At 38.4% G+C, this 55,731-nt stretch overlaps 3 protein-coding genes and 1 long non-coding RNA gene across 4 annotated transcripts; all 4 read left to right on the plus strand.

Annotated features, from left to right (window-relative positions):
• The first annotated feature begins 2,780 nt into the window (after positions 1-2,780).
• LOC148131729 (vomeronasal type-2 receptor 26-like) lies at positions 2,781-9,005 on the plus strand. The gene is made up of 6 exons (XM_087953374.1): positions 2,781-2,898; positions 4,036-4,327; positions 4,480-5,292; positions 6,189-6,416; positions 6,821-6,947; positions 8,110-9,005. Exons 1-6 carry the CDS (start codon positions 2,840-2,842, stop codon positions 9,003-9,005), a joined length of 2,415 nt encoding a protein of 804 aa, XP_087809500.1. The 5' UTR covers positions 2,781-2,839.
• A 16,752-nt stretch (positions 9,006-25,757) lies between these two features.
• LOC148131730 (uncharacterized) lies at positions 25,758-27,925 on the plus strand. The gene is made up of 3 exons (XR_015747116.1): positions 25,758-26,161; positions 27,273-27,564; positions 27,717-27,925. It is a non-coding gene; the product is annotated as an uncharacterized LOC148131730 (long non-coding RNA).
• Positions 27,926-34,866: 6,941 nt separating this feature from the next.
• Positions 34,867-37,668, plus strand: LOC148131731 (vomeronasal type-2 receptor 26-like). Its single transcript, XM_087953287.1, has 3 exons — positions 34,867-35,091; positions 35,494-35,620; positions 36,773-37,668. The coding sequence occupies exons 1-3, from the start codon at positions 35,074-35,076 to the stop codon at positions 37,666-37,668; spliced, it is 1,041 nt and encodes a 346-aa protein (XP_087809413.1). The 5' UTR covers positions 34,867-35,073.
• Positions 37,669-43,607: 5,939 nt separating this feature from the next.
• On the plus strand, positions 43,608-52,713 carry LOC148131732 (vomeronasal type-2 receptor 26-like). The gene is made up of 4 exons (XM_087954117.1): positions 43,608-43,816; positions 45,710-46,001; positions 51,227-51,353; positions 51,818-52,713. Exons 1-4 carry the CDS (start codon positions 43,608-43,610, stop codon positions 52,711-52,713), a joined length of 1,524 nt encoding a protein of 507 aa, XP_087810243.1.
• Positions 52,714-55,731: the final 3,018 nt, after the last annotated feature.

The following is a 55,731-nucleotide window of genomic DNA, read 5'->3' on the forward strand; positions in this document are numbered from 1 at the left end:
ATGAGATCGGGGTCCCCTTGTACTTGCCTAGTCCGTTCGCGGCGTCTTGGAATTCTTGCACGAGGCTTCCTCCCAATCGTTGCTCTCGGCACGGTGGACTCGGCTACAGTGATTCCGGCGGTCTGAACCATTGCAGGCCTAAAAGACTAGGCGGTCACGGTCAACAACAGTCAGTGGCAGTGCGACGGTGCGGTCCTTGAAAGAGACCTGGAATCGGCGGGACCCGACAACGGGAATTCGGTTACCCTGGTAATCTTTGAGTATAACCCTTTGAGGGTTGAGGTCTTGGCGGCGAATCGTCGGAGCGAGCTGTTGGAGCGTCTTCCATGACACCATTGAGAGGATGATCCTGAGTCCACCTCCATCACACAAGGTTTGTTTTTGATAGCGACCTTCACTCTGATTTTCCGGCATCTAGGGATGTAGCATGGCCTATGGTAATTGTCTGGTGGGTCTCTTCCTGCGTGGTTTCTTCCCGCCTGGTGGAAGTGGTGGATGGTTTGTTTCTGTAGGAGTGGCTTCCCCATTGGTGATTCAGTTTGTCTCGGGGTGTGCCGATGAATCCTGAAGACTGGCATTCGGCCTGTCGGGGTTTGAAGTTGGAGTTTTGTTTGCTTCTGCAAACCTTTGCGATATGACCTCTTTTCCATAAGCGCGGCAGAGTGCGTCGAGGAACTTACAGCTGGATCGTGGGTGATTCGCTCCACATCCTGCACAAGGTCGAAGTGAGCGTTGTGTGAACTGGTCTCGTTCCGTTCGGAGTCGGTTGACCTCTTCCTCATTACTCTCTGATGGGGATTCTAGGTCTTCCTGGTGAGTCGATACGGGTGTCTCTCTGAGCGGCGAGTATCATTGCGAGTTGACGTGGCGGTGCGCTGGTGCGGCGTATTCGGGCTGCCGACTTCTTGGTTGCCTCTGCTGCAGTGGCTTCTTTAAGGGCATCGGTGAGGCTGATGTCCCCCTTAGCCATGATTTTGCTCTGGATCGTGCAGTCTTCTAGGCCCAGAACTAGGCGGTCTCGGAGGGCTTCTTCTAAGTTAGAGAATCCGCAGAGGCCTCCAAGGTTGCAGAGGTCTGCAACGTAGTTGGCAATGCTTTCGCCTTTCCGCTGGACCCTCTGGTAATATTCGTGCCTTCTGACTAAGGTTGGCACGGTGGGCGCGTAGTGGGCCCGTAGCAAAGGCTCGAGGGCGTCCCAGTCCATCGCTTTTACTTCGGCTGGCTTGGCAAGTGATTTTGCCATTTTAAACACGGTAGGCCCGAAGTGGGTTAGAAATACAGCTCTTTTTGCTGGCTGTTGCATCTTTCAAGTTGTTGGTCTCCAGAAACATCTGGAACCTATCCATGTAAGACTCCCAGTCTTCGGTTTCTGGGTCGAATGGAGCGGGTGGTACGGCACCGCTGGCCATGTTGCCGTTGATAGTGCGTGTTCGACCACGTGCTCTGTTGGTGTGCTCTGTAGATCTTGGTCTCCGTTCCCACCCTCGTCGCCAGTGTTATGTTTGGAGAATAATGGAGACCAGACATCTTCTTTAATAACAGTAGATAGAACAGAACAGAGCAAGGCTATGGGCAGCAGTAACCCTTTTATAGAATTCTCTGAAAGTGTATTACTGGAAAGATTTGGGGACCAAATCCTACAATCTCTCTACCAGGGGTAGGATGGAAATATTTTTACTACTGATTCTGTGGATGTGGCTGGGGGGAGTGGCTAAGTGGGCATGGCCATGTGACTGGGTAGGTGTGGCTTCATTTTTGAAGCAGCAGCACCCCACGCTCCAATTTTTGGCCTCCTGGGCCTCAGGAAGCCTCCTGAGGGGGTTTTTCTCCATGAAGGCTTCCCTGAGGCCTAGGAGGCCAAAAACAGTGCATGGGGGGGGCATGCAGCAGCACCCCCACCCTCACACTCCATATTTTTGCCTCCTGGTCCTCAGGGAAGCCTCCTGGGCAAAGCAGTAAGACAGCGAGGGGGATCCCAGCACAGCTGATCATCAAAAGGGGAAGGAAAGCAATACTGTACAGAGTGACTGGATGGGGCAGGCGGGGGAGAATGCAGTCAGCGATGCGCATGATGTCACGCATGTGTGATAAGAACTGACTGAGCAGGGACGGGTGGCCAGAGAGGGGCAGAGCCAGCCAGGGTCACAATTTGCTGATTCCGTGAACCGGGCAGAATCGTTACAACTGGTTCTATAGAACCAGTTTGAACCGTTAGAATTCCACCCCTACTCACTGCCCTATTGTTAAAGTTTGAAGCCACATCTGTAAATTTTCCCTTTGAGCACCTGTTCAACATTCAGAGAGGTGATGCTTCTCGGCCTTGTAATTATTTAAATCACAATGATTTATTTCTTGTCTTTATCTTAAATCCTTAGAGATGTTTCTGTACACTTTCAGAACATTTACCACAAACATGTCAGTCAATGTTTTGGTGCCAGTCTTAAAGGCAATGTTAAGTGGAGTCTATCTCACAAGTGCTGAGTCCATTAGCAGCTCTGGACGTAGAGAGAATCTGGGGTTAGTTTCAAGGAAAGCAGAGGCTATGTGCATTTCCCTTGGCTGGACTTGATCTGGATCTTAAGCTTCTGGCTTAGAAGAGGTCTTGGTGTCTTCCAACTCTTCTTCTCATCCCTTTTATTACAAAAACAAGAGCAGAAAGAAGTCTACGTCAGGAACACAAGTCATGTTGCTGCTTCTTCTCTTTGCACTGCTTCTGTGCCCAAGGGGGGCTTGAGGGATGCACAAAGCCAAATGCCTCCTGATTTTGGAACAGGGTGAAGTGGACTCACAAAATTATTACAAGCCAGGAGATTATTTCATTAGCGTCATCGTCTCTGCAATGAAGGTTGCCCTTCAATCTTTAAGCTTCAATAGAAGCCCTTCAACAACTTTCTCCAAGTAAGTCAATCTTCCTACACTGTGTCGCTTTCATTTATTTCCAATGAAAGTCTAGCATACCAAACCACCCAAGACACAAGGTGTTTTCTTTCTCCCCTTCGATCTGTACCATTTACTAACTTGCTTTCTGATTCTACCTTGAGATCTCTATTGCTCTCAGCTGTATCAGAAACCAATCAAGATATCTTCCTCCATCCACTTCCGTTTCCATTCTCCAGAGCTGGAGTGTGGACAGAGAGGGACAGTCTAACCTCTCCCTCCATCTCACTCCTGAGCTGAGCTGGACTCTTGGGGACACTGGTCCAAATGCAGAGGGATGCTGTCTTTTCTTTCTGCATTGGAACTGAGTTAATTTCATCATTGTTTTTCCACATCAAAATTTACCATTGGATAAAGGAGTCCCAGTTAAGAACATAAGCATTCATGGATTTTGTCAGTGTCTCTGATTCTCATTCATGAGTTCATGCCAGAGACCTAACAATATTTTTAAAGGAAAAATTATATTGGTTTGTTAGTTGATTTGTTTATTTACTAATGCAATTCACAGACTAGGTGATGCTGGGTGGCTTATAATTAAAAAATAATAATATCCAGAAAATTAAAAAAAAAAACTGCCCCAGCTACAACAAAAATATAAAACCAAACAAAAACTTCATCCATTAAGGGTTCAAATTTCACTCTGCCTCAGAAGTGAGTAGAATAACCTGGACTTTACCAACATCTGAATGTCATCCATGCAGGAGCTGTTCTCAGTCAGTCTATATTATTGGTCCAAATCCAAAAATATTTAGATATTAGATAGATAGATAGATAGATAGATAGATAGATAGATAGATATTAAAATATTAAATAGTTCCTTTGCTACTTTTATTAAGAGAAAAATAACAGTTCAACAAATATCGAATGAATACCAAATGGAATGAAAACCAAAACATAAAATTGAAGTGGTGTTAGTTTAAGCAAGTGGGAAAAATACTGTATGATCCATAATTTTCCATTGTTTTTATTCTTTTTCTATGGTAACATTTTGGAATATTGCAAATGTTTTGGAATTAATACTTGTGATCGGTTGGATGGAAAGTATAATCATGACAGAAAAGTTAAATGGTATTTTCCTCCACATGTTTGTACCTGCAGAAAAACAACCAAATTTTATTGGAAATTTGTACCTTTCCTTTTTGCCATTGAGGATGTTAATCAGAATAGCCATCTCTTACCTAACATTACCCTGGGTTACAGTATCTATGAAAACTTCTTCAAGGCAGAAATGACTTCAGAGGCTTTGCTGGACCTGCTTTCAGATGGAGAAGCCAATGTCCCCAACTACCAGTGTGGAAGGCAGAGAAACTCAGTGGCTGTTCTGGAAGAGGCTGAGATGGGCATCTCCATCCAGATTTCAACCATGCTGGGCACCTACAAAATCCCTCAGGTGTGTCTATCTTTGGGAGACTGTTTCCAGTCATCCAACTTTCCATCAGAGTTCCTTTGCTGTAAGTGAACAGGAAAGATTTATTATGGAAATGAGAGGAATTATATTTTGCTTGTTATGTTTAAAGTACTACCATCTTCTATTCCTTTCAGATCAGGTACAGTTTTGCTCCCCAGATTCTGAAGGAAAAGACTCAGTTTCCTTTCTTGTACCCGATGCTCCCTGCTGAAGGAGCCCAGTATCCGGGGATTGTCCAACTGCTACTTCATTTCAGGTGGACCTTGGTTGGTCTGGTTGCTCCAAAAACTGACCAGGGGGACAGGTTCATGAAGACAATGCCTTCCTTGATGTTAAGCAATGGCATTTGTGCAGTTATATATCAAAGTTTTACACTAAACGTTGCTGAAGTGAAGATAAAGTTAGAAGAATATTATAAGTGGAGAAAAGTCAATGTGTTTGTTTATGGTTCAGAAATGAATTCTTTCACATTCGGAATGATAATTTTACAAGGGACACTTCAACAAATTCAGAAACATATTGTAGATAAAGTCTGGATCACAACAGCTCAGTGGGATCTCAGCCCTGATCTTATGTTTAGTATCCATTCCTTGAAACACCTTGCTGGCATTTTTTCCTTCCTGATAAAGAAAAGGAAATGGGCAAATTATAATGATTTTGAGATCATTGTCATCTCCATATTGAACTTTTTGGAGAAAAGTTTTACATGTTCATGCACTAAGGATGCCTTTTCAGTGAAAGTTTGGAGACGGTGCAGGGAGAGAGAAGAACTGGAGCCTCTGAGGAAAGAGGTGATCGATCAGCTCCTGACTCTAGACAGCTACCTCATTTCCAACACCATCTGGGCTTTGGGAAGGTCCTTAAATTCAGCTCATATATCCACATTCAAGAGATCAGTGAGGAAGAGGGAGGTGAAGGTGGAAGCTCCAAAAGTGAAGGCATGGCAGGTAATTCTTTTCCATTAGATGTGTTTCCCCTGCATGTGGGAATCAGTTGTTGAAATGAATGCCTTGGTTACTTAGTCTGAAAAATTAAATTATTCTATAAGTCAACTCCAACATAATTCGAACACATTTCCACTAAGAGCATTTGCACTAAGACAAATTCCTTGTGTGTACAATCACACTTGGCCAATAAAGAATTCTATTCTATTCTATTTTCCTTTTCTTTCCATTCCCTTTGATATTGGCAATTCTTTCCTGTTTTGTTTTTGCATTTTTCATAATGACTACATTGATATCTTGGTTGTTCAGCCATCATTTTATCTCACACTGACAAGAGTATGGGATGATAAATTAAACTATTGGAGACCATCAGGAAATTCTCTCCAAACACAGAATGACATGTCAGGAAAAAGAAAGAAGTTGTGGATCAATATTTTTGGATTATCTGTGATACATCCCATGATAAGTCACTGGTCTTCATCAGAGAACGACGCAGGAAAGTAGGAAATGTGGAACTCCCTAATTCAATTGGAGAAGTAATGATATGACATATCCAAAGCATAAATATTACAAACCACGTCTTAAGTTAAAGGAAAAGATGCATGGCTGAAATTTGCTCTTTTTATTTTCATGTTTGTATTTATTTTAAGCTAATAAAACAACAATGAAAAAAATTGCCTTCAGAGGAATTGTATATTAGCATCAGATGCCGATCAGATGCCAAGACACTTGTCAGTTGCAACCATTGCTCTAATGGTTATTATTAAGCACTATTATTACTCTAATAATGCTTATTGATAAGACACAGAGAAAAATGTTCAGATTCTTCCAAGCATAAACCGAGTAGCCTTTTCAAAAAATGTCTAATGTCCTTTTTAAAGTCTTCTTTTCCTTTCCAGCTGCATTCCTTCCTTCAAAGCTCCCAGTTTCACAATCATTCCATAGAAGGAGTATATCTGGATGAAAAGGGAGATCTGACAGCTGACCTTGACATTGTGAACTGGGTTGTTTTCCCAAACAAATCTGTCAAGAGAATTAAATCTGGGAGTCTAGAAAAACTGACATCCCAGCATTTGAAATTCTCCATTGACCAGAAGAGTATCTCACAGATGGAAATGCTGACCAAGGTGGGGCTAATATTTATTTTGGTTCCACTGAAAGGGAAATAACAGGATTAAGCTTTTGTGATGCTTTGAGTTTTCATGTAAGCTGATCAGGCTGTCAAGAGTGCAAACTTCTTATTTGCTTACTATTCAGATGGCCATGGAAAATAGTCCATCCAACATTGCCCTGATAAATTTATCATTTAAATTTAATGTGAAAGTCTAAATCTGTGTGGTGTGTATGAAACATTAGAAGGGAAGAGAAACAATGATGGAATATGGGATCATGTGTTTGATGACCTTCACATTTCCTATTGGCTTCTAATTAGTCAAAGCTAATTCTTGAACCAAATCACCAAATCCTTCTTTCTTTCACATTGTTTTGAAATGAAGTTCTTTTTCTGAGCATTCTCTCTCTCTCTCTTTAGACCTTTCCTCCTTCCAGGTGTGTCGAAAGCTGCCCTCCAGGATTCATGAAGGTGCCTCAGGAAGGGATGCCCATCTGCTGCTATGACTGTCATCCTTGTGCGGAAGGAACCATCTCCACCATGGAAGGTGGGTGGCACCAGACAAAAGAGAGGGAGATCCTGAGATTGTCCATAAATGTTGTGGTTTTTTTAAAGAAAAAATATTTTAATATGAATATTCTTTGACATAATAAATGATGAATAGTCTTGGAATTTACACTCAGAGCAAATTATTTTTTAAAAAAATGGAGCATCAGTGATGGCTTTGCTTTAAGAGTGAGACAGCATTTCTTGCTCTTCCTTTTCTTTATTGGTCAATCTCTATCAATTTCTTTTGGCATTTCTGGAAAAATTTCAGATCCTTCCCTTCCTTTCGCTTCACTATACTTTGCTTCACTTTGCTTTGCTTCTCTTCCTTTTCATTCCCTTCCCATCTAATAATACATGACTTAAAAGCTGGACTTATTTATTGAACACTTATTATATTCCACCTTTAGGTCAGTGGTGGGATTCAAAAAAAGTTACTACCGGTTCTGTGGGCATGGTGTGGCCTGGTGGGTGTGGCAGGGGAAGAATACTGCAAAATCTCCATTCCCTCCCCACTCCTGATGGAAGATTACCACCGGTTCTCCGAACAACTCAAAATTTCCACTACCGGTTCTCCAGAACTGGTCAGAACCTGCTGAATACCATCTCTGCTTTAGGTCCAACATTAGATCCTCTTTCCTTCCTCCCTCCTTCCCTCTTTCCCTCCCTTCTGGCATGGATGGGAAGATAAAGAAACAGGAGATTCCACCAGTCAGGAAAACTGCTATCCAGAGAAAAAAATCTGACAATCTAACACCAGAAGCTAAATTGATTGTGAAATATCTTTTTGGTCAAAATAGTCGAAGGTGGGAAAGGCCACTGAGACCTTGAGTCCAACTCTCTACTCCTTCCCCTGCTTGAGATAAGGATTTGGTGGGAGGGCTGCAGAGCGCTTTGAATTTCAGCTCTAAAAGGTGGCTCATGAAATACGGGATGCAAACAATGCAACCTCTGAAAGCAGTCACAGTTTGTCCTGGGAATGTGTGGGACACAGTCTCATTTGCCTTTGGCAATTTTTCTTCCTCATTATACTAAAGTTTTTCAACCACTGTTGCATGCTGCTTTTCTCTACATGTTTACTCACACTATCACCAGTTTCACTCTATCAGTGGATATCATTGAAAAATATGCTCTACAACAGATGTTAATCTTGTTCTTTTCAGATGCTGAAAAATGCACAAAATGTCCAGAGGATCAGCATCCAAACATCAAAAGAGATGCTTGTTTTCCTAAAATCAAAACATTCCTATCCTATCAAGAAAATTTGGGGATCATCTTAGCTTCCCTTGCCTTGTTCCTGTCTTTGGTAACAGGATTAGTCTTGGGAATCTTCATGAAATTCCAAGAAACTCCCATAGTCAAAGCCAACAACCGGGATCTCTCCTACATCCTCCTCATCACCCTCCTGCTTTCCTTCTTCACCTGCTTCTTGTTCATTGGCCGGCCAAGGAAAGCCACCTGCCTTCTCCAACAAACGGCCTTCAGCAACATTTTCTCCATTGCCATTTCTACTGTCTTGGCCAAAACCATCACTGTGGTGTTAGCTTTCTTGGCCACAAAACCAGGGAATAAAGTGCAGAGGTTTCTGGGGAAGAGCCTGGCCAACTCCATCATCCTTTCTTGTTCAGGTGTCCAAGTTGTTGTCTGCAGTATCTGGATGGGCACTTCTCCCCCATTTCCTGATTTGGACACATATACGCAGACAGGTTACATCATTCTTCAATGTAATGAAGGTTCTGTTGCCATGTTCTACCTTGCCCTAGGCTACATGGGCTTCCTGGCTGTCATCTGCTTCATGGTAGCTTTCTTTGCCAGGAATCTACCTGGGGCCTTCAATGAAACCAAGCTCATCACCTTCAGCATGCTGGTTTTCTGTAGTGTCTGGGTCTCCTTTGTACCCACTTACCTTAGCACCAGGGGGAAGTACATGGTGGCTGTGCAGATCTTTTCCATATTGGCCTCCAGTGCCAGCCTACTAGGCTTCATTTTTATTCCCAAAGCTTACATTATTTTCTTAAGACCAGATCTGAATACAAAGGAACATTTGATGTCAAAATAAAATAGAAAGTAAATGTTTACATCTGAGGCACTGGCTTATTAATTTATAAGCAAACTATCAACAGATTTTTGCAACACACCCATGAATTAGCTTCAATTATATGAAGTGTTAGTATAGCTAACCAATTGTGGAATTGTAATTATGCTGAATAATTTTGTAAGTGGGCCAATTACTGGAACAAGGAAATGTAACATAGCAATTTATGGTCAACACTGTTAGGAATAACAAGGTTACCTAACGTAGTTTGGGTAAAATAATATATATAAACTATGATAGTAAGTTTAAGTGTGTGTCACTTTAAACTGCAAAGCATGTAATTTTGGGTGCGGTTGTAAAACTGCCATAAGAGGGAGCAAGAGAACCTGCTGTATTGCTGACTATGCTGGATTGATGGTTTGCTAACTGCGTGTTCCCTGCTGCTGAGTTTTTGAACGTCAAAGGAAGAAAGGAGGTTTGACTTCTTTATATCTCTACTGCGAGGAGATATATTACTGGACTGATATTTGTAAGTTTACTAACCTCTTTTTCGACACTGGACTTTGCAACTGAATAATCCCCGAACGGACTGAACTAATGAATGATATATGGACTGTTTGACTATGCTAAAACTCTTACTGGAATAAACTATTTAACTAGCACAGTGTATCTGTTTTACTGAGTGTAAGCTACAAAAAAAACATTAATCTCACATATTTGCCTGCCTTCCTGACTGCCGTGCACATTCTGCTAGGGTGTATCCCTAACACTGGTTATGGGCCCAGGCTGCACAGTCAGACTAACCAGGATATAACAGGCTTATATAAAGTGAGAGTTAGTGTAGTTACACAATACTGTAAACAGACAGCTGTGTTTTATTAATTATAGTTTAATATCCAGGAAAAGATTGCACAAGTCAATTTACAAAGTTTGTCTCTAATATCCAAACTGGATGGAACAAACTATGTTTCATGGTCTATGAAATGCAGCCTACTTCTACGCAGGAAGATTTGTGGAGTATAATTCAAAACCCACCAGAGGTAGATGCTTGGGATCCGGAAGATGAGAATGATGCCCAGAAAATACAAGAATATAAACTGAAGAATGAGCAAGCTCTCTGTATAATAGGACTGACACTCTGTGACCAGCAGCTTGTCCATATTCGTGGAGAAGAAACAGCTGTGAAATGTTGGGAGAATTTAAAGAAGATTTATGTTTGAGACAGTGTAGGAGCACATATAAATCTTACACGGAGGCTGTTCAGAACACATCTTCAAAAGAATGGAGACATGTTGACTCAAATAAACACTATGAAGAAGATTTTTCAGGAACTGCATGAAAAAGAACTTATCTTCACAGAACTGTGTTAAGCCTGGATTCCCCAACGGGTGTTAAGGAAAACAAACTAAACAGAACGTGCAGCGAAGTCAGATAGGAAGACAGGTAAATGTGTGAGATAAGTTTTCTAGTTAACACGCAGTAAAAATACAGATACGCTTCTGCTATCAAAATTATAGTTTATTCCATTTAAGAATTATAGCATAGTCAAATAAATGGTCCATTAGTCATATATCAATTTCAGTCAAGTCTTGTCGGGGATATTCTATTTGCAAAGTCCGTGTTGAATAGCCAATGTCAGTACACTTACAATAAATCAGTCCAATCTTATCTTCTCTCCGTTGAGAAAAATCAACACTCCTACAAGAGCATGATCATCAATCCATCCAGTAATTAGGGATCAGTAAGCCAGAGAGAGAGAGCTGCATTTGCCTCACTTCTTATATAGTGCTTTTACAACCACACCCTTAATTACATTCTTGCAGTTAAAGTTACACACACTTTAACTAACAAACCATGATACCATATTTATTATTTTTTACCCGAACCAGTTAGGGTTAACAATGTTATCCCTAACAAACTGCATCAGGTTTATATAATTTTGTATTCGTTAGATGAGAGCTATGACGACTATGTAACTTCACTGGAAGTATTGCCAAAAGATAACCTCACATTAACTGACATTACTGGCAGATTAATTGAAGAAGCCAGGAGAAGGCTTGAAAGGGATCAACTGAGAAGGGAACAACCACAAGAAGAGAAAGAATCTTCGACAGCCTATACAATTAGAAAATGTTTTAATTGTGGAGGAAAAGGACATTTGGCTAGATTCTGCAAAAAAGGAAAACGCAACAATGCCAGCCAGAATGCTAAAAGGCATCAAAAGAATGAAAAATGCTTAGAGTTAGCCATGTATAGCAATGAAACTGTGAATAATAATTTGTGGGTTGTAGATAGTGGAGCATCGCACTGCATAACGAAAGATAAGAAAAGATTTGTTAAGATGTCCACGAGTTCACAGCAGATATCGTTAGCTAATGGCTGGAAAATGAAAGCAAAAGGTAAAGGTATTGCATATTGTTCTTGCATAAAAGAAAATGTAAAAATGTTATATGTACCACAACTTAAGTTTAATTTGCTTTCGGTTAGAGTTTTGGTTAAACTAGGTTATGTAGTTACCTTTAGGGGAGAAAACTGCATAATAGAAAAGGAAGGTAAAAAAGTGACTGCAACTTTAAAAGGTGAATTGTATGTGTTAAATGATAATCAATTAGAGGTTTCTAACACAGTATATAATAACGTTAAACCTCATGATGAATGCATACATTTGTTACACAGACGTTTAGGGCATATAAATTTTAAAATGCTCAAGCAAACGGTTGAACTGTCTGAACGTATAAAACTGAAGCCTTGCAGTAAGTATTTGCACTGCAATGCTTGCAGTCAAGAAAAAAGCAAGGTAATACCAGCAAATAGAATAAATGGATTTAAGACTAAGGAACCTCTAGAGGTCGTATTTGCTGATATTATAGGTCCTAAAAAACCAAGTGTGGGAGGTGCTCGTTATATATTAAGCATAATGGATCATTATTCTAGATATGGTTTCTGTTATTTAATGAAGAGTAAAATGGAAACATATCAGAATTTCTTTAATTGGTTGAAGTTTGCAGAAAGAAAAACTAAAAGGAAACTAGTAACTCTTGTAACTGATAATGGTACGGAATTTATAAATTATAAATTCCAAAATAGACTGAAGATGGCAGGTGTTGAACATAAAAAGTCTGCACCATATAGGCCACAACATAATTCCTTTATAGATAGACGAGGCCAAATAATACAGGCAATGGCTCGTACTATGTTGTCAGATTCAGGATTACCTGAAACTTTGTGGGGAGAAGCAATAATGTGTGGTAATCATATATTGAATAATGTTGTTAACTCAACAACAGGTGAATTACCATTCACACGGTGGCATGGTAGAAAACCTGACCTAAGCTACATGCACACATTTGGAGCACCAGCATGGGTGCATATTCCTACACAACTAAGACATAAGGGGCAGCATAGGGCTAAAAAGTTATTCTTTGTAGGTTATGAATCTAATCACAAATCATACAGATTCTGGGGAAAAGGTACATCTAGCGTTTACTGTAGTGCTAGTGCACAATTCCTTGAACATGTAGGATGGGAAAAACTGGAGTAAGATTCAAGTAAGGATGTAATCATTGAAACCTACAAAAGACCAAAACAACACATCAGTAATAAGAAGAGTACAATTAAAGAGGAAGTACAGGAAGAGCACATAGGACCAGAACAGGAAGAAATAGGTGAACAGGAAGAAATAGATAACCAGGAACAGGTAGTACATGAAAGTCCACCTGTAAGCCCTGTAATACCTAGACGTTCAACACGTGAAACCAGACCACCTGACAGGTACCAAGCAAGTGTAGTTTGCCAAGTTAGTAAAGTTCCAACTACTGTTGAAGAACTTAGAATGTATCCAGCAAAGGAACAAGAAAATTGGCATATAGCAATGGAGAAAGAATTAAATTCATTGAAACAAATGGAAGTTTATGAAAATGTTAAATTACCTCCAGGTGAAAAATTCATTGGCTGTAAATGGATATTTAAATTAAAAACAGGTAAAAATTGGACTGTTACCCATAAGGCTAGGTTGGTAGCTCAAGGATTTAATCAAACTGTATGTGATTATGATGAAGTATTTGCACCGAGTCTAAAAGCAACAACCTTGAGAGCAGCTTTAGTGTGGGCAGCTAAGAAGAACTATATTATAAATCACTTAGATGTAGAAACTGCCTATCTACATGCACCATTGCAGCACACTATATACCTAAAGAAACCTGTAGGAATTAAGGATGATAAAACAAATAATGACTGTTGGAAGCTTAAAAAGAGTCTCTATGGATTAAAACAATCTGGTTACGAATGGAACCAATATATTGTTAAGGAGTTAAACAATATAGGGTTTAAAGCAGGTTTAGCTGATCCATGTGTATTTAAGAAAGAGACAAATGGAACAGTATCATTGTTATTGTTGTTCACTGATGATATTGCCTTAATTACAAAAACTAATAATGAAGCTACTGAAATAATATCATTATTAGATAAGAAAATAAAATTAAAGCAATTAGGAGAGATAAAACAGTATCTAGGATTAACAATAAATAAAACCAAAGGTGGCTATAAGATATCTCAAGAGGATAAGATTTATCAATTACTAAAAACATACAAGATGGAACTTTGTAAACTCCAATGAGTCAGGAATTTGGCCACACTGATGCTCAAAGTCCAAAATTCGATAAAACTATCTACCAATCGCTAATTGGTAGTTTATTGTACATTAGTAATTGGTCAAGGCCAGATATTGCTTATGGCATTAATCAATTGGCAAGATTCAACGCTGAACCCACTGAACGACACTGGCAAGCGACAAAACGTATCTTAAGATATCTTAAAAGGACAATGCACTATGCATTGTATTTGGAGCCAAAAGATGATTTGATTTTAATTGCATATGCTGATGCAAGTTTTGCAACAGACATAAACACTAGGAAATCAACTTCAGGTACGGCTATACTGTTAGGAAAAGCACTGATTGGTTGGAGGTCAATTAGACAGCAACACATAAGTATGTCCACAATGGAAGCAGAATTTTCATGTCTATCTTTATTATGTACTGATTTAATTATATATAAACAGTTGTTATTGGATATGGGAATAGCTGTTAATAATTCCATTGTAGTATATGAGGACAATCAAGCAGCCATACGGATGGCTACAAATATTGCTGTAAAAACGAGATCTAAGCATACAGATCTTAGATATCGGAATGTAAGGCAATCTGTAAAAAATGGTTTGATAAGACTGGAATATTGTATGACTGAAGAAAATATTGCTGATCAATTTACGAAAGCCCAAGGTTCAGTCAAACACAAAGAAATTTGTGATGACTATGGGTTAAAGTTGTAAATAGATATATATATTATTATATTACCCAAAAGGGGAGTATGTTAGGAATAACAAGGTTACCTAACGTAGTTTGGGTAAAATAATATATATAAACTATGATAGTAAGTTTAAGTGTGTGTCACTTTAAACTGCAAAGCATGTAATTTTGGGTGCGGTTGTAAAACCGCCATAACAGGAGCAAGAGAACCTGCTGTATTGCTGACTATGCTGGATTGATGGTTTGCTAACTGCGTGTTCCCTGCTGCTGAGTTTTTGAACGTCGAAGGAAGAAAGGAGGTTTGACTTCTTTATATCTCTACTGCGAGGAGATATATTACTGGACTGATATTTGTAAGTTTACTAACCTCTTTTTCAACACTGGACTTTGCAACTGAATAATCCCCGAACGGAATGAACTAGTGAATGATATATGGACTGTTTGACTATGCTAAAACTCTTACTGGAATAAACTATTTAACTAGCACAGTGTATCTGTTTTACTGAGTGTAAGCTACAAAAAAAACGTTAATCTCACATATTTGCCTGCCTGCCTGACTGCCGTGCAGATTCTTCTAGGGTGTATCCCTAACACACACTGTCCAGAAAAAGATCTGGGAGTAAAAACAGTCATTAGCAGGGATGGGATTCAAATGTTATAACAACCGATTCTGTGGGCGTGGCTTAGTTGGTGGGTGTGGCTTGGTGGTCATCTGATTGGGTGGACATGGCTTGGTGGTCATGTTATTGGCTGGGCCTGGCCAACTCAATATCACTCACAGGCATCTCCTCACCTGGCCTCTCATGACTGTGGGGATCCTGCAACAGTCATAAGTGTGAAAAACGGTCATACGTCACCTTTTTCAGTGCTATTGTAACTTTGAATGGTCACTCCACACAAGCAAAGTATCAGCAAAGGAGGGGGGAAAACTCCAGAGAAGTTCCTAAGACAGGAAGTCTAGTCCTGCCAAGAATGTAATGAGGGTTAACAGAGAAGCAATTTCTGTAAGCAACACCAGAATGTTTCCTTCCTGCCTTCCTTACAGGATTAAGCCAGTAATTTCTTCTAAAAACCGGTTCTCTGAACTGCTTAGAATGTTAACAACCGGTTCTAGAGAATAGGTGCGAACTGGTAGAATCCCACCCCTGGTCATTAGCATATTAATAAATCCACATCCAGACGGGGTGTTTAATACTAATTAAGGACTACAGCAATACATTCAGAAGTGGTATTCAGCAGGTTCTGACCAGTTCTGGAGAACCGGTAGTGGAAATTGTGAGTAGTTCAGGGAACCAGCAAATACCACCTCTGACTGGAGATTTTACAGTATCCTTCCCCTGCCATGCCCACCAAGCCACGCCCACAGAACTGGTAGTAAAAAAATTTGAATCCCACCACTGAATACATTCTACATGGGACTATCCTTCAGGAGTATTTGGAAGCTGCATCTGGTGCAGAATGCAATGGCACACACCATCCTGGCAACTCCCAGGGTTGCAAGTGGAATACTCTTTTTTTTTTTTTTTTGAAAACAGTTTTATTGATTTTAACAACAGACAGAAACACATAAAACATAAAAACATCATTCTTTCCTTCATAAGTTTACAAACAGTGTATCAGTTGGTTTACCACTTTTTTTGTGCATCCATTTCATAGTCTCCATTGTAATTATATTACATAATAGCTCATATTATCAATCAACAATTATATAGCCTGATATCCTTATTAAACAATCATTTGACTATAATTTTATTAATTCATACTTTAACGAGATAACTATAGTTTACTTAATTTATTTTATAGCAAATCATAAAATCATACCAAGTCTATCTTAATAAAATTTTATAAAGATAGTATCAAAGAAAAAAAAGAAATATGTATTCATTATTTCCTAAAGTTTTAAATATTCTATTATTATATTTTATTATCTAGCCATTGATAGAAAAGGTCCCAAATTTCATAGAATTGTTTATCTTCTTGTTCTCTAATTTCAAATGTCAATCTACTCATTTCAGCACATTCCAATATTTTCTTAATAATTTCTTCCTGTGATGGTATTTTCTCACTCTTCCAATTTTTAGCAAATACAATCCTAGCCGCTGTTTAACACATTTACAATCAAATATTTCAAATTTTTATTGTATGTATCAGGTAAGATTCCCAATAAAAAAATCTCTGGTTTTAAATCTATATGTTTCTTTGTCATTTCTTCCAACCATATGCAATTTTTAGTCCAATATTTTCTAGCGTCCTCACAAGTCCACCACATATGGTAATATGAGCCAGGTATCTGATGACATTTCCAGCATTTTTCAGATTTATTCTTGAACATTCTTGCTATTCTTGTCGGGGGGAAATGCCACCTGTAAAACATCTTATACAAATTCTCTTTATATGCTGTTGACATTGTCATTTTATAATTTTGAGACCACAATTTTTGCCATTTCTCTAAATCAATCCCATATCCAAAATTCTTCCCCCAAACAATCATAGTTTCTTTAACTTGTTCTTCCTCTAGTTTAATTTCTAATAAATAACCATATAATTTTTTAATCACTTTTTCATTAGTACCTGTCAAAATCTTAGATAAGAGATAAGTCAGTCAATTTATCATAGAATCCCTCTGTTTTAGAATCTTTAACATACCTTGAGTGTATTTGCGCATATGAAAACCAATTCATCTTTATACCTTGTTCTTCTAGATTTTGCATCGTTTTAAGTTCACCCTTTTCATCCAATATTTCCCCATATCTAACTGTTTGTTCCTTCTTGTATGTTATAGGATAAGAAAAAGCTTCAATAGTTGATAACCGAACTGGGATTTTCAAATAACATTGTCTCTTAATTTTCTCCCAGTTTAACCATAAAGACTCCCGTATATAATGCCTTCTAAAATAGCCCTGCGATTTAGTTCCCTTATACCACAGAAAAGCATGCCAGCCCAGTAATAAATCATGTCCTTCTAGTGTCAACAGTCTAGTCTTTCTTAATGTTATCCATTCTTTGGCCCACATCAAATTTGCAGCTTGATAATACAACTCCCAATTAGGAAGGCCAAATCCTCCTCTAGTTCTAGCATCTTGTAAAAGTTTTAATTTTATTCTCGCTTTCTTGCCTTGCCATATATATTTCAACACAATTTTATTTAAGTCTTCAAAATAATCTTTGCCAAGCCTAATTGGTATTATTTGAAACAAACATAAAATTCTGGGTAAAATATTCATCTTGATTGTTGAAATTCTGCCTATTAATGACAGTTGTAGGTTTTCCCATTTCTTCAAATCAAGTGCTATCTGCTGTTTGAGTTTAATATAGTTATTCTCTTTCAATGTAGTACATCTTGACGTCAAATATATCCCCAAATACTTAACCTTATTCGTAACTTGAATTTTCAATAGGTCTGCCAGTTCCTCTCTTTGTCTTAGTAACATGCTCTTTGTCAGAATCTTTGTTTTATCTTTATTTATTTTCAAACCAGCCATCTCACCGTACGTCTCTATCTTTTCCAATAGTTTTAAAGCTGTCTCTAGAGGGTCTTCCAGAATGAAAACCAAATCATCCGCAAAAGCTTGTAGTTTAAATTCCTCCTTTTTGATTTTCATTCCTTTTATATTTTGGCCCTCTCTAATATTTCTATTCAACACTTCCAAAGTCAATACAAATAGCAAAGGTGATAATGGGCATCCTTGTCTTGTGCCTTTTCTTATGTTAATAGAGTCTGTAAGTTCTCCCTCTATCATTACGTTTCCCGTTTGTTTATAGTATATGGCTTCTATTGCTTGAATAAATTTTCTGGCAAAACCCATCTGTTCCAGTAGTAGTAACATAAATCTCCAGTTCACATTATCAAATGCCTTTTGGGCATCTAGGAATATCAAAGCCATTTGTTTTTCAGGATGCGCCTCATAATATTCCAAAGTGTCCAGAATTACTCTCATATTGTCTTTGATTTGTCTCTTTGGCAGAAATCCATTCTGATCAGGATGAATAAAATTATTTAAGTATTTTTTAAGCCTTTCTGCCAAAATTGAAGCAAAGATTTTATAATCTGCATTCAATAAGGAAATAGGTCTATAGTTCTTAATTTGTAATGGATTTGGCCCCTTCTTTTGGAATAAGTGTAATGTAAGCTTCAGACCATGTTTTAGGTATCTTCTTATTTGACATAACTTCATTCATGACTTCTAACAATGGAATGCTCAATGATTCTTGTAGTGTTTTATAAAATTCTGCCGGAACCCCATCTGGACCTGGTGCTTTTCCATTATTCTGTCTGTTGAGTGCCTCCATGAGTTCCATCATTGTTATAGTACTTTCTAACATTTTTTCAGTCTCTTTAGGTATCTTAGGTAGGTTAGCATTTTGTAAATACTGTTTAATTTTTTCCTCATCAATATCCTCTTGCTTATATAGTTGTCCATAAAAGTCTCGGGTAATTGCCTTTTTCTCCTTATTACCATAACACATTTGGCCTTGATCGTCTATTAACTGTAATATTTTCCTTGATTCTTTCTCCTTTCTCAATTTGTATGCTAACCATCTACCTGGCCTATTTGCATCTTCAAAATAGTTCTGTTTAGCACTTCTAATTTTTTGTGCCAATTCTTCTTTCTCTATCTGACCCATTTTATGTTTAAGTATGTCCATTTTAAGTTTGATATCTTTTTTCTGTGGTGTTTTCTGTAGTTCTTTTTCCAGTTTTTTGTGATCATCTTCTAAAGCTTTAATAGTTTGCCTCTTCCTAATGTTCTTTTTCTTTGTATAGTCTATTATTAATCCTCTCGCATATGCCTTCATTGTATCCCAGACATTCTGTATTGAAGTATCTTCTTTTTTATTTTCACTAAAGAAGAAGACCAATCCATCTATTGTGTAAAGTCTTTTTCCTTTAAAATAGTATTATTTAATGTCCATCTAGATCTTCTTTTTTGTCCTTTCCATTTAATTGTCATTGGATTATGGTCTGCCCATGTACTTGTTTCAATATTTATTTCTTGAATATTAGATATTAGTTCTGTTGAGATCCAAATCATATCTATTCTGGACCATGATAAATGTCTATTTGAGTAAAAAGTATATTGTTGAATTTTAGCATTTCTTTCTCTCCATATATCTTTTAGGTTTAATTCATCCATCATTTTAAAGAAGGATTTAGGGAGAGTCTCCCTATTTTGTCGTGTTGCTGTTGCTGTATAGTCCAGTTTATTGTCTACAATTCCATTGAAATCTCCCATCATAACTATATTAGCATAATCTAGTTCAATTATTTTCATATGTAATTTTTTGTAGAATTCTTCTTGTTTATCATTCGGGGCATAAATTGCAACCAGGAGTGTTTTATATTATTATCCATTATTTCAACCATTAATACTCTTCCATCTTCATCAATATAGATCAGTTTTGCTGGGATAGTTTCTTTAATGTATAAAACCACTCCTCTTTTCTTACAGTGAGTCAGAGAAGTAAATATTTTCCCTAATTTTGGTCGTGCCAGTAATTGTTCATGTTGTTTTTTAATGTGTACTTCTTGTAAACAAACTATATCAAATTTTAACTTCTCTAATTTGTGAAACATTTTCCTTCTTTTGGTAGCTGAGTTCAGTCCATTTATATTCATAGAAATCAGTTTTTTTTCCTCCATGGTTATATTTTATATTTAGGTCTAACAGCTCTCGTAGATCTTACTTCACGTTGTTCTTTGGTCTCCGCTTGTCCACCTACTGCGCCTTCTTCTTTTCCCATCCCCATTTGGTCCTCTTGAAGTTCAGTTGAGATGATCCCTTTTTCTGTCTCTATTTCTTTTCTTTCGAAAAATTCATTGTAGAACATTTCTGCTTTCTCAATTGAGTCAATTCTGTGTGTCTGTTCTTGCCATGTAAACATTAATCCTTCTGGAATCAGCCATCTGTAATTCACCTCTTTTTTCAATAATATTTTAGTCAAGAATCGATATTCTCCTCTCATCTCTCTCACTTTTCTGGGTACTTGTTTTAAGACCACAATATCATTGTTTTTATATTTCAACATCTTCTCTCTTGCCACTTGTAATATTTGTGTTTTAATAGTTTGTGTTTTTTTTTGTAAATCTGACGTGGACCTCTCTTGGTAGATTGTTCCTCATCGCATATCTTGTAAAGACTCGGTATATCTCATCTACTCCATCCATCATCTTTTCCTCTGTTATTCCCAGAGCTCCAGCCAGGATTTCTATCATTATTGCAGTCAAGTTTTGTCCTTTTTCTTCCTCTATATTTTGAAATCTAAGATAGAATTCTGACCTGTCCATCTCCCACTTCAACATCCCACTTTTATCTTGTTCAACCATTGTTAATCTGCTATTAATATTTCCAATTGTCTCACCTCTTTGTTTGTCTTTCTCTTCAATTTTTTGGAGTCTCTCATCATATTTCACCATCATTTGTTAAATATTTTCAACTTTTTCATCGGTCTTCCCAATTCTTTGTTCAATACTCTCCATTCTTTGTTCAATACTCTCTGTTCTTTGCTCAATATTCTCAGCTCTTTGTTCAATATTTTCTATTTTCTTTTCAATGATATCCGATTTCATTTTAAGTTCTTGAATTCCTTGCATAATCATCTTTAAATCCACTTGTTCTTTATCTTGCTTCGACATTATCTGGGTTAAACGTCGTCCTCCAACTGTTGGGGAGGCAGGACCAGAAGTTGAAATGCCAGAAGATATGGATTTCTTACTCATTTAGGTAACTCAGGGTCTTCGAACTCTTTTAATCCAGTTAGTAGAGTGGCCAATTATAATCCAATTAGAGAAAATGAAAGAAAAAAGAAAGAATAAAAAAAGACAATAAAAATTAAAAAGCCCAAAATTAAAAAGAAAAAAGAAAAGGTTCTTCAGGTTCTTCTGGACCTTAATCCTACTGTGGAATAGTCAATTATTATTCAAAGTAAAAATTAAAAAGAACAAAACCCAATAGTATTAAAAAGTAGTAAGAAAAAAAAAGAATTCTTCAGGTTCTTCACACCTTAAACCAGTTCTAGAGAATAGGTGTGAACTGGTAGAATCCCACCCCTGGTCATTAGCATATTAATAAATCCACATCCAGATGGGGAGAACTAATTAAGTGTCTAATACTAATTAAGGACTACAGCAATACATTCAGAAGTGGTATTCAGCAGGTTCTGACCAGTTCTGGAGAACCGGTAGTGGAAATTGTGAGTAGTTTGGGGAACCGGCAAATACCACCTCTGACTGGAGATTTTACAGTATCCTTCCCCTGCCACGCCCACCAAGCCATGCCACAGAACTGGTAGTAAAAAAATTTGAATCCCACCACTGAATACATTCTACATGGGACTATCCTTCAAGAGTATTTGGAAGCTGCATCTGGTGCAGAATGCAATGGCACGCACCACCCTGGCAGCTCCCAGGGTTGCAAGTGGAATACTCTTATTATTTGAGCTGCATTTATTATCGGTCTGCTTCCAATTCAAAGCGTTGGTTGTCACCTTTAAGGCCTACATGACATGGCTCCAGAGTAATCTGAGGAGCTATTGCTCCCTGATGGGATAAACTTACCCCACTTGCACTAGTGGAAATAGCCAACAATGTACAGTGTCTGCTAAAGACTTGCAGCAGGGGCTACCCTGTGGAACATTGTACTGTGGACATGAAAACTTTTGACCTTCCAGAAGAGTATCAAACCTGACTTTGGGGGCGCTTACACTCTGTAGTTCAGCTGATGGGGTAAGAAGACTCCATCCCAGGGGTGAGATTCTACCAGTTCGCACCTATTCGCTAGAACCGGTTGTTAACATTCTAAGCAGTTCGGAGAATCGGTTGTTAGAAGAAATTACTGGCCTAATCCTGTAAGGAAGGCAGGAAGGAAACATTCTGGTGGTGCTTACAGAAACTGCCTCTCCGTTAACCTTTATTACATTCTTGGCAGGACTAGACTTGCTGTCTCAGGAACTTCTCTGGAGTTATTTTTCCCCTCCTTTGCTGCCCCTCCCCCTGCTTGTGTGGAGTGACCATTCAAAGTTACAATGGCACTGAAAAAAGTGACTTATGACCAATTTTCACACTTATGACTGTTGCAGCATCCCCACAGTCACGAGAGGCCAGGCGAGGAGATGCTTGCCTCGATGTGAGTGATGTTGAGTTGGCCACGCCCAGCCAGTCACATGACCACCAAGCCACACCCAACAACTAAGCCATGCCCACAGAACTGGTTGTTAAAAATTTTGAATCCCACCCCTGCCAGAGAGCCTCCAGAGCAGGGACGAAATTCAAAAAAATTTCCCTACCGACTCTGTGGGCGTGGCTCTGGGCATGGCTTGGTATAAAAGTAATAGCAACCAGGAGCAACCAGAGGTGATTTCTTTTACCAATTCAAATCATCCCTACCACCTCTCCCAAGGTGGACCGAGGTGGTTGAATTTCATCCCTGCTCCAGAGACTGGGGAGGCCATTTTCACCCTCTTGGAGGCTCAAGGAAAGCCTCTGAAGCCCAGGGAGGGCAAAAATGCCACCTCCATGCCATGGTGCACCCGACAAGGCTATGCCCAACATGGCCGTGCCCACCCAGAAAACCCTTTGCAAAAAAATTTGAAGCCCACCCCTGCCTAGACTATCATCCTGAAGAGATGGTTATTGGCTAGATGACAGCCCCCTATTTTGCAGTGGCTTTTCCCTCCAAAGATCTATTTGGGCCTTTAATAAATTGAATTGAATTGAATTCTTAATTGTCATTGTATGTATATACACAGTATACATACACGAAAGTCACGTAACAGCCAGAGACCAGACTCAACATGCACACACACATGACAATCCCCAAACACCTCCCCACCCACCAAAATTCCCCACCTCCTAAAAACACACAAGCATCCACACAACAGACCAAGGAATACTGTCCAACAGCTCACTGATGGTGGTCCTGTTAAGTGCAATTATACCTCTGGGATAAAAACTATTCAGAAAACGTGTGGTCTGAGTTTTAATTGTTCTGTATCTTCTGCCAGAAGGCAACAGTTCACAAAGATTGTGAGCAGGATGAGAAGAGTCTCTGAGAACGTTGTGCAACTTCCTCAAACAGCGAGATGCGAAGATGTCATCTGGGGCTGGTAGCTGGAGCACAATGATATTCTGGGCAGTTATAATAATTCTCTGAAGAGCTTTTTTGTCCACTGCAGAGCTGCTCCTGTATCATACAAGAATGGACACTCTCAATGGTGCTGCGGTAGTAGGACAGAAGTAGATGCTGAGATAGATTTATCTTCCTGAGCATTCTCAGGAAGTACAGCCTCTTCTGTGCCTTCTTTACAAGCATGTTAGCATTTATAGTCCATGAGAGGTCCTCCGAGATATAAGTGCCCAGAAATTTAAAACTATCAACCCTCTCCACCTCCTCACCATTTATGTACAATGGTAAATGTACATCTCCCTTCCTCCTGAAGTCACGATCAGAGCCAAACTAATCACCTTCAGCATGCTGGTCTTTTGCCATGCTGGCCATGGTGGTTGTGCAGGTCTTCTCCTTCTCTTCATTGCTGCATTACTTTCTGAGACCTGATATCAGGGGTGGGATCCAACAGGGTTAACTACTGGTTCAGTGATTTACGAGGTTCGGTGATTTACAATGTGCTTCCCTGCACGCTGCGCGCACGCGCCTGTAAATCGTCATCAGCACTCTGCGTGCAGAGAAGCAGCCTTTGAAAAAGCACTTTTTTCCTGCTTTTTTAACTGCAGCTGTGCCTCGCACAGCAGCTGCAGTTGAAAAAGCAGGAAATAAAGGTCAGGTAACAGCCCAGGCGGGCGGGTGCGCACAAACATTAGCAGACATAGAACCGGTTCTATGTCTGCTGCTCTTCAGAGCTTTAAAGTTTTCTACAGAGCCGGACAGAACCAGTAGAAACCCACCCCTGCCTGATATGAATATAAAAGAACATCATGTCAAAATAATAAGTTAAGTGGATTTTAGGTAGAAAGTTCCTCAAAACATCAGTTACTATTCCAAAAACAGAATTTAATACTTCACTGTTGTTTTTTAAAAAAAAACTAAGTAAAAAAGCACCAAAACCTTTTTTGTTTGACTATCATGTGTTCTTGAATGTACAAATAAGGTTCTTTTATGCATGTGTTCTTGAATGTCCCTGAATTTTAAATCTTTGTGTCAGGGGTTTCCATATGGTCATATCATCTTTGAATAAAAACGCCCTATTTACAAAATAAATGCAAATATAAAGATGGCTAGTTCAGCTTTATAAGAAAAGAAAAGCAAAAAAGAGTTGAATTAGATTTGCAGAATCTAAAGCCAAAGTGATGATGCAGCTCATACTGAGCAAAAGGTCTCCTTCTCAGGATTTTGCTGGATTTGAAGGGAAGCACAATGAAAATTAGTAAGATGAATAGGAAATAAATTTTCTGCTTCCCACTTTTGATTATCTCCAAACAGGGAGTAATTTCTCACCTCTAAATGGGATTCACAGCTACCTAAATACCTATAAGTAAATTTTCCTTTAAAAAAAAAAGCCAAATTAAATCCATATTAATATGCCCATTCATCATGGCCAAGCTAAAACACTGTCTTGATCCTGAATTCTCTGAAAGTGTATTACTGGAAAGATTTGGGACCAAATCCTACAACCTCTGTGCCAGGGGTAGGATGGAAATATTTTTACTACTGATTCTGTGGGCATGGCTGGGGGGAGTGGCTAAGTGGGCATGGCCATGTGACTGGGTAGGTGTGGCTTCATTTTTGAAGCAGCAGCACCCCCACCCTCCAATTTTTGGCCTCCTGGGCCTCAGGGAAGCCTCCTGGAGGGGGTTTTTTCTCCATGAAGGCTTCCCTGAGGCCTAGGAGGCCAAAAACAGTGCATGGGGGGGGCATGCAGCAGCACCCCCACCCTCACACTCCATATTTTTGCCTCAGGGAAGCCTCCTGGGCAAAGCAGTAAGACAGCGAGGGGGATCCCAGCACAGCTGATCATCAAAAGGGGAAGGAAAGAAATACTGTACAGAGTGACTGGATGGGGCGGGCAGGGTTAAATGCAGTCAGCGATGCACATGATGTCGTGCATGTTTGATAATAACTGACTGAGCAGGGCAGGTGGGCAGAGAGGGGCAGAGCCAGCCAGGGGCACAATTTGCTGATTCTGTGAACTGGGCAGAATCGTTACAACTGGTTCTATAGAACCAGTTTGAACCGTTAGAATTCCACCCCTACTCACTGCCCTATTGTTAAAGTTTGAAGCCACATCTGTGAATTTTCCCTTTGAGCACCTGTTCAACATTCAGAGAGGTGACACTTCTCGGCCTTGTAATTATTTAAATCACAATGATTTATTTCTTGTCTTTATCTTAAATCCTTAGAGATGTTTCTGTACACTTTCAGAACATTTACCACAAACATGTCAGTCAATGTTTTGGTGCCAGTCTTAAAGGCAATGTTAAGTGGAGTCAATCTCACAAATACTGAGTCCATTAGCAGCTCTGGACGTAGAGAGAATCTGGGGTTGGTTTCAAGGAAAGCAGAGGCTATGTGCATTTCCCTTGGCTGGACTTGATCTGGATCTTAAGCTTCTGGCTTAGAAGAGGTCTTGGTGTCTTCCAACTCTTCTTCTCATCCCTTTTATTACAAAAAGGTAAGAGCAGAAAGAAGTCTCTGTCAGGAACACAAGTCATGTTGCTGCTTCTTCTCTTGGCACTGCTTCTGTGCCCAAGGGAAGCTTGGGGGATGCACAAAGCCAAATGCCTCCTGGTTTTGGAACAGGGTGAAGTGGACCCACAAAATTATTACAAGCCAGGAGATTATTTCATTAACGTCATAGTCTCTGCAATGAAGATTTTCCTTCAATCTTTAAGCTTCAATAGAAGCCCTTCAACAACTTTCTTCAAGTAAGTCAATTTTCCTACACTGTGTCGCAGATACTTTATTTCCAATGAAAGTCTAGCATTCCAAACCACCCAAGACGCAAGGTGTTTTCTTTCACCCCTTCAATCTGTCCCATTTACTAACTTGCTTTCTGATTCTACCTTGAGATCTCTATTGCTCTCAGCTGTATCAGAAACCAATCAAGATATCTTCCTCGATCCACTTCCATTTCCATTCTCCAGAGCTGGAGTGTGGACAGAGAGGGACAGTCTAACCTCTCCCTCCATCTCACTCCTGAGCTGAGCTGGACTCTTGGGGACACTGGTCCAAACACAGAGAGATGCTGTCTTTTCTCTCTGCATTGGAAATGAGATAATTTCATCATTGTTTTTCCACATCAAAATTTACCATTGGATAAAGGAGTCCCAGTTAAGAACATAAGCATTCATGGATTTTGTCAGTGTCTCTGATTCTCATTCATGAGTTCATGCCAGAGACCTAACAATATTTTTAAAGGAAAAAATTATATTGGTTTGTTAGTTGATTTGTTTATTTACTAATCCAATTCACAGACTATGTGATGCTGGGTGGCTTATAATTAAAAGAAAAAAATATCAAGAATTTTTTTTAAAAAAACTGCCCCAGCTACAACAAAAATATAAAACCCAACAAAAACTTCATCCATTAAGGGTTCAAATTTCACTCTGCCTCAGAAGTGAGGAAAATAACCTGGACTTTACTAACATCTGAATGTCATCCATGCAGGAGCTGTTCTCAGTTAGTCTATATTGTTGGTCCAAATCCAAAAATATTTATAATACCTAGATATACCACAGCTAATATTAAATAGTTCCTTTGCCACTTTTATTAAGAGAAAAATAACAGTTCATCAAATATCGAATGAATACCAAATGGAATGAAAACTAAAACATAAAATTGAAGTGGTGTTAGTTTAAGCAAGTGGGAAAAATACTGTATGATTCATAATTTTCTATTGTTTTTATTCTTTTTCTATGGTAACATTTTGGAATATTGCAAATGTTTTAGAATTAATACTTGTGATCGGTTGGATGGAAAGTATAATCATGACAGAAAAGTTAAATGGTATTTTCCTCCACATGTTTGTACCTGCAGAAAAACAACCAAATTTTATTGGAAATTTGTACCTTTCCTTTTTGCCATTGAGGATGTCAATCAGAATAGCCATCTCTTACCCAACATTACCCTGGGTTACAATATCTATGAAAACTTCTTCAAGGCAGAAATGACTTCAGAGGCTTTGCTGGATCTGCTTTCAGATGGAGAAGCCAATGTCCCCAACTACCAGTGTGGAAGGCAGAGAAACTCAGTGGCTGTTCTGGAAGAGGCTGAGATGGGCATCTCCATCCAGATTTCAACCATGCTAGGCACCTACAAAATCCCTCAGGTGTGTCTATCTTTGGGAGACTGTTTCCAGTCATCCAACTTTCCATCAGAGTTCCTCTGCTGTAAATGAACAGGAAAGATTTATTATGGAAATGAGAGGAATTATATTTTGCTTGTTATGTTTAAAGTACCACCATCTTCTATTCCTTTCAGATCAGGTACAGTTTTGCTTCCCAGATTCTGAAGGATAAGACTCAGTTTCCTTTCTTGTACCCGATGCTCCCTGCTGAAGGAGCCCAGTATCCGGGGATTGTCCAACTGCTACTTCATTTCAGGTGGACCTTGGTTGGTCTGGTTGCTCCAAAAACTGACCAGGGGGACAGGTTCATGAAGACAATGCCTTCCTTGATGTTAAGCAATGGCATTTGTGCAGTTATATATGAAAGTTTTACACTAAACGTTGCTCAAGTGAATCCAAATGTAGAAGAATATTATAAGTGGAGAAAAGTCAATGTGTTTGTTTATGGTTCAGAAATGAATTCTTTCTCATCAGGAATGATAATTTTACAAATGATACTTCAACAAATTCAGGAACATATTGTAGATAAAGTCTGGATCACAACAGCTCAGTGGGATCTCAGCTTTGATTTTATGTTTAGTGTCTATTCCTTGAAATACCTTGCTGGCATTTTTTCCTTCCTGATAAAGAAAAGGGAATGGGCAAATTATAATGATTTTAAGACCATTGTCATCTCCATATTGAACTTCTTGGAGAAAAGTTTTACATGTTCATGCACTAAGGATGCCTTTTCAGTGAAAGTTTGGAGACGGTGCAGGGAGAGAGAACTGGAGCCTCTGAGGAAAGAGGTGATCGATCAGCTCCTGACTCTAGACATCTACCCCATTTCCAACACCATCTGGGCTTTGGGAAGGTCCTTAAATTCAGCTCATGTATCCACATTCAAGAGATCAGTGAGGAAGAAGGAGGTGAAGGTGGAAGCTCCAAAAGTGAAGGCATGGCAGGTATTTCTTTTCCATTAGACGTGTTTCCCCTGCATGTGGGAATCAGTTGTTGAAATGAATGCCTTGGTTACTTAGTCTGAAAAATTAAATTATTCTATAACATAATTTGAACCCATTTCCACTAAGAGCATTTGCACCAAGAGAAATTCCTTGTGTGTACAATCACACTTGGCCAATAAAGAATTCTATTCTATTCAACTTCCGGTTTGAAGGGCTTTGGCGACAGACAGGAATCCGCGATCGTGCATGGTTTCTGTCTGGGCTCGCCACTGGAGCGCCCCGAGCTGGCTGGTTTTAGGGCTAAGCCACCCCGTAGAGGTGTTGAAGACGGGGGAGACCACCAGCAGGGTCAAGGAGAGCTGCATCTCTCCTCCTCAGCTGGCCATTACTCGCTTTCTCGAAGGTGGTAGGAGCGGTGGTCAGAAATGGCCACCTCAAAGAAGAACTCAACCGGAAAAGAATGTGCAGGAGGAAGATAAGAAGTGAAAGTTTTGGCTGACTGGGTTAAGTTGAAAAAGCAACAACTAAGGTACCCTGGAATATAAATTTTACAAAAAATAACATCGCTCCCAAAGAAGAGTCGGAAGCAGCAAAAGAAAGTGAAAAGCGAAAGGTTTGGCTTTTTTTTTCTTCTCTCTCCTTCCCTATATTGACAACTAAGAGACTTAAATAAGAAATCAGAAAAATCCACTTTGGCATCAATAGGCAATTAAGCTGAAAATAAAACAAAATGCCAAAGGGACAATAAAGATTTCTGGACATTAAAAACTTTTTCTTCTATAAGCAGGAAGGGAGAGAAAAAGAATAAGGACAGGATCTGGAAGAGGGAGGAGACTGCCTGGACTTTAAAAGAATCTAAAGTAAAACTTTAATAAGACTTCTAAAAAATACATTTTAACTGAAACTTTGCAACTAAATAGCAACCCCAGGAAGAGAAAGTGAAAAAAAAAGAGAAGAAGCAAAAAAAAAAAAAACAGCTTGCGTGTATTTGGATTATTTGGTGACTTTTGGATTTTTGGTTATTATATTTGAATGACTAAAATCAATCGGGTGGTTCTTTAAAAATTTATACAGTGGCATCACTTCTGGATGAATTGAAAATGGAACTTAAAAAGTACAAAGAGGATGCACAAGAAGGGAAGGGTTCTTTTGGCTTCATTTTTCAATTCTTAGAAATGGAGATTTGGAACTATGAGAAACAAGAAAAGACTGCAAAACAAGAAGATTGGGACAAAGAAGAAGCCATCTTTAATGAACAAGTAACTCTATGTGGGGAAGAAAAGGAAAGGGGGAAGAGAATGGAGAATTTAAGACTTAAAAAAACAACCAAAGAAAAGAAAAATAATTTGAAAAATAAGTATAATACTGGAAAGCAACAGAAATGGGGAATACAGAAGAGGGAAATAGAGGTAGAGAGACAAAGGGGTAAAAGGGGAGAGAGAAAGAAGATAGGGAAGAAGGAAAGGAAAAGAAGTTACAAAGGTCCGGAGCAAGATATAAAGAAACAAGACCTATTTAGAGATAATGGGTGAAAATCTAACTGAAAAGGGGATTCTGTAAAGATACATAAGATTGTATTGTTATATTAGTAATAGAAATAACTTTAGAAAATTGGAAACGTATGATTAAAATGAGGGATAAAATGGTTAGTGTAATTTAGTGAAATGTTTGTGAATAAAATAAGTGAAATAAAATAAATGAGAAAATTGAATTAGGAAGGAACAGGAACATTTTAATTAGTTAATGTTTTATAAAATATAAGTGAAGGGGAGGGAATTAACTATGGAAAGCTTATAATTGTCCCCATAGAGGTATGATATTTAATTGAAAAGTAATGTTAAAGATGTTAAGACTTTAATGAATATTAATATTAATGATAAAATTGACTTGGAATGGAATGTTGTTTTAATTATATACATTTATAATTTTTTTCTTTTTTTAAGAATACAGTGTGTATTTTAAGAATGTACCAAGCAGAATCTGAATGGAAGTTATGTATTATATTGAGTGTTATAACTTTAGGGAATAGATATAAAGGTGTCATACTCCAATCAGAAACTACAGGAGAAATTTTGTTTAATGAGAAAAGATAATAGATAATTGAAACAGGACAGACAAAAAATATAAATACAATGATTTGAATTGAGATGAGATAATTAAAATAAAATTGAGAAAATTAAAAGAGGGGAGAAGCTATGCAGAAAATGTAAAATAGTAACAAGATTACTATTTTATTAGTATTTATTAAATAGTATTATTAATACTATTAATTATTTAATTATTTAATAATATTGTAATTAATTGATTAGTGATTAGAGTAATTAATTGATTAGGCTGATTGTTGCTCAGGAATATTATCTGACTAGAGAGATTACTGCAATTGATTGATTGGTGTGATATTGGCTATATAGATTACCCAAAATTGTTCCTTTAATTAATTCAATCAACGTACTATCTTAACAAACCTACCATGCCAAAAAGAAAATCCAATGCCAAACCACAACCTAAAGAGAAGATAATCCCCACCAATGAACCACAAGACTCCTGCACATGCCTTAAATGCTAAAAAAATCTAAAGGATAATGAAAACTCCATCAAATGTTCTCTGTGTAAAAAATACGCTCATCATGACTGCTTGGGATTAACCAAGCAATTTATTCAATACCTGGAATCATCCAATGAGTTCTCATATCTCTGCAAATCATGCAAACCCAAACTGGATCTGTTGGAAAGAGTTGATACCATTGAAACCATTGAAACATCCCTTAACACCATAGTAGCATCCCTGGACGCTGTAAAGAAAGAATATCCAACCTTGAAAAAAAAGACACAACGCAAAAATCCTGAACATCCAATAGCTACAAACCACATCTCTACCCAACAACCACAACCCAATCCAAAACCCAATCCACAAAAAACACAACCCAGACAAATATTGATATCCCAATCCTCATCAGAGAAGCTGTTGAGCGTGAACGGAAACGTCCAAACGCCATCTTATTTGGTCTAGAGGACATCAATGACAATGATGACATCACAACTGTCGAAACATCATCAGTGATTATCAAGCATCAACCATCTCCGCTGATGAAATACTTGACATTTCCCACATTGGCCGAGAGCCCAAAAACAGAGATGGCTCTGTGGCCCCACGCTTGTGCAGGGTCATTTGCAAAAATGAATCAAGCAAACATAAATTCATTTACACTATAAATTCACTCGCCAAAACCAACACCAATCATAAGAACCTCCGTTGTCGCCCTGACCTAACCATACAGCAACGTGCCCGCTCCCGTGTACTCCGCACTGAACTCAAAAACGTCTAGACAATGGAGAGAAGGACCTGTACATTGACTACCATGCTGACTGTATCAAAAGTAAGCCACACAACCCGCAACTCAGCTTTAACCCTCAACCACAACCCTACCTCAACCGATCCACCATCACCCAAGACTAGGCATGCACGCCCTAACTACCTCAATTCCAACTACTGCTGGCCTTAAATGCAAACTACTCAATGCAAGAAGCCTCGTGAATAAAATACCTGAATTTTTCCTCCTACTAAATATGGCTAAATTCGACATTATATTTGTCTGTGAAACATGGCTCAATGCATCTCTCCCTGGCTCCATTACCACAGTAAGAGACTATCATGTTTACCGATCAGATCGTGAAATTCGTAGAGGAGGTGGTGTTGCTATCTTCTATAAAAGTCCTTACATCTAAAAAATATCCAAGTTACCCAGGAGCTTGCTCTTCCTGAGACCATCATCTGTGAACTATCCTTTACAGAAGACAATGTTGAAAAAGCACTACGCAATCTAAAACCATCTCTATCTATTGGACCGGATGGAATATGTGCCTACTTCTTAAAAAAGCTATCCACTGCCATAGCCAAACCTCTAAGCATAATCTTTGAAAAATCTTTCAGGACCAGCTCCTTGCCTAACCTATGGTCACAAGGCACAGTCATCCCATCTTCAAAAAGGGAGACCCAAGCCTAGTTGAAAATTACAGACCAATCTCCTTATGCTGCGTCACCTGTAAAGTCATGGAATCAATTATTAACCAATCCATCATCCTCCACTTAGAGACAAACAACCTACTCTCCAATAAACAATTTGGTTTCAGAAAAAAACTATCCTGTAATCTGCAACTCTTACACTGCAAAAACATATGGACGACACAACTCGACCAGGGCAAAGCAATAGACGCAATCTACATAGACTTCTGTAAAGCCTTTGATTCAGTGGTACACGACAAACTACTCCTAAAAATAAAATCCTATGGTATCTCTGGACAACTGAATAACTGGATAGAAGCATTCCTGGCAAACAGACAACAAATGGTCAAAATTGGGAGCGTCCTATCAAATTCTGTACCTGTCAATAGTGGTGTCCCCAAGGCAGTGTTCTAGGACCAACTCTCTTCATACTCTACATAAATGACCTCTGTGATCATATTAAGAGCAATTGCGTTCTTTTCGCTGATGATGTAAAGCTGTTCAATACCACAGACAATACTGCTACCCTACAAAAAGATCTTGACTATGTATCAGAATGGTCAAACAAATGGCAACTTCAAATCTCAACAAATAAATGCTCTGTCTTACATATTGGCAAAAAAAATCAGAAAATAAAATACAAGCTGAATAGTCAAGATCTTGTTGATGACCCAAGCTCTGTAAAGGACCTTGGAATACTCACCTCTAATGATCTAAGTGCTAGAGCCCACTGCAACTACATAGCCAAAAAGGCATTAAGAGTTGTTAACCTAATCCTACGTAGCTTTTTCTCTGGTAATATCACACTACTAAACAGAGCATACAAAACATTTGCTAGACCAATACTCGAATACAGTTCATCAGTCTGGAACCCACATTACGTATCTGATATTAGCACAATTGAGAAAGTCCAGAAATATTTCACAAGAAGAGTTCTCCACTCCTCTACTCATTGTAGAATACCTTATGCCACCAGACTTGAAATTCTAGAACTAGAAAACCTTGAATTACGCCGTCTTCGGTCTGATTTAAGCATGGTATATAAAATCATACATTGCAATGTCCTACCTGTCAATGAATACTTCAGCTTCAACCATAACAACACAAGAGCAAACAATAGATACAAACTCAAAGTTAACCGCACCAAACTTGATTGCAGGAAATACGACTTCAGTAATAGAGTGGTCAATGTCTGGAATACTCTACCCGACTCTGTAGTTTCTTCCCCAAACCCCAAAAACTTTAACCTTAGACTGTCTACTATTGACCTCACCCCTTTCCTAAGAGGTCTGTAGGGGGTGTGCATTAGCGCACCATCGTGCCTACCGTCCCTGTCCTATTGTTTCTCTTATTCTTCTTTTATTTTTCTTATATGTACCCATTTCATGTATTCACAACTATGTATACACTTGTACTTATTATCTTGTAAACAATTGGCAAATCAAATAAATAAAAATAAAAATAAATAAAAATAAATATGGAATAGAATATAAAAATGAGCATAAACCTGAATTTGTGTCTGTATGAAGAACTGTAACCCGGGATTATGCTGCTTTCAAAAAAGATGTTTTATTTGTATTTCTTTTCTTTTTGTGAAAACTCAAATAAAATTTACAAAAAAAAAAAAGAATTCTATTCTATTCTATTTTCCTTTTCTTTCCATTCCCTTTGATATTGGCAATTCTTTCCTATTTTGTTTTTGCATTTTTCATAATCACTACATTGATATCTTGGTTGTTCAGCCATCACTTTATCTCACACTGACAAGAGTATGGGATGATAAATTAAACTATTGGAGACCATCAGGAAATTCTCTCCAACCACAGAATGACATGTCTTAGGAAAAAGAAAGAAGTTGTGGATCAATATTTTTGGATTATCTGTGATACATCCCATGATAAGTCACTGGTCTTCATCAGAGAACAATGCAGGAAAGTAGGAAATGTGGAACTCCCTAATTCAATTGGAGAAGTAATGATATGACATATCCAAAACATAAATATTACAAAACATGTCTTAAGTTAAAGGAAAAGATGCATGGCTGAAATTTGCTCTTTTTATTTTCATGTTTGTATTCATTTTAAGCTAATAAAACAACAATGAAAAAAATTGCCTTCAGAGGAATTGTATATTAGCATCAGATGCCGATCAGACGCCAAGACACTTGTCAATTGCAACCATTGCTCCAATGGTTATTATTAAGCACTATTATTACTCTAATAATGCTTATTGATAAGACACAGAGAAAAATGTTCAGATTCTTCCCAGCATAAACCCAGTAGTCTTTTCAAAAAATGTCTAATGTCCTTTTTAAAGTCTTCTTTTCCTTTCCAGCTGCATTCCTTCCTTCAAGGCTCCCAGTTTCACAATCATTCCATAGAAGGAGTATATCTGGACGAAAAGGGAGATCTGACAGCTGACCTTGACATTGTGAACTGGGTTGTTTTCCCAAACAAATCTGTCAAGAGAATTAAATCTGGGAGTCTAGAAAAACTGACATCCCAGCATTTGAAATTCTCCATTGACCAGAAGAGTATCTCACAGATGGAAATGCTGACCAAGGTGGGGCTAATATTTATTTTGGTTCCACTGAAAGGGAAATAACAGGATTAAGCTTTTGTGATGCTTTGAGTTTTCATGTAAGCTGATCAGGCTGTCAAGAGTGCAAACTTCTTATTTGCTTACTATTCAGATGGCCATGGAAAATAGTCCATCCAACATTGCCCTGATAAATTTATCATTTAAATTTAATGTGAAAGTCTAAATCTGTGTGGTGTGTATGAAACATTAGAAGAGAAGAGAAACAACGATGGAATATGGGATCATGTGTTTGATGACCTTCACATTTCCTATTGGCTTCTAATTTGTCAAAGCTAATTCTTTAACCAAATCACCAAATCCTTCTTTCTTTGACATTGTTTTGAAATGAAGTTCATTTTCTGAGCATTTTCTCTCTCTCTTTAGACCTTTCCTCCTTCCAGGTGTGTCAAAAGCTGCCTTCCAGGATTCATGAAGGTGCCTCAGGAAGGGATGCCCATCTGCTGCTATGACTGTCATCCTTGTGCGGAAGGAACCATCTCCACCATGGAAGGTGGGTGGCACCAGACAAAAGAGAGGGAGATCCTGAGATTGTTCATAAACGTTGTGGTTTTTTTAAAGAAAAATATTTTAATATGAATATTCTTTGACATAATAAATGATGAATAGTCTTGGAATTTAAATTCAGAGCAAATTATTTTTTTTTTAAAATGGAGCATCAGTGATGGCTTTGTTTAAGAGTGAGACAGCATTTCTTGCTCTTCCTTTTCTTTATTGGTCAATCTCTATCAATTTCTTTTGGCATTTCTGGAAAAATTTCAGATCATTCCCTTCCTTTCTCTTCACTATACTTTGCTTCACTTTACTTTGCTTCTCTTCCATTTCATTCCCTTCCCATCTAATAATACATGACTTAAAAGCTGGACTTATTTATTGAACACTTATTATATTCCACCTTTAGGTCAGTGGTGGGATTCAAAAAAAGTTACTACCGGTTCTGTGGGTGTGGTGTGGCCTGGTGGGTGTGGCAGGGGAAGAATACTGCAAAATCTCCATTCCCTCCCAACTCCTGATGGAAGATTACCACCGGTTCTCCGAACAACTCAAAATTTCCACTACCGGTTCTCCATAACTGGTCAGAACCTGCTGAATACCATCTCTGCTTTAGGTCCAACATTAGATCCTCTTTCCTTCCTCCCTCCTTCCCTCTTTCCCTCCCTTCTGGCATGGATGGGAAGATAAAGAAACAGGAGATTCCACCAGTCAGGAAAACTGCTATCCAGAGAAAAAAATCTGACAATCTAACACCAGAAGCTAAATTGATTGTGAAATATCTTTTTGGTCAAAATAGTCGAAGGTGAGAAAGACCTTGAGTCCAACTCTCTACTCCTTCCCCTGCTTGAGATAAGGATTTGGTGGGAGGGCTGCAGAGCGCTTTGAATTTCAGCTCTAAAAGGTGGCTCATGAAATATGGGATGCAAACAATGCAACCTCTGAAAGCAGTCACAGTTTGTCCTGGGAATGTGTGGGACACAGTCTCATTTGCCTTTGGCAATTTTTCTTCCTCATTATACTAAAGTTTTTCAACCACTGTTGCATGTTGCTTTTCTCTACATGTTCACCCACACTATCACCAGTTTCACTCTATCAGTGGATATCATTGAAAAATATGCTCTACAACAGATGTTAATCTTGTTCTTTTCAGATGCTGAAAAATGTACAAAATGTCCAGAGGATCAGCATCCAAACATCAAAAGAGATGCTTGTTTTCCTAAAATCAAAACATTCCTATCCTATCAAGAATATTTGGGGATCATCTTAGCTTCCCTTGCCTTGTTCCTGTCTTTGGTAACAGGATTAGTCTTGGGAATCTTCATGAAATTCCAAGAAACTCCCATAGTCAAAGCCAACAACCGGGATCTCTCCTACATCCTCCTCATCACCCTCCTGCTTTCCTTCTTCACCTGCTTCTTGTTCATTGGCCGGCCAAGGAAAGCCACCTGCCTTCTCCAACAAACGGCCTTCAGCAACGTTTTCTCCATTGCCATTTCTACTGTCTTGGCCAAAACCATCACTGTGGTGTTAGCTTTCTTGGCCACAAAACCAGGGAATAAAGTGCAGAGATTTCTGGGGAAGAGCCTGGCCAACTCCATCATCCTTTCTTGTTCAGGTGTCCAAGTTGTTGTCTGCAGTATCTGGATGGGCACTTCTCCCCCATTTCCTGATTTGGACACATATACGCAGACAGGTTACATCATTCTTCAATGTAATGAAGGTTCTGTTGCCATGTTCTACCTTGCCCTAGGCTACATGGGCTTCCTGGCTGTCATCTGCTTCATGATAGCTTTCTTTGCCAGGAATCTACCTGGGGCCTTCAATGAAACCAAGCTCATCACCTTCAGCATGCTGGTTTTCTGCAGTGTCTGGGTCTCCTTTGTACCCACTTACCTTAGCACCAGGGGGAAGTACATGGTGGCTGTGCAAATCTTTTCCATCTTGGCCTCCAGTGCCAGCCTATTAGGCTTCATTTTTATTCCCAAAGCTTACATTATTTTCTTAAGACCAGATCTGAATACAAAGGAACATTTGATGTCAAAATAAAATAGAAAGTAAATGTTTACATCTGAGGCACTGGCCTATTAATTTATTAGCAAACTATCAACAGATTTTTGCAACACACCCATGAATTAGCTTCAATTATATGAAGTGTTAGTATAGCTAACCAATTGTGGATTTGTAATTATGCTGAATAATTTTGTAAGTGGGCCAATTACTGGAACAAGGAAATGTAACATGGCAATTTATGGTCAACACTGTCCAGAAAAAGATCTGGGAGTAAAAACAGTCATTAGCAGGGATGGGATTCAAGTGTTATAACAACCGGTTCTGTGGGCGTGGCTTAGTTGGTGGGTGTGGCTTGGTGGTCATGTGATTGGGTGGACGTGGCTTGGTGGTCATGTTATTGGCTGGGCCTGGCTAACTCAATATCACTCACAGGCATCTCCTCGCCTGGCCTCTCATGACTGTGGGGATGCTGCAACAGTCATAAGTGTGAAAAATGGTCATAAGTCACTTTTTTCAGTGCCATTGTAACTTTGAATGGTCACTCCACACAAGCAAAGTATCAGCAAAGGAGGGGAAAAAAACTCCAGAGAAGTTTCTAAGACAGGAAGTCTAGTCCTGTCAAGAATGTAATGAGGGTTAACAGAGAAGCAGTTTCTGTAAGCAACACCAGAATGTTTCCTTCCTACCTTCCTTACAGGATTAGGCCAGTAATTTCTTCTAAAAACCAGTTCTCCAAACTGCTTAGAATGTTAACAACCGGTTCTAGAGAATAGGTGCGAACTGGTAGAATCCCACCCCTGCTCATTAGCATATTAATAAATCCACATCCAGATGGGGAGAACTAATTAAGTGTCTAATACTAATTAAGGACTACAGCAATACATTCAGAAGTGGTATTCAGCAGGTTCTGACCAGTTCTGGAGAACCGGTAGTGGAAATTGTGAGTAGTTCGGGGAACCGGCAAATACCACCTCTGACTGGAGATTTTACAGTATCCTTCCCCTGCCACGCCCACAAAGCCACGCCCACAGAACTGGTAGTAAAAAATGTTGAATCCCACCACTGAATACATTCTACATGGGACTATCCCTCAAGAGTATTTGGAAGCTGCATCTGGTGCAGAATGCAATGGCACGCACCATCCTGGCAGCTCCCAGAGTTGCAAGTGGAATACTCTTATTATGTGAGCTGCATTTATTATCGGTCTGCTTCCAATTCAAAGCGTTGGTTGTCACCTTTAAGGCCTACATGACATGGCTCCAGAGTAATCTGAAGAGCTATTGCTCCCTGATGGGATAAACTTACCCCACTTGCACTAGTGGAAATAGCCAACAATGTACAGTGTCTGCTAAAGACTTGCAGCAGGGGCTACCCTGTGGAAAATTGTACTGTGGACATGAAAACTTTTGACCTTCCAGAAGAGTATCAAACCTGACTTTGGGGGCGCTTACTGCTGTAGTTCAGCTGATGGGGTAAGAAGACTTCATCCCAGGGGTGAGATTCTACCAGTTCGCACCTGTTCACTGGAACCGGTTGTTAACATTCTAAGCAGTTCGGAGAATCGGTTGTTAGAAGAAATTACTGGCCTAATCCTGTAAGGAAGGCAGGAAGGAAGCATTCTGGTGTTGCTTACAGAAACTGCCTCTCCGTTAACCTTTATTACATTCTTGGCAGGACTAGACTTCCTGTCTTAGGAACTTCTCTGGAGTTTTTTTCACCTCATTTGCTGATACTTTGCTTATGTGGAGTGACCATTCAAAGTTACAATGGCACTGAAAAAAGTGATTTATGACCCTTTTTCACACTTACGACTGTTTCAGCATCCCCACAGTCATGAGAGGCCAGGCGAGGAGATGCATGCCTCAATGTGAGTGATATTGAATTGGCCACGCCCAGCCAGTCACATGACCACCAAGCCATGCCCACCCAGTCACATGACCACCAAGCCACGCCTACCACCTAAGCCACGCCCACAGAACCGGTTGTTAAAAAAATTGAATCCCACCCCTGCTTCATCCCCATCCCATCCATCTCTTTGCTCTCTTAGTTTGGTTTATAATAATATTCTAATTCTGTGTTGCTTACATCTTTTAACTGTATTTTTTACTTGGTTTATAACCTGTAAGCTGCCCAGAGTCAACTTGTAGGGGAAATGAGGGCACAAGCAAACAAAATAAATAATAAATCAAGAACAAGTAATTAAATATGAAGGAATTCTGATGTGTGTATGTGGTTTTAGGATATAAAAACATCTTTGAATATCAACAGGTGCACTTGATTGGGATATGGATCACAAGCATCGATCATTACTTCTGTGCATAAATAAAGTATTGAACCCCAGTTTCCTCTTTCAATTTGATTCTTGGTTCAAATTCCACTGGAGTAATGAACTCATGTTGGCCTGGCCCAACAGTCACATGATAGCAGCTTGGGTGCTTGGCAAATAGCTCACCTTTATGGCCATTTGCAGTGAACTGCTATCCCATGGTTGTGATTTTCAATCTTCTTGATCAGTTTCTGGCATTTACTTCCTGTTTCTGCCAAAAAAAACCACATGCTAGTGGGGGTGTGACTTGATTGGTTGGGGGTTTGGCTGTGTTCTGATTGGTAGGGGGGTTGGCTGTGTAATAAAAGAGGAGCACAGCCAACCCCCTACCAATCAGAACACAGCCAAACCCCAACCAATAAGAACACACCCCCAGCCAATCAGAACACAGCCAAGCCCCCACCCAATCAAGTCACACCCCCACTAGCAGTTAAAAGGAAGAAGCAGCTGCAAGCTCACATTACTCCGAGAAGCACAAAGCCGAAGACACAAGCCTGAAGATGATGAATGAGGCTTCATCGAAACGTCGCCTAGATACTTCCAATTTTACGCGGGAGAAAACCCGAATAACCAAAGATAGATAGATAGATAGATAGATAGATAGATAGATAGATAGATAGATAGATATTTTCTTAAGTTTTCACGGGTACTTACATGTATGGCATTCAGCTTTGTTCGGGTATTTTCCCACGTCATTGTAGTTGTGCTTTTAAAGTTGTAGCAACGTTTCGGCAGAATCTCATCTGCCATCATACAGAAGCCTGATGATGGCAGATGAGATTCTGCCAAACGTTGCTACAACGTTAAAAGCACAACTACAATGATGTGGGAAAATACCAACAAAGCTGAATGCCATACATACATATACATATACATATACATATACATATACATATACATATACATATACATATACATATACATATACATATACATATACATATACATATACATATATATATATATATATATATATATATATATTATATATATATATATATATATATATATATTTGATTGGGGTTTTCTCCGTAAGATTGATATCTAGGCACGTTTGATGAAGTCTCATTCATCATCTTCAGGCTTCTGTCTTCAGCTCTGTGCTTCTCAGAGTGATGTGAGCTTGCAGCTGCTTCTTGCCAAGCTCACATCACTCTGAGAAGCACAGAGCCGAAGACACAAGCCTGAAGATGATGAATGAGACTTCATCGAAACGTTGCCTAGATACTTCGAATCTTACGTGGGAGAAAACCCGAATAACCAAAGATCCACATACAAATACCCGCGAGAACCTCAGAAAATACACACACACAAACACACACACACACACACACACACAACATTATTTGTGATATGTATATATAATAACTATTGGTGAAATGTACAAATAGATGATAGAAATATGTGATAACACTTATATGTGGATGTAAACATTGTTGAAAAAGTAATTGTGATTTATATTGGTGGAAAATAATAAAAATATTTTTTTAAAAAAATAAAAAATAAAACACCAGAGGCAGGAGTGGGATTCTACTGCTTCAGGCAAACCCCTAGCTCTGACAATCAGCTGATAGTGAACTGGTTCGCTCTGACGATCATGTGGGCCCGCCCACCTGCCCGCCCCTGTGCTGTACTTACCTATATCCTCTCAGCTGATTTGCATCGCACAGCGGATTGCTGCTCCTCAGCTGTGTTACTACTCCCCAGTAGTAACATAGCAGGTGTTATAAAAATAATACAATAAAACCACAAGCAATAAATCCTACTTTAAGATTCAGAGGTTTATTTCACGAGCAACTTGGAACATGAAAAGCCATCATAACGCAACTTATATCAATAACTCATTGCAATGAGGTCCACTGACATGGCTGAGTCCAGCATGGAGTAGCTATGGTCGGTGGCCCTGAACTCATCCCAAGACATTCTTTTTATACTTTTCTGCACGCATTTCACAACTTACTTCCTTGTTCTTTCTCACTGATAGACAGTCTCCACATGTACCCGTGTACATCTCAAAACGTCTATCCATTGCCTACTTTCAGTTCCTTATTTCTCGCGGTTTTCAAAACTACGTACTTTGCAAAATCACATTTCACAGCAACAGCTCAGCAGGATTACAAATAGTTCTGGTGCATTTTGAAATCATCCTATCTAAAACTTTGGTTCATGTCTCTTTTATTTGGGGGTCTACTATCATCCAAAGGCCTTGTTGAATCTGATAGATCAATAGCCTATTTTTTTCTTCTCACACAGGTAAGTTTTTATGGAAAGCTGTTCACACAGGCACAGTGCGTGTCAGGCATGCATGTGCACAAAGCATGCATGCGGACGTGAAGTGCACAATCACCAAACCAGTTGTTACACTGGCAGCATCCCACCACTGACTGGAGGCTTTTAAGAAGACAATCATCTATCAGGAATAGAATAGAATAGAATAGAATAGAATAGAATAGAATAGAATAGAATAGAATAGAATAGAATAGAATAGAATAGAATAGAATAGAATAGAATTCTTTATTGGCCAAGTGTGATTGGACACACAAGGAATTTGTCTTGGTGCAAATGCTCTCAGTGTACATAAAAAGAAAAGATACATTCATCAAGAGTCAAGAATCATAAGGTACAACACTTAATGATAGTCATAAGGTTACAATAAGCAATCAAATCATACTAGGAAACAGTCAAAAAATTCGTAAGGATACAAGAGACAAAGTTACAGTCCTACATTCACAAGTGGGAAGGGATGGGTGATAAGGAGTGATGGGAAGATTAATAGTAATACTAGTGCAGACTTTGTAAATAGTTGGACAGTGTTGAGGGAATTATTTGTTTAGCAGAGTGATGGCATTAGGGGAAAAACTGTCCTTGTGTCTAGTTGTTCTGGTGTCCAGTGCTCTATAGTGTCATTTTGAGGGTAGGAGTTGAAACAGTTTTTGTCCGGGATGTGAGGGGTCTGTAAATATTTTCACAGCCCTCTTTTTGACTCATGCAGTATACAGGTCCTTGATTGAAGGCAGGTTGGTAGCAATTGTTTTTTTCTGCAGTCCTAATTACTCTCTGAAGTCTATGTCTCTCTTGTTTAATAGTATAATGTTTAATAGTTTAAAAGTATAATGATAAAGTCATAAAAAATAGAGACCAAAATATATCCAGACCAATGTGTGACTATTTACATATATCTCAAAACTCTCTGTTGACCCTGGTTTCCTTGAAAATATTCTCTTAAGGACGACTGGAGCCAGTAGTTGATCTATGAAGAATGGTGCTCCTCTGTGACTTCTTTTCTTGTTGCTGTTATCTAAATTATACTGATTTAGTTGCTTTTGTTAATTCTCGAAAGACTTTTCTGGAAGCTTTCAGATTGGACACAGACATGTATCAAATATATGTTTTCACCTGGATTTTGCACAAAAGGTTGAGGTCTGAGACCAGGACATTGGAAATCCATGAGCACACAAACCGATTCAGAGAGACAAAGTAAGGCTGAGATCATCTTCAGGGGAGGTGGAGAGGGGTTTTCTCCTGCAGATTTCAGAAATGGAGCCTTGGCTGAATTCCATCTAAAATACAAAAGCTTTCTTCCACAACTTCATGTTACTCTTTGTTCAAACCACACACAAGGTTAAACACACCTCCACAAATATAAATCATGCTGCTATTTCAGCTACTTCTGTGGGCCCAGGGAACCTGGGGGAAGTTTAAGAACAAATGCCTCCTGACTCTACAGAGGGATCTAGTGGGCCAAGCTTCTTATCGTTACAGACCAGGGGAGCTTTCCATTGGTGGCATAATCTCTGCAACTCAGGCTAAGTTTCAAAAATTAAGTTTTAAAAGCTCTCCTTTGACTCAAGTATTGGGGTAAGTCAACCTTCCAGCACTGTAGTAGAGGCACTTCATTTCTGACTTACTCAAAAGTTACAGCAGCCATTGTTCCCTTTCAACTTTGGGGATTTAGATCCTGTAGTTGATGAGTCTCCTTGAAATTCTCAAGTATGATTTATTTATTTGTTTATTTATTTTTATTTGGCAAGCATCTGTTAATTAACAGATATAAGTATAAACATGATTATTAATACATGAAATGGATAGGAATAAAAGGGATCATATGGACAGGGATGGTAGGCATGCTGATGCACTTGTGCATGCCCCTTAAAGACCTCTTGGGAAAGGGGTGAGATCAACAGTAGACAATCTAAGGTTAAAGTTTTGGGAGTTTGGAAAAGAAACCATGGAGGCAGGTAGTGTATTCCAGGCATTGACCACTCTGTTGCTGAAGTTGTATCTTCAAACAGGGGTCTTCTGGTTTTCTTGACTTTGAAGAACAAACAGTCATTCCTTCCTTGACATACTAAGAGCAGTGATGGATAGAGAGAAATGGGTGGTCCCTCTCTATTACCCTTTCCTTCCTCCCAATCAAAGGGTTAACGTGACACAAAAATTGCAATAAATCTTTATTTTTTTTCCCTTCACTGAAAATGTGATAGCCTCCCCCTTCTTTTATTGGGGGGAGGTGTCTTACATTCACTGATAATATGAAAGAATTAAAAAACCAGAATTTACTATTTCATTGTGTTCCCTTGTCTGTGATTCCTATTTTGAACTGATAATGCTTTAATCTGATAATGATTTAAATGTAAATTAAATGCCCAGTTAAAGACTTTTGACAATAGACATTAAAATGCAAACATGTGCAGGAATCAGTAACTTATTGGTTTTCTTAAAAATGATAACTTCACATTCTTTATGTAGGTTTGTACACTTACATATATTTGATATGTAAAAATATGTCAAAATATGTCCAAAATTAATAACTAGAGAGAAAAAATGAGAGTCAGTCTGAAATCTTAGGCCAACTGAAAGGATACTATGGCAACCTCAAGAGTAAGCCAAAGCTAATGTAAGGCCCAGACTCTCTCCCCTTCAAACAATAAGAATGAACTTTTGAAAACTGGGTATTTCAAAAGGAATTCTTTATTGAAAAGGAAGTTATCCAGGTGATATTCAAAGCAAGGTCTAATATGCCTCCAGGCATGCAGCTTAGATAAAGGGAGTTAGAACCCCTCCCCTTAATCCGGTGTGGATTTCCTCAATACAAAAAAGTAACATGTTAATTCCCCCCCTTTTTTTTTTCTGGGAACGTAGTTGAGAAGAGCTTCCCAGGAAGTTTCTTTCAGAGCTGGAATTTTTATGGCCCCTTCTCCTCTTGCTATCTCTCCAAGAGGTGACAAGTTTCCAGGCATCTGGGCTCCAGTCCCCAGTTGTATATCATGTGCAAGTTATACAGATTCAGTACAAGAATTAAGATATTCAGGTTACATCAAAAAGGATTACTTCTTTCAAATACCCCCTTCTTCTTCCATTGAAGAAGGGCAGATACACGGATCTGACAGCTAATAATAAATAGATTATTTTAGGCGTCAGTTGCACTGAGCATCATAAAACAGAGTGTAAATTGAAAGAATCCCAATTATTCAATATGTAAGAGATCTTGGGAGATCTCTTAGCCTTCTTAGGATCTATAAAAGTTCAAATACTGTACGTCTTGCTCAAAGCCGTGACTCATTTGTTTAGTGCTTTTGAAATGTAATTAGAGATGTTTTATTAACATATAGGATAATGCTTTTTTAGATTGCTGTAACCCATACAGACCGATTCTTGGGCAAATACTGATTAGAAATATATTTCTAAAAAGGCATTAAATAAATTATTATTTTCATTGTTTACTGTGTGTTTAATATATTATCCTTGCAGGTTGCAATCAACAGAATACTGGAAAATGCTATCCTTCCTTTTTGCTATTCAAGACATCAACCAAGATTCCCATATCTTACCCAACATCACCCTGGGCTACAATATCTATGAAAATTATTTCGATTCAGGAAAGACTTCGGATGCTTTGCTGGACCTGCTCTCAGATGGGGAGGCCAATGTCCCCAACTACAGCTGTGGGAGGCAGAAAAACACAGTGGCTGTTCTGGAAGGGGCTGAGACGGGCTTCTCCATCCAGATATCATCCATGTTGGGCACCTACAAAATGCCACAGGTGAGTCTTTCTTGGAAAGGCCATCATGCAGCTTTCAATCAGAGGCCCTCCCTTGTATATAAAGATCAGAGTTTGTTACAAAATTGATTGGTCTTAAGAACAATAGTTCAGGTTATCCAAAGGGAGGGAAGGAGTAAAGCCATGTTCCCAGTTCAGATTTGGGAAACTTTTTCTAGGATAAAATAGTCTACATTCAAAGAGCAAAACGGAGAGAAGCAATGTGTGAATCAATTGGGGGAATAGAGACATCTTCACTGCAAGAAGTGGAACTAACCCATGATCAAGCAACATATAGTCTGAAACCAGAAATATTTTTGTTGGGTATAATGCTGGAAGGCTATGATAAAGGGACTGTATCAGAGGTGGTATTCAGCAGGTTCTGACCGGTTCTGGAGAACCAGTAGCGGAAATTTTGAGTAGTTCGGAGAACCGACAAATGCCATCTCTGACTGGAAATTTTACAGTATCCTTCCCCTGCCACATCCACCAAGCCACGCCCACAGAACTGGTAGTAAAAAAATTTGAATCCCATCACTGGACTGTATATTTAGTTTTGCATGTATTGACAGCAACAAGGATTGTATTTGCACAATATTGGAAAAATTGAGAACACTCCATCAGATGAGGATGTAATTCAGAATATACATATACATACATACATACATACATACATATATATATATATATACGGACACAATACAGAAGCCTGATGATGGCAGATGAGATTCTGCTGAAACGTTGCTACAACTTTAAAAGAACTACAATGACGTGGGAAAATACCGAACCAAGCGAACACTATATATATATATATATATATATATATATATATATATATATATATATATATATATATATATATATATATATATTAATATTCCTTTTTGTTCTTTCTTTGCTTTTCTGTAAATGATATGCCCTGACAATACACTATTCAAAATGTTTATGAATAAAAAAATATACCAAAAAAAAAAAAAAAAGAAGTGGAACTAACCCTTCATTAAAGATAGAATTGATGTCTTATGTTTGTCAAGGGTCTCAGATGAAATGCCACTTTTACTTCCTTTTCAGATTAGTTACAGTTTTGTTTCCCAGATTCTGATGGATAAAACTGGGTTTCCTTTCTTCTACCCAATGCTCCCTGCTGAAGGATTCCAGTATTCAGGGGTAGTCAAGCTTCTCCTCCATTTCAGGTGGACGTTGGTTGGGTTGCTTGCTCCAGACAGTGACCAGGGGCAGAAATTCATGAACACTTTGACTTTAATGCTGATAAGGAGTGGCATTTGTCCAGTTATATCACAGGTCTTTTCACCAACTTTTCAAAAAATATCCATAAAGTTTCATGAGTATCACAAATGGAAGCAAGTGAACACCTTTCTTTATGCTGCAGAGTTAAATTCAATCAGTGCAGGAATAGCAATTCTATATCTGGTGCTTGGAAGAATGAAGGAACCTGTTGCAGGAAAAGTTCTTATAACAACAATGCTCTGGGACTTAACCCTTTATCTGATAAACGAGGGGAACTTTTTTGAATACATTCATAGCATGGTTTCCTTTGTTTTGAAGTCAAATCAAATGACCAAATACGGTGGATATATACATGTTTATTCATTCATGAAACACTTTGCAGAGAAATCTTTTATGTGCTCCTACAACAAGGAGGCTTTTTCTGTGAAGGTCTGGATTCGCTGCAGAGAGCGAGAACATCTGCAGTCTCTGCCCCAACATATGATGGATCCAGTTCTGTGCCTAGACAATTATTTCATTTATAACACCCTCTGGGCTGTGGCACAAGCTTTGCATGCAGCCTATTTCTCCAGATTCAAAAGGGCAAGGAGGGAAGGTGGCAAGAACTTGGAAACTCCAAGGTTGAAGGCTTGGCAGGTATTTCTTTGCTGTTACATGTCCTGGGTCTCTCCTGCAGCAAGGAATCCATCTTAGAACTGTAAGATCAGTGAAGCTACTCTGGAGGGGGGAAAATAAATGTATCCTGACTGTAAAAAAATAAATCAAACTCCAAATTTTCATTCCTCTCCCTTCTGCATTCCCTTCTTTAGCAATTTATTCTATTTTTTAAAATTGGCTTCAAAAAGAATATTGTGAGGTCTTCATGGTTTAGGCAGCTTTTCCTTATTCAATCAACTGCCATTTAATATCTCTCTTCCCTTTGGAAGCAGGGGCAGATTGACCCACACAACAAGGCCCATCACTGTCAAGGCAGGCTTCCTATGTCCCATAAGATGGCTATATGGGGGAATGTGCAATATATCCTCCTTTTGAGAATATTTGGGATAACCTCACTTATCTGCACATTCCCAGGCAGCAACACTTCACTGTCAAGGCCGAAGTTGGCATATGTGTAGCCATTTAGTTAGGCTTAGTATATTCTTTTTCTTACTTTCTCTTTGGCAATCATGGGGGGAAGGGTTTCGGGCTTGCCACATTCCTAAGGGGGGGAGGAGTGGAGATAGGGAGAGTTGTTTAGGCTAGGTGATTCTTCTTCCTGTGGGAAAACGAGCTGTCCATGCTTAGGCCCCTTGAGGTGGAGATTTATGACATCAAGCAACGTTGAATTACTTCTATTGGAGAATGTGACTTTGGGGGGTTGTTTCTAACTTCTAATATTGTGAGGTAATTCCGGGTTGTGTCAGATCCGGAATTACCACAGACTTTGCCAATTTGATGCTTTCCAAATAAAAGAATTTGTCTTGGAAGATGGATTTTGTTCTTTTCTTTTTAAATGGATTTCATCACTTGGAAAACTGGCATTCACTCTCCTTCTCAACGTTTTCCCAATATACCTTACCTGTTCATCCTAGGATCTCCAGCCCCATTTCAATGGTGGGGGAATTACTTGTTTCCTTTGAATTGCAGATGTACAAAGTATTGGCCATGGACATGTTCCACTTTTTCATGGTGTTCTTCATTCCAGATAAGCAGTGGTGCGATTCAAATAATTTAACAACCAATTTGCCCAGGGTCAGGTTGGCTGTTGTTGGAGGCGGAGCCCATACCCATCTTCCAGCTCCGCCACCCATGTGGGATGAGCTTCTAATGATGGCCAACTTAACCCTGGGCAAACCGGTTGTTAAATTACACACACACATCCCACTATCAAAGTGGATCCTTGGCATTGCACTGCAATGGAACAGCTGGCATGAGGGAAGGAGGAGGAGCAGGGAGAAGAAAGAGGGAAAGCGGCCTTCTCCTTCCCTCATACCAGGCACTCTGTTGCCCTTTTCTCTATTGCAGTGCAGTGCCCAGGATCCACTTTGATAGTGGGGAGAGGGGTAATTTAACAACCAGTTCACTTGAACCAGCTGAATCCCACCACTGCAAACAGGACTTTAATTAATTCTGGTATGCCAAATGTTTCCACCCGCGTCTTAAGTTTCTAAATAGCCTCTAGTTCATTCTCTTTCTTTCTACCCACCAGTAGAGAAGGAGGTGGAGCTATTCTGGTCAAAAAGTTGCATGGAGGGGGGATTCCCACACAAGCAAGGATCCATGGAAAACTGGATGTATCTTTTCAATGCAGGAAATTATAAATGAACAACCAGATTCATTTGATGTACAATAGAGGAAGGCCCAAAGTTGCAGATCAGTTTTTCTGTCCTTTATCTTCACATCACCTTAGAGAAACTAAGCTAAGCTAAGACAAGGAACTCGGGAGCAGAAGTTGCACATACAAAGAGTTGATTTGAGTTCTTTCTTTGTACACTGTTTGTTCTGCCTGTAGCCTTCGGTGACGGAATCTGTCATACTACTTGGAAGCTTAACAGTTGAGAAAACAGCTCTCTTTTAAATAATATTTTATTAATGTTTTTAATATGCATAATAACTACAAATACAGACTAAAATAAAATACAAAAAGAAAGCAGGAAAAAAAGTTTTAAAAATGAAAGAGAGAGGATCTTTAGTCACTCCTAGTTCAGAAACAATTAGAAGCTACCAGAAATGTCAAACAGATATTAATCCCTGATCAAATGTTCCAACTTTATATTCCTTCCTTTTGCACTTTACAGTCTTGACTTTAATTCAATCCAGAATGCAACTCTTTTTCCATCTTTGGTATTCCAAAAAATTCTTCACATCATCAACCAGCTACTTTGTAAATCTAGCAAAATGGCATTGTCTGAAATTTCTTGTATCAGTTACTCCTTGTCCAATTTTCCTGATTTCCAGATTTATCTTTGCAATTGCATATTTTCCAAACTTGGAAAATGAATATGAAACCTTCATTCTTCCCAAAGGGGTTTTAGAATAGAAGTCTGTTATTCTGCTAAACATTCCCATTTTCTCTTCCATTCCAGCTTCATCCCTTCCTTGGAAGCTCTAAGTTCTATAACAGATCCATAGCTGGAGTGTATCTGGATGAGAAGGGAGACCTGACAGCAGATCTGGACATTGTTGACTGGCTATTTCACAACAGGTCAATTCATAGAATGATGTTTGGCAGCTTAGAAAAACAGGGATCCCCGGATTTCAAGTTTATAGTTAATCCAAAGAGTGTGGCAAAGATGGATAAGCTGAACGAGGTGGGGAAGATCCTCCTAGAGACACAATTCAGTCTTTATTTTATTTATTTATTTTATTTGTCAATTGCTTACAAGATAATAGGTATAAGTATAAACATGAATACAGGAAATAGGTATAAATAAATGGGGACAATAGGACAGGGATGGTAGGCATGATGGTGCGCTTATGCATGCCCCTGGGGTGAGGAATGGGGTGAGGTCAATAGTGGATAGTTTGAGGTTAAAGGAGTGGGGGTTAGAGGATGTAACAACAGAGTCAGGTAGTGCATTCCAGGCATTGTTGCTGATATAATTTTGATATAATTTTGATATAAAATTGCGTGAGAGAAATATATCCTTAACTACTTCAGGAGATTATTTACTTCTATGAAAGTAGGTATATTTGAACCAGGGTATGTGTGAGTTTATTTCCCCAAAAGAAAAAGAACGTATTAAATGTTATCTTGAGAAATTTAGTACATAAATTTAGAACCTAAACGAAAAATGGGAGTGCAAAAAAAAATTACTGTAGAAAGGAATAAGCAAAGGGAAGCAACATGCAATCAAGTATGATTATTGATGTAATTATATAGGCTTCTCATTTAGAAAAGCTGACTCTGAAACTGGGGATCAGCAACCCTTCCTCTTCTGCCTCTTTCTGGAAATTAAATGATAACTCATTTTCTGGATGGTCTTCCTCCCTCTGCTCAGCCCCTGCCTCCATCCAGGTGTGTGGAAAGCTGCCGTCCTGGATTCGTGAAGTTGGAACAGGAAGGGAGGCCCATCTGCTGCTATGACTGTCTTCTCTGTGCAGAAGGAACCATCTCCACCATGGAAGGTGGGTGGCACTTTCAAATAATGTTTCTAATTCGTTTCTATTCTCCACATTTCCCTTAAAAATCAAAAGTTCCCATAAGTCTTCAAAATGCCTGCCCAATAGGAAGCGATTGTTCTTTACTATGCAGGCATGAATGAGAGGGGCAGGAAACTGGGGAAAATACTCAAAAGGAAACCCCAGACTGTAAAATCAGGACTAAATCTGGAAATGACTTTTTTAAAAAAAAAAATGGCTTCAAGATCAATTTGTCATTGGTAACAAATGACTGATTTCATCAGAGAAATAGATGTCCTTTCAAAATGATGAGACTTGAAAGAGACCATTAAGGCCATGAATTCACTCCCTTGCTCATTCAAGAAAGCCAAATTAAGCTTTCTTTACAATTTTGATGCCCAGACAATGCTTAAACAGAGTATTTTGGTGTTATAGAAAGCAATAAGCTTTAAGCTCTTGCTTTTTTTTAGACACAGAAGAATGCCGTGAATGTCCAGCAGATCAACATCCAAACAACAACCGAGATTGCTGTATCCCCAAGATTAAGGCATTCCTATCCTATCAAGAAAAATTGGGGATCATCCTGGCTTCCATTGCCTTGTTCCTCTCTTTAATTACAGGCTTTATCTTGGGAACCTTCATTAAATTCCAAGAAACTCCCATAGTCAAAGCCAACAATCGGGACCTCTCTTATATCCTTCTGGTTTGTCTCCTGCTTTCCTTCTTCACCCCCTTCTTATTCATTGGCCAGCCAAAGAGAGTCACCTGCCTTCTTCGACAAACGGCCTTTAGCATCATCTTCTCTGCAGCCGTTTCTTCTGTCCTGGCCAAAACCATCACAGTGGTGCTGGCCTTCTGGGCCACAAAACCAGGGAATAATATTCAGAGATGGCTGGGAAAGAGTTTGGCTAACTCCATTATCCTCTCTTGCAGTGGCTTCCAAGTTGTTCTCTGCAGCATCTGGTTAGGTGTTTTCCCTCCTTTCCCTGAGTCAGACATGCATTCACAATCTAGAGCAATCATTCTACAGTGCAATGAAGGATCTGTTGCCATGTTCTATGGTGCTCTTGGCTACATGGGCTTCCTGGCTGCCATCTGCTTCACGGTGGCTTTCCTGGCCAGGAATCTGCCTGGGTCTTTCAATGAAGCCAAGCTGATCACCTTCAGCATGCTGGTCTTCTGCAGTGTCTGGGTGTCCTTCCTGCCCACCTATCTGAGCACCAAAGGGAAATATATGGTGGCCGTGCAGGTCTTCTCCATCTTGGTCTCCAATGCTGGGTTGCTGGGATGCATCTTCATCCCCAAATGCTACATTATCATTCTGAGACCAGACCTGAATACAAAAGAACATGTGATGTCAAAGTAAAATAGAAAAATGAGTTTTTATGGGTAGGTATGTTTTCCTTTTTTTTTTTCCTTTGCAACTGACAGCTTAGGAAAGAACATCAATGATTATATCAAGGTCCCAGAGCCAATTTCAAGTCATTAATGGATTGAGTGTCACCTGGAGCTTTGCCTGCAAGCAGAGAATCAAACACCAATGCCCTTTCAGGACCATCCTCACCCAGTACCAACGCCTCTTCTGCCATATGATCATCATACAAGGGCTGGGGAGGATGAAGGAGGGGAATAAAAAATAAATTAAAATAAATTAAATTTATTTTTTAATATAATGTTTTTTTTTATTTTTTAAATAAATTTTTTTTTTTTTTTTTATTAATTTTTTTTTTTTTTTTTTTTATTTTTTTTTTTTTTTTTTTTAAATTAAATATTTTTTATAATTTATATTTAATATATATAATCTATTTTTTTTTACTTTTTTTTTTTTATTTTTTTTTTTTAATTTTTTTTTATTTAATATTTTTTAAAAATTATTTTTTTTTTTTTTTTTTTTTATTTTTTTTTTTTTTTTTTTTTTTTTTTTTTTTTTTTTTTTTCTTTTTTTTTTTTTTTTTTTTTTTTGTTTTTTTTTTTTTTTTTGGGTTTTTTAAGAGGCAAGAAGGTTGTACTTAATTTTTTTTTATTTAAATTTTTTTATTTTTTTTTTTTTTTTATAAATTTTTGGATTTTTTTGTTTTTTTAATTTTAAAATTTTTTATATTTTTTTTTATTTTTTTTAAAATTTTTAAATGTTAGAGGGTGGGGGGGGGTGGGGGGGGATTAGGTTTTGGGGTTTTATTTTTTTTTTGTTTTTTTTTTTTGTTTTTTTTTTTTTTTTAATTAATAATTTTGTGTAATAAAAAAAGTAAAATTTTTTTTTTAATTTTTTTTTTAATTTTAAAATAAAAGAATTTTTTAAAAAAAAAAAAATTAAAAAAATTTTTTTTTTTTTTTTTTTTTTTTTTTTTTTTTTTTTTAAATAATTTAATAATTAATACTACAAACTATTTTTTTTATTTTTTTTTTTTTTTATATTATTTTTTTTTTTTTTTTTATTTTTTTGTTTTTCCTCTTTTCAAAATACAATAATTAAAAATGTGAGTGTGTGGATTCTTAACTTCGAGGCATTGGGTGAGGAAGTTCTTTAGGTTAACTCACAGTTTAGAATTGGGGCTAATGTTGTCTTTTAAGCAATCAATCATACTCTATGATTTGTTTCAACCTTCACAAGCAAGGGAAAACTTTTTTCACTCCAATATAGAATTGTCATTCTTTAAAAAATGAGAATAATCAAACAGGAGAACCTAAAATCAACTGTTGCTCAAAGTAATCAATAAAATTCCTCATCCTCAGGATATTTGCTATGATTTCATAAGTTACATCAATGAAATTCTAAATTCGACATCATATTTGTCTGTGAAACATGGCTCAGTGCATCTCTCCCTGACTCCATTACCTCAGTAAGAGACTATCATGTTTACCGATCAGATTGTGAAATCCGTAGAGGAGGTAGTGTTGCTATCTTCTATAAAAAGTCCTTACATCTAAAAAACATCCAAGTAACCCAAGAGCTTGCTCTTCCTGAGACCATTATCTGTGAACTGACCTTAAATATCACATTTCAGTTCTTACTATGTTACAGAGCACCTGATTATGACATCGAACATGTAAACAAGCTAAATACACTACTAACATGGGCAGCATCCTGCCCACACGCTTTTATCTTCCTTGGTGACTTCAATCTATCTCATATTAACTGTACCCTAAACGAATGTACAACTGAACCCATACATACAACCTTCTACAATGCTGTAACAAATCTGGGACTGGAACAACTAGTAACCAATAATACTAGGCTTAACAACTGCCTCAATCTCATCTTCTGCAATAGTTTGAATTCAATTTACAGAATACAAATTAAAGAACCCTTTTCCAACAGTGACCACAACATGATTGACTTTTGTCTCAACATACGTCCACACAAAAATCATCACAATGACAATTCTGTACCTGTCAACAGTGGTGTCCCCCAAGGCAGTGTTCTAGGACCAACTCTTTTCATATACTACATAAATGACCTCTGTGATCGTATCAAGAGCAACTGCGTTCTCTTCGCTGATGATGTAAAGCTATTCAACACCACAGACAACACTGCTACCCTTCAAAAAGATCTTGACTATGTATCAGAATGGTCAAACAAATGGCAACTTCAAATCTCAATAAATAAATGCTCTGTCCTACATATTGGCAGAAAAAATCAGAAAAAAAAATACAAGCTAAATAGTTAAGACCTTGTTGAGAATCCAAACTTTGTCAAGGACCTTGGAGTACTCATCTCAAATGACCTAAGTGCTAAAACCCACTGTAACTACATAGCCAAAAAGGCATTAAGAGTTATTAATCTAATTCTACGTAGCTTCTTCTCTGGTAATATCACACTACTAACTAGAGCATAAAAAACATTTGCTAGACCTATACTTGAATACAGCTCATCAGTTTGGAACCCTTATTACGTATCTGATATTAACACAATTGAAAAAGTCCAGAAATATTTCACAAGAAGAGTTCTCTGCTCCTCTACTCATTGTAGAATACCTTATGCCACCAGACTTGAAACTCTAGACCTAGAAAACCTAGAACTACGCCACCTCCGGTCCGATCTAAATATAGTATATAAAATCATACATTGCAATGTCCTACCTGCAAATGAATTCTTCAGCTTCAATCATAACAATACAAGAGCACACAATAGATACAAACTCAAGGTTAACCGCACCAAACTTGACTGCAGAAAATACGGCTTCAGCAACAGAGTGATCAATGTTTGGAATACTCTACCTGACTCTGTGGTTTCTTCCCCAAACCCCAAAAACTTTAATCTTAGACTTTCTACTATTGACCTCACCCCCTTCCTAAGAGGCCTGTAGAGGGTGTGCATAAGCATCCCAATCATGCCTACCGTCCCTGTCCTATTGTTTCTTTTTATTTTTATTTTAAGTATCTA

The sequence above is a fragment of the Notechis scutatus genome, chromosome 2, assembly GCF_049901735.1.
Source record: "Notechis scutatus isolate UNSWTSFEM ecotype Mainland chromosome 2, rNotScu1.2, whole genome shotgun sequence".
In the NCBI taxonomy this organism is placed as follows: domain Eukaryota; kingdom Metazoa; phylum Chordata; class Lepidosauria; order Squamata; family Elapidae; genus Notechis; species Notechis scutatus.

Excerpts from the sequence above, each read along its gene's own strand:
- LOC148131731 (XM_087953287.1), top strand. Across the intron at positions 35,621-36,772 it reads AACCATCTCCACCATGGAAG|ATGCTGAAAAATGTACAAAA; the intron begins GTGGGTGGCACC and ends TGTTCTTTTCAG.
- LOC148131729 (XM_087953374.1), top strand. The coding sequence starts at position 2,840 with ATGAAGGTTGCCCTTCAATCTTTAAGCTTCAATAGAAGCCCTTCAACA. Across the intron at positions 2,899-4,035 it reads CCTTCAACAACTTTCTCCAA|AAAAACAACCAAATTTTATT; the intron begins GTAAGTCAATCT and ends TTGTACCTGCAG. Across the intron at positions 6,948-8,109 it reads AACCATCTCCACCATGGAAG|ATGCTGAAAAATGCACAAAA; the intron begins GTGGGTGGCACC and ends TGTTCTTTTCAG.
- LOC148131732 (XM_087954117.1), top strand. The coding sequence starts at position 43,608 with ATGCTGCTATTTCAGCTACTTCTGTGGGCCCAGGGAACCTGGGGGAAG. Across the intron at positions 43,817-45,709 it reads CCTTTGACTCAAGTATTGGG|GTTGCAATCAACAGAATACT; the intron begins GTAAGTCAACCT and ends TTATCCTTGCAG. Across the intron at positions 51,354-51,817 it reads AACCATCTCCACCATGGAAG|ACACAGAAGAATGCCGTGAA; the intron begins GTGGGTGGCACT and ends GCTTTTTTTTAG.